This window comes from Strongylocentrotus purpuratus, unplaced genomic scaffold (assembly GCF_000002235.5).
Source record: "Strongylocentrotus purpuratus isolate Spur 01 unplaced genomic scaffold, Spur_5.0 spur5_scaffold_3, whole genome shotgun sequence".
NCBI lineage: Eukaryota > Metazoa > Echinodermata > Echinoidea > Camarodonta > Strongylocentrotidae > Strongylocentrotus > Strongylocentrotus purpuratus.
Window position 1 is genome coordinate 19,027,626 of NW_022145609.1, and position 72,089 is coordinate 19,099,714.

At 37.4% G+C, this 72,089-nt stretch overlaps 3 protein-coding genes across 3 annotated transcripts; 2 read left to right on the forward strand and 1 right to left on the reverse strand.

Annotated features, from left to right (window-relative positions):
- The first annotated feature begins 4,803 nt into the window (after positions 1-4,803).
- LOC115928512 lies at positions 4,804-8,470 on the forward strand. Its single transcript, XM_030995789.1, has 4 exons — positions 4,804-5,137; positions 5,847-6,179; positions 7,391-7,762; positions 8,406-8,470. Exons 1-4 carry the CDS (start codon positions 4,954-4,956, stop codon positions 8,468-8,470), a joined length of 954 nt encoding a protein of 317 aa, XP_030851649.1. The 5' UTR covers positions 4,804-4,953.
- A 1,428-nt stretch (positions 8,471-9,898) lies between these two features.
- Positions 9,899-11,598, forward strand: LOC115928475. The gene is made up of 3 exons (XM_030995701.1): positions 9,899-9,996; positions 10,613-10,843; positions 11,340-11,598. Exons 1-3 carry the CDS (start codon positions 9,921-9,923, stop codon positions 11,435-11,437), a joined length of 405 nt encoding a protein of 134 aa, XP_030851561.1. The 5' UTR covers positions 9,899-9,920; the 3' UTR covers positions 11,438-11,598.
- A 21,254-nt stretch (positions 11,599-32,852) lies between these two features.
- LOC115928513 (NXPE family member 3-like) lies at positions 32,853-40,258 on the reverse strand. The gene is made up of 5 exons (XM_030995790.1): positions 40,142-40,258; positions 38,996-39,598; positions 37,993-38,162; positions 36,713-36,768; positions 32,853-34,896 (listed from the first exon to the last, which is right to left on the reverse strand). The coding sequence occupies exons 1-5, from the start codon at positions 40,250-40,252 to the stop codon at positions 34,082-34,084; spliced, it is 1,755 nt and encodes a 584-aa protein (XP_030851650.1). The 5' UTR covers positions 40,253-40,258; the 3' UTR covers positions 32,853-34,081.
- Positions 40,259-72,089: the final 31,831 nt, after the last annotated feature.

Consider the following 72,089-nt stretch of genomic DNA (forward strand, 5'->3'; position numbering starts at 1 on the left):
TCTACATTTATTTCACATTTAGAGGCAACCTTTGTGTATTGTTGGTAACAGGATTTACCTTGCCTCCATAGCTACATCATATTTACCTCTAAAACAGTAGCCCTTCGTCTTGTTCCATGGTCACAACATTAATATAAGTAATTGCCCCCCTCCCCCCCCCCCGCTCTTTTGTTCACACCTCGTTAACTTCTCCACCTTCCTTTTTCCTGTTCCATATTACCTGAGATATATTGACAACTTTACAAATTATGCAACAGACCGGTAGCACATAAGTTACCGCCCTACAAGAGATGGTGTCCTATCAGTGGAAGAACTGAGACATTTCTTTGGTGTGACACCATAGAGGGTCGTCTTCAACTTCCTGGCAAAATATGATTTAATTTGTCCAGAAAAAATAATGATTTGTATATACGTACTAGAGCTGAGTTAGGTGAAAACTAATAAAATTTCCATATATTAAAAGTATCAATGAAAAGAGTTATAGGGCAATTACCCCCTGGACAATCACCCCCGGCCATTTACCAGCGGGACAATTAGCCACAAGGAAAATTACCCCAAGGAAAAAAACACCTTGGAACAACAACACCCGTGGTCAATGATCCATAAATTTATAGTGTAGAAATATCGCTCTGTGTTTGCGTGTCCATTTGTTTTGCTAAAGCAAGAGTAATAATCGGGGCAGCGCCAGGAGCGTCACAACATGACGGACATGTGCGCTATATAAGAAGCCACTGTTATTATCATTATTAACTATAACATCATAAGGAATTGAAATTACATAGCAATCAAATTGTTTCTGTTACTACTGACCGCACTCATAGACTTTTACTCTTGTGAATACGTGTTTTGTATGTCAACATTTTAGTATGCCATAATTAATTCGCTTTGCGTTTTAAATGTATACCAGGTAAACAGAGCTTTTTTTCGCAAATCCTGTTTATTTCATGAAGTTTTAAGAAGAAGGCTCATTGAAAATTTTAAAAAATAGGTACATTATACCTCTACACATTGCTGAGAACTTATAAAGAAAATGAGCAAAGTACTTTTTAAGACCCCACCAATGTGAGGAATAAATTAAGTGCGATTTTGATTCCCTTTCCAGAACCCACTTATAAAGTGAAATGACGGCGATAAAACAAATGCGAAAATGGTGACGTCACGGTATGAACAACCCTATATTTCGAGACCATGTTGGATGTCCATTTCAATTCTTAGATATGGGTTTAACGCTGTTTGTATATTTACCACCAGTGGCGATATTTCCTTTATTTGTTGCACTTTAAATGAGATACACCTAATAAATAATCCTTTCTACAAATGCCTGTTTGATTTCTACGTATTTCCGTCACATTTAAACATAAAACTTAGAATAATAATCAAATATTTTGAGGCCATGTTAGCATATACGTGTCTGATCTTGGACAGTACTGGGAGTCCGAAGGACATTTTGCCTGCTGACTTAACGACTTTCTGGAGCAAAATAGGCTACAAATTTAAATAAAACTGTCTATATATTTATTATGAAAGAGTCTGTTTAGGCTGATCGGATTAATTTATGATTTTTGATAAATCTAGTTGTAGTACTAAATAAATTGGGTAAGCGTACAGCAAATACCCAATTTGTGTATTCTTTTATCAATATTTGTCTTCAAGCACATTTTTAGTTTCTGGGGGGGGGGGGAGTGGAGAATCTTTTCAGAAGTGTGTCTTAAATGAAATCCTCTTTCACATTATGATACAATTTAAGTGAAATTTTGGCATCAAATCTTTGGCGAATTTTGGACTCCAAACACTTTAGAGGGGCTTTTAGGAGTCAAAACTATGCAGAACACAAAATATAGAATCGTCAATTGTCACTAAAATTGTCCAAATTAAATCAAAGTTAAATAGCCCATGAAAGCTGAAAAATACTTGTATTTTATTACCAATTGGCTTCTGAAAAGAAAACAATGTTCGAAAACGATGGTAGATATATCAAGCAGATTTAAAAAAAATCAAATGTCATTTATGATTAAGGAAACCATCACAAAAACAAACACAAAATTCTTCTGTCCTATTTGGCTTAGCTCTAATTTAAGGCAAAGTCAAATCCCCGATTTTTTGGTATCTGGATTTCGAATATTTGACCGACGTTTGTAATTGTGATATGGTTAAGTTCATCTGAATATTGTGGGAATATCAAAGTTTATTACAGTCATAATTTCAAACACTAAATTTTCTTGCCAAATAACGATGCTTAAAATCATCTTATTTTTAAAAGTTTTTAAACAACATGGTTTATTTTAAAGCTAACGGAAATATTCATGATGAGGAGCGATCGGGATTGATGTTTTAAAGCTTATAAAAAAAGTGCATAGCATTCCACTAGGACTTATCCGTTGGTGAAAATAATTTGGCAATAGATAGACTGACTGACAGACAGACTGACAGACAGAGAGACAAAGAGAGCGCTAGAGAGAGGTATATATATAGAGAGAGAGATATTGAGAAAGAGAGATAAAGAGAGAGAGAGAGATAGAGAGAGATAGAGAATGAGAAAGGGGGATGTATAATTGCAAAGCAGGGCCAAATTAAAAACTCAGGCTGAAACTCTTGCTATGCACTCTACCCCGTGAAATTTAGAAGAATAAGTTTGAAGGATCGATCCCTGGAAGTATAATAGGAGGCAAACCCTGCCATCCCGGTAGCCTGACATATGATATAGACGGCTTATGATACTGACAGCCAAATAAACCAGCATTCCCAAGAGGACGACAATCGTCGGTGTCGCGAACCTTCTGAAAGTTTAATCTTCTAAAAGCCCATGTGGCCCACCATGACTGACACGCCGGTCTCATTGGTCTTCTGACAATTTGATATTCCAAAGGGTTCGACAGACCGTTGGTTGTCGGCCTCGTATGACGTCCGTCTCGTTGACTTTATAATTCCTTGCCATTTTATACATACATTTTTTGTATTACTCTTGTAACATTCTCCCAGACTTGTCATGGTAGCATGGGCGTCAATCCAAATCAGACCGTGGGGGGAGGGGACACAAGTTCAGACAGGGCGGCGCCAGTTTATTTTGTAAGGGGTGCGAATGGGCGCGCCACGCAGGGGGGGGGGTGTCTGAGGGGATGTGCCCCCTCAGAAGTTGATTTTTTTTTTTTAAATTGATGCATAAATGGCTCAATTTGGTGCATACTTTTTGCCAAATTAAAAAGAAAACAGTCTTAAGTTCAACTAACAAGAAACAAGAACGCAGGGGGGGGGGGGGTGTTTGAGCCCCTCTCAGAAGTTGAAGATTTTTTTTTTGAAATTGATGGATAGATGGCTCGTATTGGTGCATACTTTTTGCCAAATTAAAAAGAAAACAGTAGAACGCAGGGGGTGTCTGAGGGGGGTTGGGTGTGCCCCCCTCAGAAGTTGAAGATTTTTGTTTTAATTGATGGATAGATGGCTTGATTTGGGGCATACTTTTTGCCAAATTAAAAAGAAAACAATAGAACGCAGGGGGTGTCTGAACCCCCCTCAGAAGTTGAAGATTTTGTTTTAAATTGATGGAGAGATGGCTCGAATTGGTGCATACTTTTTGCCAAATTAAAAAGAAAACTGTAGAACGCAGGGGGTGTCAGTGGGGGGTGGGGTGTGACCCCTCAGAAGTTGACGATTTTTGTTTAAATTGATGGATAGATGGCTTGATTTGGATCATACTTTTTGCCAAATTAAAAAGAAAACAATAGAACGCAGGGGGTGTCTGAACCCCCCTCAGAAGTTGAAGATTTTGTTTTAAATTGATGGATAGATGGCTCGAATTGGTGCATACTTTTTGCCAAATTAAAAAGAAAACTGTAGAACGCAGGGGGTGTCTGAGGGGCGTGGGGTGTGACCCCTCAGAAGTTGACGATTTTTGTTTAAATTGATGGATAGATGGCTTGATTTTGGGCTTAATTTTTGCCAAATTAAAAAGAAAACAGTCTTAAGTTCAACTAACATGAACAAGAACGCAACGGGGGGGGGGGTGTAGATAGATGAATTTGTCGTTTCCATTATCAGCCATTTAGTTTGGAAGATACAAGGGATAAATTTGATTTTTTTTTTTTTTTTTCAGTTGGTGAAAGGATTTTTATCGTAAACCAATGTTTGAACTTCCGGTAATGTGAATGTAATATTAATGACACTTCTAGTTCTATTAATAAAATCTGATCGCCTGATTTGGCTTGATTTTTCTCAACACAGAGAGAAAGAGAGGAAGAAAGGAAAAAAAAGAAGAAGATTTTAACCCCGAATCATGGGGGGGGGACATTTCGCCACCTGAAAATTCGTGGTGGGGGGGGGGACGTGTCCCCCCGTCCCCCCCCCCCCCCCCCAGGATTGACGCCTATGCATGGTAGTGTCTTTTAGTAGGCCCTTCAAGCGTCCTCAAGGGCACCGCTTATGCGGTCACAGTATAATAGGCCTACTTTAAAGTAAATTATGCACAGTACCAACTCTTCAGGAATTAAACCAAATTGCAACCTTTGATGTGAATTTTGTATACAAAAAATCTACACCTGCGTCAAAAATCTTTTGTCTTTTTTTTTTGTCTTGCCACAAACAAAATCAGTCATGAATATGTTTGAGAGAGTTTCTGGGAATATATCAAATATTGAGGAGTAAAGGTGTTAGCCCATCATGCACTCTGGAAAATATTACAGCTCACTATAGGCAAGTCCTTACGAATCATCATACTCTGAGATCTTTTGGTTCGATGAAATCATGAACAATGATTTGATTCACAACGACCGGATATCTTACTCTATTTTGTTTGATGCAGGTATAAAATCATCCCGGGTAGTTCCAGATGGTCTGGTTTACACCGAAGTAGAGAGGACTCTGGTCAGAGGAGTGCAATCTGTTTTCACATGTCGCTTCGATGGAGTCCCATTGTCAGTCTACTGGAGAAAGGGCCCTAATCTTGACGATCTAAGACTCATGGTTGAATGGCATGATGGTGAAGTATCAGGTCCAAGATTCGATGATGGGAGTTGTGACGTGGACGCAAATTATTCCTTGATCATCAACAATGTTTCAACGGCAGATAGTGGAAGAATATACTGTACAGTTTCTAACAACAAGGGACCTCTGATGAACAACTACACTGACATTTCAGTTGTAGGTAGGTTATTTGGAAGAAAATCTAAAATTCATTTACACTTTTGATCAGTACTGATTACACAAACAACCCTATAACCTACTTAAAACCAATGTTAACAACATTGTTAATCTGAACAACTGAAAGTCTATTATTTTGAAGTATAGGTATCATGGCATTTCCTACAAAACATTTAATTGTTTCTAAACTTGTAGATTTCCCTTTTCCCAATAATATGTATCATTCCTGCTCCTCTTCTCCGACATATGTTTATTACACATATTCCTATACAAAGTTTTCCATCTCCCCTTTTCTTCTACAACATGTTTTCGATACAGCAACTCTTCCTATGAAAGAGCTTGATTTGCTACAAAACAATATGTTACAAAAACGTTTTGGTTTTTTTTAAAAATATATTTTAAACAAAACTATTAAACTTGAAATACATTTGATATTCTTTAACCCTACAGCCTACAAAATGCAGTTTGCTACAGTTTCAAAATATGCCCTCACCTTTTATATCTAATATTTTATAAAACGACATGAATATATCTCTAATTTTAGTTACGTTGTGGAATGTTTTCATGTAATAATAGCTAGCTGGACATCAAATAAACATACACTTGAAGCTCCTAAATGGCTGCGCCTTAATTATAGTTAGTTTCATGTTCTTTTATGTACTTTGGTAGCATTTGCTCTTTTTATGACGTGGCTATCATTGTTTTTTCTTCAGATACTGCAATCACAACAAATCCACAAGCCACTTTACAGCTGCGTCGGGCTACATTTGGTCTCCTGCAATGCACTGTTCACATCAAAGCCAGAAGAGTCTCTTGGAAGAAGGGAACTACCTCCTTGGCGGATGAAAGTCTGGTTGTAATGGAAAGCAACACAAATATTTCTGAAAGAAGTGGAGCTGGATACTACGACGGCACGTACAACATCACCGAAGAATACTCGCTGGTCATCAAGGAGTTACAGATCCATCACGAAGGTCTATATGTGTGTGAGGTGACCGATGATACTGGAATGTCCTTCAGGAATCACACATTTGTCAATTTGGTTGGTAAGTATTCATCATGTGCCGAATAGAATTTGCCCACACTAAAAGTAAAATGATGGGATCAATAAGGTTAAACCTTAAATGTGAAATGTTATTTGATTAATTTTTTATTTGTTCAGGGAAAAATCAATGTATTTTTATTCCCAGTGAGTTTGAAATATCTATCGTTATTATCATTATTTCGTATATGAACCATAGCTATTTAAAACTGACTAGTGTGACACCAGGGTGGTCCACAAAGACTAAGATCGACATTAAGTGGAACTTAACTATGTCAGGCCGTTCATGCCACGTTTTGCTCTCACTAGTTACTGACATTGGTCTTTCAAGTGACGTACAAATTATGGTCGCAAATATACAGAATTTTTTTTTTTTGATAATTCATTATTGAAGGAATTAAACAAAATTTAAAAATCATAATGGTGAGAGCAACCAGTGGCATGAATGACCTGCCATATTTAAGTCCAACTTTAAGTCGATCTTAGTGTTTGTGAAACAACCCCCAGTAGTGGGTTGTCAATATCAGCAATATGGGGCCTGCTATAGCACACGAATTCGGAATATGAATTTGACCACATGGACATAGGTAAGAGTCTTTGAGACCCCAAAGCTTCATGCTTGCTGCAAAGCGGCCTAGCTACGCCATATCGTAGGCGGTTCAGATGAAACCGGGGCTTTCTGGGAAGATTGCTGCCAGGAAGGTTAGAGGACCAAGATTAAGATATGGTTTAAGCCTGTCAGTGATAGCTGGCTCTGTAGCACCAGCTATAAAGCAAGCTAGGTTATCAATATATGGGCTTAGAGGCCCTGCACGGCAGCGCGGGGGCTCTTTTTCAAAAATAAATTTATGCGGCCAGTCGATAAAGTTATATGCAGTTGTTATCCCGACGGATCTGTGGAGTTTGAATGTTTGATATTTGTCTAAATTGTAGTTGTCCAAAAACTATTTAGCAACTGATGAGTGCATATTTCGTCGGATGAGCACAACTGTATATGTCCATGCATGTGTGTATGTGCATGTGTGTCAGAGAGGGATTTGGGTGTGTGGGGGCGGTACTACACACTGAAAAACCCAACTTTATAAGATGTTCTAAAGTACGTTCATTTATTATTTACTTTGTTGATTCCTTAGTTTATTAATTTGTAGAATTGACAGGAAATATTAAAGGTCAATTTGACAATCCATTGTTTGCTTGATTATATTTAAAATTTAGCCCAGCCTCTGGAACCATTTCCAACTATCCAGGAATGTCTAAATGTTGAACAGCACGACCCAAACTACTGCACCCTCGTCGCCAAATCAGGAATGACTCTTACATGCCAAGCGACGAAGTACTACCCCTCTATCGATCTAGTCTTTTTATATGGATCCAGAGTAGTTGAGCACTCAGATACAGGAGAATGGGATAACAAAGATGGAACGAAAAACAAAACCATAACCATCACTATTGCCACCAGGGGGAATAACAGAGGATCGTATAGATGTGTGGCTTCCAGTATTCCAGGAACTAATGCAACTGAATCCAGATCTGTCGTACTCCAAGGTGACGGACAAGTGAAATCAACTCTGGTTGTAATCTTTGTTTGTAAGTCATTTCAAATACTTGACATCCTGAATATTAATTCAAAGAAATCCTAGAAATAAGCAAAATGTAAATGTTATGTGTAATCATGAAACCATTGAGAGAAGCCAAATTTAGTAACCAGTAACCTTGCTACGGACCTGGTGGAACTATCTGGAAGATAACAGCGGCCCTAAGAAAGCTCACGAACATTACAGAAAGAAAGTGATGAATTCGACAAAATATCAAAATGGAATACCATATGTGTATTATGTAAATGCAAACTAAATAACTACGTACACATATAAACATTTTGTAAAACCTTTGAGCCATGACATCCCGTGAAAGTTTTGCTTATGAGTTATGTCTACAACAAAACAGCACCTTGAACATGTGAACATAAAACTGATATACACAGCTTCGTATTTTGTTTGTATCTCCTTTGTAATTTTACTTTAGGAAAGTTAACAGAACAAGACACTTATAGAAATCAGATTTTAATTAATTAGAACTTCATTATTAGATTTTAAAATGAATAAGCTTTTTGTTTATAGCACAGATTTATGACCATAAAAACATTTTGACATTTGAGCGCTTTATAGCATGCAAATCTGTTGTAATAATTATGTCTTTCTAAATGTTATCTTCTTCCTTTTTTTTCTTCCAGATTTTGTTTTTATAACATTCACCTTTTCAGTGGCCTATTTCATTTGGGATAAGAAACGTAAGTGATTCGGTAGCATGGTACATTTAATGGTGGAAGATGCAAGTAACTGAGAAATAAATAGGTCAAATTAAAGCCTTGGTGAAATACCATTCATTCACCTGACACATAAAGTTTTGTTTTCTCGTTTGCTTTATTGGTTTCAAACTTTGAGACTGATAGCTGATAACATTCGTGACATTTTGAAGGAAATTTCACCATTTTCATAAGTGATTTACTGTTAATCCTTTGAATAAAATAAGCTTAAGATGTTCAGACTATCTAGATGTAAAAGGCATGTTTATAACATTACAGTTTATAGCCCTATAAAGTAATCGGTAAATATGGCTTTTAATAAATAGCACTGTTTTAATATTTTTGAAAAGTTTTGATAAATAACAAAAAAAGCGTTTGATAAAAAGCACTGTAAAATGACAAAAAAGTATAGTATTTTATATCAATTAATGCGTGAAAATAATGTACTAATTTACAATTGACACGTATTGTTTCAGTCAGTTATTCTCTCGTCTTTAAGAAAAATGCTTCACTCCTGCAACTTTAAGATTATGTTACAAGAACTAAAAAAAGATCATGATTTATAATATGACTGTAAATTAACCCTGAGCTATGGTGAATGGATTTCATTTCGGAAGAAAATTGATTAAAAAATGTTAGATGCTATAGATAATAATAAAATAAATATTAATTGTTCGTTCATGGCAGCCGTATTCGGCGCACTGTGCATTCTTAGGAATACATTCTGCCAGGTACCCATCACACATATTATTACATTCGTGAGTTTTCAAGGTTTTGACGACGCTAACGTGGAAGAATGTATACACTAAGTAGACGAGGTGGGTAAGGTTTTAAAAGATATGGGGTCAAACATGTAGTACGGCAAAGACACATCGCAAAGATAGGATAACATAGTGTTACCTTGAAAGCTCTTATACACGTATCCAGTCAAATAGGTGAAGATGATTTAAATCCTGTTTTGTAATCGTGAATTATGGGTACTTTTGTAATTAATTTTTTCACCTACTTGAATGAATGTTGAAACCACATTTCACCCCAAGAAATAAAGTTTACACAAAGGAATATAATGGAAAAAACACTTACAAATGATTAAAGTCATTGAATATAAAACACCCCATTCTTTTTTAAGATCAAGCATCGTCTGAGAACCCTTGGAAATGTTGTCACTCTTACTTGCGAGAAGAAAAAGATGATGTATCAATATAGCGGGGGAAAACCCACATCCTTTCCTCTGTACCAATAATTTGTTGACGAAATAATACAACATGTGATTCCCATTTTTTCCAAATGATGTATCTATCTCAAATAGGTTCTGAGACACTTAGACAACGTTCGGATGAGGTATCGATGCAGCCCCACATAATGATAGGTGGCCCTATTGACAAGGAACTTGCTAATGACATAATTGGTGAAAACAGGACTTCTCTCTTCGATACTCACCAGATGCTTAAAGATTGGCAGCGGCATAGAATCACAATTACAAGAGTCAAACAAACGATCGACAAAGAAAAAGAGCCAGGTAATACTAAATACTTCTTCAGCAATTCACGGAGTGGAGGTAAAGAACACAAGAGTATGAACACATCTACTCCCGGTAAAAGAAGAAAGAGTTCTTTCCCGGGGGAAAAGAACTCTATGACCCTTCCTTGATTTTTACCATTCTCTGCAACTACCTGTTTTACGGTGAATCGCACCCTGGTCTGAAACTGTATACGTCGAATGCCTTAACCACTAGATTACGAAGGCGGGTTGAGTATTCGGCTCTACCAGATACAATCACTGACGGGCGGCCTAACGAATCTCGTAGCAATTAATTCATCCTTTTTCTTGGGATCGGGGAGTACTGAACCATGACAAGTCGTATACGATAGAAATTTCTGGTTTTATACTAAATAGCATCGGCAACTCCGATGGGGTAAATTTACATAATGTGACAAATCATTCATGTCAATACAGAAAAATAATTTGCTGAGCTTGAAATCGGTTTACCCTTGTAATTTTGTCCTGTTTTGACATTAATTGAAAAGGTCGCAAGTATTGTCTCCGCCCGGAATCGAACTCGAACCGTTCGATGTTGAAACAAAAGTCTCACCTTTTATCTTTTGTTTGGTAATACTGTTTATATTGTACTATAGATGATATCTGGCCTTATAACGATGAACTGAACACGATTTCACGTCATCTGACACAAGAATCAATGAAGAAAGTCTGCCAGAAACTAGAAATTGACTTCCAATGTGATGATGCTAATGACGAAGAGAAACGGTTAGAAACTCTACGTAAATGGAGAACCAACGCGTCAACTCAACCTATATGGGATAAATGGGAGCAGCTCTTTTCAGCCTTGGAATCAATCAACCTCGGAGGTATCTTCTTACCATGTGCATAGTTGTGTGTTAGCTCTTACAAATCTATAAACATGTACAACTGTATTATTCTCACTCCTTGTACAAATTTGATGTTTTTGTGTTGTTCGTAGCTGAAGATTGAAAGATGGTTGAACCAGGGCCTTCTTTGAATACTTTTATATGTAAGCTCATTAAAATAAATCGGGACAAATCAATTGTTCACATACTAACAAAACTATAAAACTTGATTAGGGTATTAATAATATTTGTTAACTGTATAAATGTTCATGGAGATTTGCATCCATGTGATCCCAATCTAAATACGAATTTCCTCACAAAACTTTAACCGGCTATGTCAATCTATTTGGGGTCACCACTAAACACAAGATTCCATCAACTTAGAAATTAATTTTTAATTTAATATGTAATCATTTTTAGTATTAAAAAAAGCAATGTGTGCATGACCGGTAATCCCCTGTACTAATTAACAAGGTTTTCTGTTTATAATCCCCAGGTTTGCTGCCAGTTTTAAAAGAACCATTCATCTACAAAGCTGAACTCGTTGATTTGGCTTTTCATCTGCTCATGCAGGGTTTTTTGTCCTGTCGCTAAAGAGCTGGGTATCAATGCAACTAAACTAGCATCATATCGACCCGTATTCATGCCATCACACCTTGGCATTGGTACCATCAAGTTACTCATGGAACTCAACGCATCCATTGAAGATACCATCCTGTCAATGGAAAAACGATCGGTCTTCTGTAGAAAAATAGCGAATGGCAAATCTGAACGTGTTTCTATTACAGGAATGTTTGGTAAGATTTTAATTACAGCGAAACTGAAATATATTTTATAATTTACAGTACAAAAAGTATGGTGAGGTTAATATTGTAGTGGAACCAGAGATAGACGTAGAACGAAAATTTTGATCGCCAATGTCCGGAACAGACAAAAGGCACCTAGCAGGCAAGTGGCTACATACTAGCTAGCAAGAATTGACATACACTTGAAAACATTCATTGCTGATAATGCTATTATTTATTAATACATTGTTCCACTATTAATTATCTGTTTTTCGCAAATCTTTTTATTGCATCGTTTAAGATAAATATTTTGTTCAATGTATACAAAAAAAAAACGTTTAGCACTTTTCTCCGCTTTGATTTTCAAGAGTACAACATGAGCTATGGGGAGTTGTGTTCCATCTCGGAAGCAATACATCAACACGCACAAGGACGTGTTGATCAAGGTAAGAATCTATCTGCTAAAGGATGAAGTTATTATGGAATATAGTTTGATGCATTCATGATCCAATAATTTTGGTCTGATCCGATGATACGGTTTTCCCGTCAGTTTTCATCAATTCACCATTTAAGCCCATATTAAGAGAAATTTAAGGTTTGTAACGAATATTCCAACTTGTTTTACTTTTATAATTGAGGAAATCAGCAAACTATCACGCAAGAAAAACAAAACGACAACAACCAACCAAAACTTTGAATAGTCGAATCCGTAATTATGTCACTGATTTCATACAGTGAAAATGCACTCAATAATAATGATGTATACAGAATTTGATCTTGTTGACTTTTTCTTTTAGAAATTACCTCTGGCATGCTTCCAGGTCCAGGGATACTTCGTATTCTTCAGGATGTGCTACGGCTGACAAATAAAGACATAGCTACCCGTTGTGATACCAAACGCCCATTAACAGCATTTGCGTTGTTGAAGATATGGAAAGAGAAGCCACGTCCGTCGGTTTTCAACTATCGTGCAGCTTTAGCTTATGAACTACGGAGAAACGAGATGCCTGATCTCGCAGATGAAGTAGCTGCAGGTCAGTCCATAAGAATTTGATATTTGTATATACCCTGTGAGTCAAAAAAAGTTTCCACCTAAAAAATTGCTAATTATTTTTAAAATCATCTATGAACAATAAATTATTATACACCTGGTGAAAGAGTGTTTTATCCCAAATTATTTGGTACCATTTGTGTGTGGTATGTGTTCACGCTTGGATAAACAGGTGGCATTGTTTGCGAGAGTGCAAAAATCGACTTGCGCCAAAGTGATGCCTTCAGTATGTATTATGTTGGGATTAGTGGAGTGAGAGAATGGATTGAATGTATCAAATGAAATGCATTGCATATGTTTTTTGAAAAGGGCAAAGTCACACACACGCGCACAAATGTTCCTTGATATTATATATTCTATGTTTGATATGTGTAGCATGATTAATTTTGTTAGGGGTGTTATTTGGATCTGCAAAGACCGAATTAATACCCAAATCCCAATTGTTTTATTAAACATCACAAAGGCAACTTTGGCGCAAGTCGATTTTTGCACACTCGCAACAATGCCTCCTGTTCACCCAAGCGTGAACACACACCACACAAAAATGATACTTAATGATTCGGGATAAAACACTCTTTCATAAGATGTATAATAATTTACTGTTCATAGATGATTTATAAAATAATTAGCAATTTTCTAGGTGTAAATTTTTTTTGACTCACTCTGTATATATGCTAGGGCTGTAGAGATACGGTTACAATTAAGAAAAGAAGAGAGTTACTTCCCTCTTAAGCCCCCATCACACCAAACTAGTTCTCACTACGTTCAGGAAAACGGGCTCAAACTGTGTGCGAACGGAGTTGGACGTACATGTAGTATCGACTGGTCAATACGATCTGTTTAAGAACTTCATAGACGGGCTCGGACCGGCTAGTGCGGAAGAGTCTCTAGAACTTTGAGCCTGTTTAAAATTTCCCCCGTCCCGCAGTTAGACAAAGTGACAACGTACTTAAAACGAGGAGGAAGTACTCCAAACGGACTGATTGCCGTACTATGAACGGAATTGCCGTCCTTCGATCCTACTATGGACGTGTTGCAACATGAAGTGGTAGAGCATCAATTAGCAGCAGCTAAGCCCCCATCATACCAAACTAGTTGTCTCTACGTTCCGGAACCGTCCTAGAAAATCGTACCAAAACTGGTAATAGTCGGGATAGAATGTGTAAATAATTTCTATAATACGAGCCTAGAAAGTTAATAAACAGTCCTCAATACGTCCATCCCGTCTATACCCCGCCCACAGTCAGTTTATATAAAGTTCAGATCAGGTAAATTTGCCATTTCCAAGCAGTCCAAATCCGTCCGTAATCAATTTAAACCAGTTCTTAACTAGTTCTACCTCGTTCCCAATACGTCCAAACCATTTTAACTAGTTCGTAACACGTTCCTAGTAGGACCGAAGTAGGGCAATTCCGTTCGTAGTTCGTCCATCTCGTTTAAGTACGTTGTCAGTCCGTCTAATTGCAGGACGGGGACAATTTTGAACAGGCTCAAAGTTTAAGAGCACCCTTACCGTCCAAGCCAGTCCGAGCCCGTCCATAAAATTCTTTAACAGATCGTAAACAGTTGCTTCTACGTTCACTCGGTTCGCACACAGTGTGAGCACGTTTGGCAACATTTTCCAAAACGAAGTAAGAACTAGTTTGATGTGATGGGGGCTTTACTTGTATGTTTTGATTTGCACAGCTTGAATCGTTGAAGTTGAACGGGAATAAGGAATGGCACGAACGCACTGTGGTTTTATATCCCTTGAGCCAGGACGTGATTCCACACACTCTAGGAGCGCGTTCGAACGCACTAAGAACGAGATGAGGACGAGCTAAACTGTCTCTGAACTTGTTAGAATGGGTTTGGTCGTATGGGGAACGAGGAAGAACTAGTCGATAACGGGTATGAACTGACTACGGACTTTTAATACTTGAACTGCCTGTAAATGGCAAATTTACCCGATCAGACCTTGATATGAACTGACTGTGGATGGGGTACAGACGAGATGGAAGTATTGGGGACTGTATATGAACGAACTAGGGTCGTATTGTAGACATTATTTTCAAATTCTACTCCGACCACAACCCGTTTTACGATTTTCTGGGACGGTTCCAAAACGTAATGAGAACTAGTTTGGTGTGATGGGAGGGGGGGGGGGGATTTAGGATTAAAGTCTGTGTCAAAATCAATGGTGGATCCAGAACTTTGTGATAGGGAAGGTTAAAGCGAGCACGTAATTATAATATATTTATGGTAATAATGAAAAAAATAATAATATAATGTTTTTGTGTAGCGATATTCAAATCAAAGTGAAATCTCAAAACAGAGAGCAAACAATAAAAATGAAAGAATTGTGTAAATTGAATACGTACATGTCGGTTTCACCTTCTATACGAACCAAACATGCTCGATTGTGACCTTTATTCGTATGTTACAGGCAAATACATGACAGAGAGGACAAGTCTCGTATTCATTGAAGACATGGTTCGGGGATTAAATCAAGATGAAATAAGAAGCCTTGGGGAGCTACTTCAGCTCAGTGGAACATCCTCCGATACGATCTCTAAAGACATTTGTGCCTGGGTTGCAGAATTGACAACGGAAAAGGAGATGTGTCGGAAATCCCGTCCCCGCAAACAACGTGTCAAAACAGGCGGGACGTTGTATGTCCCCGGTGGCGAATTGTTAGCACACATGGCGGAGTCACCCAAGGAGTCCCAACTCTCTGAGTATACTATGCCCCTTGAGCACAGGGATCTAAATGATAGGCTAGTAGAGCATGGTTTTCTAGATCTCGCGCGTGAGATTATGATCATAGAGCAACGATCGGTTGCAAGGTTGTTAACATAAATAGAGCAGACTTTTGTAAATAGAAATCCAACCAAGTTTTTCTTCGCATCGGAACAAAGTCGACAATTTGGTCTTTGGATTTGGCGTATCATTGGCAATTTTTTTTGGTGTGGACCTTCTGCTATTTCAACCCTCCCCTATCTAGCCCCCCCCCCCCCCAAGAGATAAAGGGAATAGTGCCCGCTATAGTAGGTTTTTTTTCATAGTTGCCTTTTGTGTGGTGATCGGTAGGAGGGGAGAGCGTTGTCGAAGATGTCGTAATGTACTCTCATAAGTATAGGCAATGTCAAAGGTCTCTACCTAGGTATTATAAATAGATCTTTGTAGACTCTTTGTTCATTTCGAATCTTCAGCTGGTATAAAGTACGTGGCTGGTAATTTAGAGGCTAGTGCATATTATATTTTGGTAAAAATGTTTAAGACCTCTTCCTCTCTATACCATCGACTATATACTGCATAAGATTAATCTGAGTGTAATATGTTAAGTTTCAAACAGCATGCTGGAAAAACATTAGAACCTTGTATGTATAAAATATATACATGTACAGTGCGTCCCAGAAAACACGAAACCGAGAATTATCGATGTTTTATCATAACTTAATCGCAATTCTAATTAATAAATGACACATATTTTTAAAGCGTAGATCCCCTTCTTTCATTTAATGCAACTCATGTGATGCATATTTCACGCACGAGTGATTAAAATCAATTTGAAGAGAGGAAACTAAAAAGTCATTTGGCGGAGGGTATCTGAATTTCAAAGGGAAAATCACATTTCCAGAAAGTTCAGTTTCTGCCCTTTCATATGATACCTTAATCAGGAAAAATGAGCAAGGAATAACAAAGTTCTGTTTGTTTAAAATGATAGTTGAGTTCTGTTTTCAGACCGCAAATACCTTCAAAGTGCATGGTTATTGCTCTTATTCTTATCTATTACATTTCTAGTGCCCTTTTAGAACCTGAAATTGCTATGAAGGTAATTTTAGACCCCAAAATGTGTAAAATTTAACCAATACGATTATACCAATTCAGCTCCACTTTTTTAAAAAAATACGGTGACCGTTAATTAATTATTAAATTAAATTAACAATACATGGGCTGGCTGGTTGTGCGTAATATAACCAACACGAAAATGCCAACAAAAAAGCCAACATTGCCATTGGATGAAATACGACGTAAAAGGCGCTTCTTTCAACGATTTTTTCAAATTATCTAATATTTGTGGTGGTTGTTGTTGTTGTTGTTGGTAAATGTTTAATGGCGTTCATTCAGTAATGAATATATACGCCATAAATATCTTCAATTTTATAAGAAAATTAGTTATAGTCTTCATAAGAAAACTGAGAATAAAGATTTGTAATGAAATAATTAATTAATAAGTAACGCAATATTTTCAGAGTCTCTGGATGGTTTACAACTTCGTGTTTCTGCTTTTTTAATGTTTAATCTGGTCAGCCCGGTTTCGATTGCATGAAAACTAGCTTTGCCCGATTTGAAACAGGCTTCTCGGCTACTCGGCGTGCGTGCGCATTGATCTTTTTATTTTGTAACGCACGGTGCCTAGACCACTCAGAAACACTAAATTGAGACACATCTTACAGAGGCGCTCCTGTAACCGAATTTCCAATCCATTCAAGTAAATTGTTATACAAATTTTATCACAAAGTCATTATCATTATTTGTAAGCAAACATTAAAGTGGGCTTTTTGTTAGTATCAATGCATAAAAATAGAACAAATTGAAATATGAACGTCTTTCTTTCATCATATTATATAGGGCCTATATAGGCCTATATATTACATACATACAAACATTAAATTTCTTTATTTATTCCTCCTTTTATTTTCTTTAGGAGAATCTCCTAAAGAAGCGAGAGTAGAAAGAAGTACTTTGGCTTATTTTACTTTACTTGTAGGTAAACTTATTTATGAGGTCTCTTGTTTTATTTGAAGCGACATGTTCTATGGATGTATAGTAGAATGGCATATTGAGCCTTCTGTGAAAACTTGAAAAGTATTCTTTTTGTTTCTTCTATTGTTTTGGTGTCTAAATCTGAGAAAAGCATCGCTCGTTCGATGATATACTTATTACAATAAAATATAAAATGTTCTTCTGTTTCACTGATGTTACAATAGTCACAACATTCTGTTTCACTTAAACCCACTTTAGCCTTTTGTTGATTCAGTTGAAGAACAGTGGTGGTACACAAGTATTAGAAATCGTTATATTTATGGATATTTCAGCCGTTCTTGTACCGATTTCGATCAAACAAAGATGATTTTGTCATTTAAATTGTATGTTCTTTCAAATTTAACGCTCATTTTTTCATTATCTCACAAAAAAAATATTTGGTAGCGCCCTCTGCAACAGAACCCGACTATCACTTTAAAGGTACTATGTCCCATTTGCAGGCCAAAATATGAAAAGGTTAAATTCCAACGGCATTTGAAAGACCATAGTAATTTAGAACTTCCCTAATAAAAGGGGGGCTTGAAAATGTCTTGAAGTGGGAAAGTAACGACTAGTATTAGTTGTCGAATCGACTTAGGAACTATAGAGCCAGTAAGTAATAGTCTGATTTTTCAGACCATTGTACCGAATGGTCGTGCATTTTATGCTGCGCAAAGATTCAATCAGTTTAATTTTGGCCATTACAAGAAGTGAGTTATTCATGTAGACAAATGCTCATGTACCCTTTACAGCTCATTTTATGTATGTTATTACCAAAGATGAAAAAAGCCAGTCAATCACTTAATAGTGTCTGACAGTGAAATCTAGCAAGCAAACGGGTTTCCTTGCATAAATATTAGGACACTGCTAACGTTTAAATTTATCAGATAGGACATACATGACATATTCATAATTCCTGCAAAGTTCTACAGAATTTGATGATGGCTGCAAAAGGGACATTCAGATACCATCTGCCAAATGACTTTTTTTGTTCCCTCTCTTTAAATTGATTTTAATCACTCATGCGTAAAATATGCATCAAATGAAAGAGGAGGATCTAAGCTTTACAAATATGTCTGTTTCATAAGTAATAATTGTGATTTGGTTTTGATAAAACACCGATAATTCTTGGTTTCGTTTTTTCTGGGACGCACTGTATAAGTTCATATTTATTTCAGGAGGCATTTCCCCTGATTTGGAACACAGAAAGAGAGAGAGAGATACAGACACTTAAAACATGTAATGTAAGCTATCAATAGCAACATGACTTACATTTTTAATCTGCAATGCGCATTCAATTGTTTATTATTGTTAGACTCTTTCTGTTATGAGTTAATAAATTGAATGGTAATAACATTATTATGTTCTTCAGTAATTTGTTCCCTTCCTTTGTAGCTGTAGCATCTAGTGATGTATTACATCCGTTTGTCTTTTTATTTTCCTTTTTGAATGTATTTGTTTGAGCTTTTCCTTTTATCAGTGAACATCAGCCTGCAGAACTTAAATACGATACACAAATTTAAGTTACGTGATTTTTAACGCACCCATGACAGACTGTTGTCCATGTTATTGTTATCAAAACGCTTTGTGCATTAGAAGCGCCAATATGATGACAAATACACGTATCTATGAAGGAATCATTGCTTAGAATTTAGTTCAGTTTGATAATGATCACAAGTGATTGACATGTTTCCACCTTAACTGTATCAATCTAATGATGTTTTTAATGTAATGTGTTGGTGTTTTATATTTTTTTACAGTGTAATTCCATTGAAGTAAGGTTTAGCTGTCGCAATGCTTTGTGCTATTTTGTGTGCGGACAAATAGTGAGAGTAACCAATGATACATTCACCACACTTTGCAAAATTGTATATCTTTGTGAAATTAACTTTAAAAAAGGGAAGAGGTATGTACATATTGTTGTCGCTTATAACTATGTATGCTATGTGTCACCAGGTCCTCTTTCTCATCCCAATCTTTATCAATTCATTATTAACTTTATCAGTAATGATAAAGTCCATCTATTTCTAATATACTCTGTATCTGTAACATCTGATAATATAGTGTAAGTATGTAGGTTTATTTTCAATTTTAGTTTATTTGATGAAAGGTGTTCCTCTTCTTTGTGAACATCAGCCTGCGAAACTTAAAGTACAATACATGAATTTCTGTTACGTGTTTTAGCGAACCCATAACAGACTTCTAAACAAGAAATCAGTTCAAAGGGTTTTGTACAATGGAAGGGTAAATATGATGATATATACATGTATCTATGAAGGAATTATTTTGTAGGATTTAGTTCAGTTACGATAATGATCACAAGTCAAAGACTTGTTTCTACTTGTACTGTGTCAATCTAATAATGGTTTTTAATATAGTCTGTAGGTGTTTGATATTTGTTTTACAGTGTAACTCCATGAAAGTAAGGGCTCTGTCACAATGCTTTCTTTCGAGAGTTAAAGGTAAAGACCAGTTATGGTCATGCGATTGCATTGTGAAAGAAACGTTGTGGAATCGATCAGAAAAGGTTGATCATCTAGCATCTAGCATCTAGCATCTGCAAGGTTCTGGAATCATCAAAATGATAAGAAATTTGGCCCATTCTTCGTAAAGTTACAAGCACTATACACAGCAAGATGTATATGGGAATACCCTATATCTCTCACAGACCATGAGAGAAACAAATTTACCAAATATATGAATTAGTAGGCGGTTTCCCGGCAAATTTTGTATCATCATGTATTAGTCAAAACATATTCTTTCACATGATTGGTAATGACAGCTTCCATTTCATTTTTTAAAATTGGGGCGTTTCCAATACTGGTCTTTACCTTTAAATACACCATATTATTGTATGCACAACACATGAGAGTAATCAATTTCACTTTGCAAAATGCTATAGCTTTTAATTAATGGAATGAATTTAAAAAGCAAAAGTTCTGTAAATATTTGTTGCTGCTTTATATAGGTAGGTTATTTTTGTCACAGGGTCCTCTTCCTCATCGTATCTTTATCAACTATTTCAAAGAGAAAATCACATTTATAAAAAGTTGAGTTTCTGCCCTTTCATATGACACCTCAATCAGGAAAAATGAGCAAGGAATAACAAAGTTCTGGTTGTTTAAAGCAGTGCTTGCATTTCCATAATTTTATTAAACGAATTCGTTTTCACTGGCTGCCTGCCGTAGCAACAAACGGAATTAACAAAAGACTTAACTCCGTTTCGTTGACAATCAGCCGTAGACGAAAGACTTGATGCTTTTTTAATCAAACGGGAAAATAGTGAGAGGCGATGGGGATCATGTACATAGTATATCTAAGCTTATTACATGCAAATCATACATGTTTATGAACTTGAACTTTGGTGAAATTGTTTGGCAAACAGATATACAGATATTCATAGAGAGAGAGAGAGAGAGAGAGAGAGAGAGAGAGAGAGAGAGAAACAAAAGGGATAGAGAGATTATAGAGAAAGACAGATAGAGAGAGGGGATGTATAAGTGATACGAAACAAAACGTTGAACATCTATTCATATGTCGATGCAATGGAAGAAAAAAAAAGTTTCATTGCATTCAACAGGCTCCATTCTGATAGAGCATCCACATGAGACTCTACATTACCCGAGTCTGATTTGTGTGGACTACTGCAACGATAGTCAAGTCATTAACATATGCTTCTATCATGTTGACGGGTTATAATTATAACGATATTTTTATTTTTCTAAATAATGTGTTAAGCACGCTGAGGTGTCAAACCAACGAAAATGTTGTTCAGATCAAGCTTAATAATCAAATAATTGTTATGATGTCACGGTTCAATTTTAAGATTGAAACTCTATTCTACTTGATGAAACATCTAGGGCCCGAATTCACAGAGGAGGTTTGTCGACAAATCTAGGTTTATGTGCGTCATATGACGCGTATCAGACCAATGTTCAGACAAACCTTGGTTTGAATCGCGTCAAAACGCGTCAAATGACGCACATAAACCTCCTTTGTGAATTCGGGCCCTAGGGTTCGTTTATGACTCAGCGGCTGGGAACGTTTTCACGGCAAAATAAGAATGGATAAACCTTATCATCTTTACAATGCAGTCCCGTTTTTTAAATAAACTGAATTAGATCTGAAATCTTCAGGTAGGCAACATCGCTGTCCGATAATTATTAAGAATGGTGGTCATCAAAAGGCACCATTATTTGGGACACCGGCCGGCCTCCTCGACCCGCACCCTCCCTCTTCGTCTCGTACGTGTGTTAACAATTTAATTAGACAACATGCCTATTAGTATTAATAATACGAAATGAGGGTCGCTATTCATAACAGGAGTACGGGGTCGCTATTCATAAGACGAAATGAGGGTCGCTATTCGGAATAGGAACAGAGGGTCGCTATTCATAATATGAGGAGAGGGTCGCTATTCATAATACGAAATGAGGGTCGCTATTCACAATAGGAGCAGAGGGTCGCTATTCATAATACGAGGAGAGGGTCGCCATTCATAGTACGAAATGAGGGTCGCTATTCATAATACCAAACGAGGGTCTCTATTCGTAATCCAGAGTTAGGGTCGCTATTCATAATACGGAATGAGGGTCGTTATTCATAAAAATTAAGTAGGCCTAAGCAATAACAAAATGCTCGTAACAAAAGGAAATATTGGATAGAGGGCACCCTCACGGCTGTTTGTCTTCTTTTTTTTAAGTATGTTTATTTGACATGCTACCTTTGATAACTATATAGAGACATCCCCCACTCCTGTGGTGACAAAAGAATGAGAAAAAAACAAAACACTCACATAATCCTCACGTAATTTGTTCTTCTTGTTGGAAATCCTGCCCAACCACCCTGCCCCCGACTAAGCTTATCCAGGCTACGCCACTAAGACATTAAGTAGACCAAGCAGGCCCATTATCATAGTTATTTAAGAAATAAGTTTGCTATTTCAGAAACTAGTAATTGTTTAAAGAGAAGGTTGAGCTCTGAGAAGAGGTGAAAAATAATTTGTGAGCGTTATCATTCTTAGTATGCAAGTGTGGAAGAACATCAGATATTAAGACATGTTCCGTGAAAAGCATGGCTCTTCAAATGCCTTCATATTCTAAATATGTCATGTAACATCGTAAAACTCGGGGGTAGGATTTTTGCGCCACATCTTTCTGTGTACAGTGTTTGTAACTTTACCAAAACTTGGCCAAATTCTATCATTTTGATGATTCAAGAACCTTGCAATACACACAAATGCTTATATGCTAGATAATCAACCTTTTCTGGTCGATTCCACACCGTTTCTTTCACAATGCAATAGCATGACCAGAACTCAACTTCATCTTTAAAAGGGAGGAGGCCATTGGTGATTAAAGAATAAACAATAACACGAAAAGGACAGAATCTGGACAAATGTAAAAAATGTAATATCATATAATTCTCCCTTAGCTCAGTTGTTTTGATTCTCTTATTTCATGTACATTGTGCAAGACCCCCCCCCCCCACACACACACACACACAAACACCTCACATCTCTATCAGTCATGAGTACCATTCATTATCTGGACCCACTCTGGGGCACTGGTTTCAGCTGTTTGTAAAACCGTTCCGTTTGAAAACGGAAATATCATTATAATTAGCGAAATAATCAACGAATCAATCTAAAAACGGAGACAGTCCTCACCTTCCTCACCTTTAACGGGTGTATTTTAGGGGGTTGCGCAAACTGTGTCAGATGCAAATTGATGATTGAAAAACACAAAACGTTTAAAAAAGGACAGAATCTAGACTAATGTAAATAATGTAATATCATATCATTCTCCCTTAGCTCAGTTGTTTTGATTCTCTTATTTCATACACATTGTGCAATACGCCCCCCCCCCCAACACAAACACAAACACACACAGACAAACACCCCACTTCTCTATCAGCCATGAGTACCATGTGGTTGTGGTCGAGTGGATACGTCGACGGACTGTCGATCTTAAGGTCCGCGGTTCGAGTCCCGCCGCAGCACTAATGTCCTTTGGCAAGACATTGATCTACATTTGCCACACTCAACCCAGGTGATGTAAATGGGTACCTGGCAAGAATTAATTCCTTGAAATGCTAGAGCGCCGCAGTGGCTGCCTTGCTAAAGCCATGGTAATAATCTGGGCAGCGTCAGGAGCGTCACAACGTGACGGACATGTGCGCCAATTAAGAAGCCACCATTATTATTTATTATTATTATTATCTGGACCCACTCTGAGGCACTGGTTTCAGCTGTTTGTAAAACCGTTCCTTTGAAAACGGAAATGTCATTATAATTAGCGAAATTAACGAATCAATTGGTAAATTAGGGAATAAATTGGTCATTATAACTAAAAATAAAAATCCAATAATACGATATTTATGCAAGATCATAAAGATATCCAAGCTACACTGTCGCTCATAACGTTGGAATATATTTTTTGTTTACTCCAATTTATGAAATTATTTTGACAATGATTTATTCCTAATAGATCTAGATAATAGTATACATTCTCAGATTTTATTGAATAATAATTTGCCAGTGTTTGATTTTCGTGACTGCTAAAGCATGTGTATGCTAATATGCTTATCAACTAGGGAACCTACGCCCCTACGTCATAAATGGCAGTAATGAGGATTAATGCCCCACAAAAGGGCACTAATATAGCACATCGACACGCTTTTGATCCTGGGGCCTCACAGTTACGAGGCTATTGCTTTGCCACTGAACCATGACTGTACGCAGCGGAGGGTAGGGTAGGCTGATGCTAGAAAAATTCCATCAGAGTCACAAAGGAGTAGATAAGAGCTTGTGTTTAGGCATGTGGTCGAGATTGGTCGGGGGGAAATGGGTGATCGGGCTTGATTGGACTTGGTCGGGTTGGTTTGATCGGCAGTGGGAACCACCATGATAGTGTGTGGTAATTTCAATGGCCACAAAACTATATGGGGAAGTGGAAAAACTGATCCAAATGGTCGAGAAATCGAAAAGTTTGCAGAAAAACAGTAATCTTGTAATATTGGATGATGGTAGGAAAACCCGGCTGGACCCCCAAACAGGGAAGCTTTCGTGTCTCGATATTACATTAGGTACAGCTTTAGCAGCAAAGAGCAATAATGTATCCCTAAAATGAAATGTAGAAATAGCGGTAAGCCCCCTGCCCCCCCACTACGAGAACGGAGGGACCGCATGCTTGCTCCCAAAATCTCCGGCTCGTAACAAAAGAAAAAGGTCTACCCGTATTGACTCATTGATTCACTGAGTGGGGGGGGGGGGGCGGGGGTAAACCACTGATAAGCTGGTGGAACGATACTGTCTTAAAACTTTCGTACACCTCAGTTGATAATAGAATATAAATTCAAAAGGGCTTGTGCCCAATGTTTCATTAGGTAATCCAAGGTACGCCACTGGAGAACTTTTAGTTCAAAAATAAATTGCTTCACTCCTATTGGAGATGTATGGAAAACAATTCATGAAAAATCGAAGCGAAACAAAATTTTAGTAGTAGCAAATGACAAAGATTACAGTCTAAAAAGCAAACTTGGAGGATCTCCTATAAAACATGAATAGACGAACAATTATAATACTGCACAAACTTAAAAGCGCGATGGATAGATCTAACAATTCTTCTCCACGCCAAGATGAAATCATTTTGTCATTGATTGCCGAGCCAGGCGCGGATCCAGTATTTCTTAGGGGAGGGGGCCCAACCTTTTTTTTTGCTCCCGAAAATTTGAAAATCGCGCCGGCCGAAAAGTCGCTCAGTGGGGATGGGGGGGGGGGGGGGAACATATTTCGTTTGGTCCTCGAAAATTTAAAAATTTGCACCCACCCCCCCCCCCCCCCCCCCTTGAGCGCCAGGAGGGGGAGGGGCCAAACCCCCAACCCCTCCCCCAAAAAAGGTAAAAATCACGTGTTTTTACATAATTAGATCCGCCGCTGTGCCTAGCTACCTATCCAGTCATGTTTAACCCTTCTTAACCCTTTGAGAGCGAACCCGCGCACAGCGATTGTTTCCCCTGTGACGGAGCAATTTCGGTTACATCGCCAGTAATGGAAAATTTGGTGGTGCTTTCCACTTTCGCCTACCATTGCGCCTCATTCAGTCATTTTCGTGATTTTTAGTAAATGTAAAAATGAAAGATCAGACTTTTGTCTTTCTAAATATATAAGCTTTGTTCTTCAATACGAAAAATAAGGTCTGTTATTGAGGGAAATTGCCGTCTTATTTTGCTGAAGCTTCACGTCTTTCCTTTTCAATACACTCACAATACAAAATGCGCAAGCACCTCCGCACGCGCAGATCGGTCGATACCTCCATTCATTCCCCTATTGTCAATGACAATGATTGTCTTCTGCTAAAGCTTGGCCAATCCTCTTCTTTCAAAACAGTAATCTTCCAGAGTAGATACTTCTTTACATTCGTTTGTTCCTCTAAGGGTAGGGTCCTGAGATAAGCTGAGATAAGTGTTCCATAAAAGAGGAGGTCCATACATGAATGATTCGCTAAATTGGTCAAATTGATGAAATGAAAAAGGCACTGGTAATCAAAGGGGAGAAGAATTACCAACTCCTTTTATCAAAGCATACTTTTATACTTACACAGTTTAGAGTAAGGTCGGTTATTTGTAACCAAGTGAAACACGGCGAATCGCAAATTTAATTTAAAAGGAATAGGTCTGTATAAATGGGACTACTATAGGCCTAATAATATTATTATATGAATAACTGCAATACATCTATCGAAATGTGGGAAAAACGCCCTCTCATATTGACCAGCGAAAATCGTCCAATCACCGATGGAAAATCGCCATGTAATCATCTTCACCAACAAAACCAATAATCCAAAGCCTTGAATCAAGGCAAGAATGTAGAACGAACGAACGCGCACGTACGCGTCCGTCTCCAGCTGTATACGGTTATTTCGATCCGAACATTAACTTAGGGTAAAGTTGAAATGATATCACATTTTTCTCTATTTTTTTCCACGTAACTTTATTATTTTTTTAATAGATGAGATGAATGTATATATCTCAATAATACTTCAAAGAACGTTAGCACATAATATCTAATAATAAGCTGGAAAACTTTGTCAATAAATTAGGGATACATCTCGGCTTCTGTAGAAGCCCGTCGTCACAGACTTAATAGAATCTGTGTCAAGACCGAAATTCTAGATCATTAATGGCACCCAGCAATCCTGATGCCAATTATTAAGAAGGATGTAAACCCTTCTCACCCTTCATCTTATTGCCCTATGGCTCCGACTTCAGAAATTTGCAAAAATAATGGAAAGATTGCCTCAGAACCGCCCAAATTATCAATATGAATCCTATTCGAATTGGCTTTAGAACAGGTAGGAATACTCTGGACCATCTTTATACGTCTAGACACGGATGTAGCAAAAGCTATAGCTGAAAGAGATGTAAGCATTAATATGTCACATTCTCAAGAAACATGAATCGGGATAAGTCAGTATTTCTCAATCTAACAAAAAAACTTGGTAAGGGTATGAATAATTTAGTTGTTAAATTTACATACGTATTATAAGGAAACTAGAGCTAACAAATAGCAACATGCTCATTCATGGTTTGAACTCGAGTAAATCTTTGATCATTGCGCATTTCATGTAAATGCAACCGACAAATTTGTACAGTAAAAGTGTATGACCGACATTTAAGGTGCTCATTCAATCTGTATTGCCGTTGTCAAAACTGCAGAATTGATAAAGCCGATCGCGAACACATTAACAATTCAACAAAATACAGTCATTTCTACAGTTTCGTGCGTCACCTATTGAAATATGCGAACAGTACTTTGACTTAATAATACAAACATGATTTCTTTAGGCGATACACTAGGAAACCATGACACATCAAAATGATTCCACTGAAGGAATGTGGAATGAAAAGGTGTCACGCACGTGTTCCCCTCTAGTCGAATGGTAGAAGACAAGGGAAAACAAGAAGGGGAAGAGAGAGAGAGAGAGAGAGAGAGAGAGAGAGGGGGAGAGAGAGAGAGAAAGAAGTCGAATGGAGCATGAGTATATACATGTAAAGGCAGTTCACCGTCCGGACTGTTTCCGTGTCGCATGCCCAAATTAGGTGAGAAAATAACACAACCTCACCGCTAAAAACGCAGACATGCAGTCCTCACCTTTCATTAGGGACTTTTAGAATTGCACGTTGACAGTCTTGACTGCAACGTGTGACGTCATTTTAAGGCACTGCGCATGCGTCACGTCGTCCCAGTCGGCGATCGAGAATGCGTCAACCTTGATATTCCTAAATCTAGTACGGTACTAGTATATGCCGCGTGCGCATAAAATATACAGTTCCTCAGGTAGACAAAGGAACATCCCTTCCCTGCTATTATGTAAAAATGTGTAGAACAGGTGTCACATGCATCTTCACCTGTTCTACACATTTTTACATAATAGCAGTGAAAGGATGTTCTACCACGTAGCAATACGCCATTTTCGTAATGTAACCAAATTTAATGCACAGGTCTTTGTGAAGTGCCTCAATACAAACTATTTCATTCACCTGATAGGAATAATAGTATTTCAATAGACAGAATCCTAACTGCATACATTATAGTTGTTGCCAGCTAGGTTGGACAAACATTATGGTTTGACCTACCTAGCAACAATATGCAGTTGCATTCTGACTATTGAAATACTATTATTCCTATCAGGTAAACTAAATAACTTGTATTGAGGCACTTCACAAAGACCTATGCATTCAATTTGGTTACATTACGAAAATGGCCTATTGTTGAGAGTAAAATGAGGAACTGTATATTTTGTCCTCTTTCTTTGTCTGTCATGTTCATAAAGTGTTACTTCCTACATGCATGTATATCGTTGAGTGCAATCTAAAAGATTTCTAATTGTAGTCAACATGGGCAGTTGAGTACGTTGACACGCATGGTCAGTTGGCGTTCGTCGTGTTCTCGTCCAATCATTCTACATGTAAAAGTCCCTATTCTTACCTTCGACGGGTCTATTTTAGAGGGTTGCGCAAACAGTGTCGGATGCACATTGATGATTGAAAAACACAAAATGTTTAAAAAAGGACAGAATCTAGACTAATGTAAATAATGTAATATAATATCATTCTCCCTTAGCTCAATTGTTTTGATTCTCTTATTTCATACACATTGTGCAAGTCGCACCCCCCCCCCCCGCACACACACACAAACACCCCACTTCTATATCAGCCATGAGTACCATTCATTACCTGGACCCAATCTGAGGCACTGGTTTCAGCTGTTTGTAAAACCGTTTCTTTGAAAACGGAAATATCATTATAATTAGCGAAATCAACGAATCAATTGGTAAATTAAGGAATAAATTGGTCATTATAACTAAAAATCCAAATCCACGCGATATTTATGCAAGATCATAAAGATATCCAAGCTACACTGTCGCTCATAACGTTGGAATATTTTTTGTTTACCCCAATTTATGAAATAATTTTGACAATGATTTATTCCTTATAGATCTAGATAATAGTATACATTCTCAGATTGTATTGATTAATAATTTGCCAGTGTTTGTTTTGCGTGACTGCTAAAGCATTTATATGCTAATATGCTTAGCAACTAGGGGACCTACGCCCCTACGTCATAAATGACAGTAATGAGGATTAATGCCCCACAAAAGGGCACTAATATAGCACATCGACACGCTTTTGATCACGGGGCCTCACAGTTACGAGGCTATTGCTTTGCCACTGAACCATGACTGTACGCAGCGGAGGGTAAGGTAGGCTGATGCTAGAGAAATTCCATCAGAGTCACAAAGGAGTAGATAAGACTAAGGGCGCGTTCATGCTTGATTTTGAAGGCAGAATGAGCGATTTGTAACGCTCATCGTAAACGCTCATCGTAATCGCAGTTCCACGGTGCACTGTTCATGCTCACTTCTCCAGGCAATTCTCCTTGGGTGGCCTTCAGCTGGATTCGCAAACCTGTGTGCGCATGCTACGTAGACCCACTAGAGGTCAGTGCGTTGACCCCATTTAAACGCGTTTACAAATTGTAAACGCATCTTTTTGTGAGTTTACGATCGGCGATCGTGATCGCCGTTTTTCGGTGATTCTACAAAAGTGAGCATGAACGCAATCGTGTTTTAAACTAAACGCGTAACAGATGCCTGATTCTGGCCGTCAAAATTAAGCATGAACGCGCCCTAAGAGATGTGCTATATACCAGGATGAATGCTGAAATAGCAGAGACTGTTGAAAGATAGAGCCAGTAAACAGAAAGAGCCTATGCATGGTCATGACATACCTGAGAGACCATGGCAAAAAGTTGGAAGTGGTCTGTTTGAGTTAGCCGGGTCTAGTTATCTCATCCTGGAGACTTATATTCCAATTTGAAATCATCAAGCTGAAAAGTACAAGTACACCCGTGATAGCAGTATTCTTGCAGCTGTTTGCACGACATGGCATACCTGAAGAGATGATATCAGATATTGTACCACAATATGCCAGTGCAGAAGTCCAGCAATTTTGTGTCGAGTATGGATTAAGAGACACCACATCTTCTCCAATATACCTACAGTCAATTGGATAGCTGAAAGTCTCTTGAAGAAGGTGAAGACGTACATTTAGCTCTTCTGGCCTATTAGAAACACATTAGAGACGGGCTGTCATCGTCTGTAGAGATGCTAATAGGCAGAAGGACCAACACCAAGCTACCCACTCCGAGCAGACTATTTGGACCACAACCTGTGCATCAAGAGCTCCTGCTGGAAAGGAAGAAGGAACTGCAAGAATGTCAAAAGCACTTCTATGGCAGGGGATCCAAAGATCTGACAACCTGGTGAGTGAGTTTTCTTCTAAAATGGTAAGGTGTGGAAACCAGCGGTCGTCATCAAGAAAGACAAATCACCTCACTCATACATCATCGAAAGTGAAGGAGGGAGTCGTTATCGTCGAAAGACGTCATCTTCAGAAGCGACCACGACGTGAACAAAGCGTAATTGTCAATGACTACGCAGACAGCGAAATCGCAGCAGTAGCTAAAACCAACTCGCGAGACGTGACATCGCCAAGAAGCCCCATTGAGAGTACACCATCTCATGAGCGTGAACGTTGCTGTCCTTTGACAGTACGAAGACGCCCTGTTATGTTAGATTTGTAAATACATGTAGTAAATTACTGTACAAGTTAAAAGGGGCAGTCTAATCTCCTTTTGTGCTGTTGGAGTGTTGGGTAGTCAACCCCTTCACTCATAGTTATGTATGCATGTAGCTAGTGTCTTCAACTATTATTTAGTGTTGAAGAAGGAAAACTGTACTATCCAAGAGGCAGAACATTCCTCTGGTATAGTTGGAGTAACAGACAGTGTACCCTGTAACTCATTTACATCTTATAAGTATTGTAGAACAAGTATAACATCATTACTTTTGAAGTTGTAATGTTTGACAGAGGATCGTGTTGAAAAGCGAACAAGCAAGTTCATTAAAAAGGAAGCAAATACTGACAAAAATCCACTGAAACGAACACTCGAGTATACAAATGGGAACTGGACTATTTTTTAACTTTGAACTTTGAAATTTATTTGATTTCCAGGTACATGTATAAACAAAATAGAAATGACAACACAGAGCATATTACATTAAGAGTTACAAGACAATGAAAATGCCACCAGCGGACGCTTGAGGATTACCTATTAAAAAGAATGTCCATTCTGTCACGAGGTTCTCCACATCCACTGGTGTTACATATAAATATATTTAAGAAGTAACGGTAAAATAAAATAACATAATTCAAGTTCATTCATCAAACATAATAACTTATAGATAATTGCATGTATGTTGAACTTTGTGGCATGAAGAAAATATCAATCATGTACGGCATTTAACAGTAAAATAAAATAACATGATTCAAGTTCATTCACGAAGCATAATAACTTACAGAATGATTGCATGTATGTTGAACTTTGTGTGGCATGAAGAAAATTACAACCATGTACGGCATGTAACGGCAAAATAAAATAACATAATTCAAGTTCATTCATCAAGCATAATAACTTATGGAATGATTGCATGTATGTTGAACTTTGTGGCATAAAGAAAATAACAATCATGTACGGCATGTAACGGTAAAATAAAATAACATAATTCAATTTCATTCATCAAGCATAATCACTTTATAGAATGATTGCGTGTATGTTGAACTTTGTGGCATGAAGAAAATAACAATCATGTACGACATGTAACAGTAAAATAAAATAACATAATTCAAGTTCATTCATCAAGCATAATAACTTTAATATAGAATGATTGCATGTATGTTGAACTTTGTGGCATGAAGAAAATAACAACCATGTACGGCATGTAACGGCAAAATAAAATAACATAATTCAAGTTCATTCATCAAGCATAATAACTTATAGAATGATTGCATATATGTTGAACTTTGTGGCATGAAGAAAATAACAATCATGTACGGCATTTTACAGTAAAATAAAATAACCTGGCTGGATTTGAATAGTGACTTCACATTGTATCGGGTCTGATAGTTTAACAAAAATATGTATGTATTCTTTGTATTATTTTGATGAAAAGGGGGATGTAGTGATATGCATATCTCATTAGTCCTAAGCAAACAGCGCCACCTTGGGGTGATATGTCACATAGACAACAACACGAGTACAACGATGGATGCTATACAATGGACCGACTACAAGTAGGTCCATGGCTATACCGTGCGAGTGTCACGTACTGATAAGTATGTATCAAGTAATAAAGTTATATTTGAGCTTAACTAGATTGTCAAGCATGATTATATTTAGATCTATTAGGAATAAATCATTGTCAAAATCATTCAATAAATTGGGATAAAAATGATTATACCACCTTTATGACCAACAGTGTATGAACAATTAATGCATGAAATCTAGTTTAGTAATTTAATGTACACTCTTAACTAACATTGAAAATACAAATGCATTTATAACTGATAATAAATTATATGAAAACATTCTGTAAATTTGAAAGCATTATATCGTCCTACATTCAGTGCTAACAAAAACATACACTAAACAAACCTCCTCTTGTCATTTTATCTTTTTGGGAATCGATAATGCAAGATTGTTTGAACATGTATTTAAAGGTGTTCACAGAGCTTGCCATTTTCAATGATCTGTCAAACTGATTCCATGCTATAATTGAAGAAACAAGGGGGCTATGTTTAAAGTATTCTGTTTTATACTACCTGCCTCGTATTATGCTGATGAATGTCACTTACTTTAATTGAACTTTCTTGTAAATAGGATGGCGCCAAATGATGTCTGCATTTGTACATCATACTAACACGCTGAAATTCAAAACGTTTCTCAATTGGCATCCATTTCAGCTTGCTAATCAATTCACTGGATGGGGTCTCGTAACTGTTGTTTGAAATTATTCTAGCAAAGTTTTTGAAAATTCTTGAGTTTATCTGTTTGTTCCTGATACCGATTTGACCACACAGAGGAACAATTATCAAAGTGAGGCAATACCAGTGCATTATACAGCAACTTCAAAGATGTTATTGGTAAATAGTCCTTAGCTCGTTTTATTACACTGATATTTCTTTGCGTTACTTTTGTTACTTTGTCAACGTGCTTGGACCATTTCAATTCAATTCAATTTATGTACCAAGACATTTGACGACGTTAATTCTTTTCAATGCCTTCCCATTTATAGAAACGTTGAAGGTTGTTATTTTATTCAAATTTGCACGCGAAGCTATGACCATGACGCAAGTTTTTTTCTGTGTTTATTACAAGGCGGTTTTTGTATGTTACCCAGTACATCTTGTCTTTGTATTCTGTTGTGTTTTTCTCTAGAGCGCTTAGGGACATGTTGTATTATTATGTGTAATGCGCTATACAAGAACGGTTAATTATTATTATTTATTATTAATCCATACCATTAATTCTTGTAATGCGAAATAAAGCTTTTGTTCAACCTCAGCTACGCTACTTCCACTTACAGTTAAAGTGGTATCATCTGCATACCTACATAAATTCACAATGTAACAGGTTTTGTTCAACATAGAAGCAATAACATCAACCTGTACACTTCCAAATGAGTTTATTGCATAGCCATCATAAGTCCTTTCTTTGAAAAAAAAAGAATTTCATTACAAATTTGATCTATTTTATATGAAGTAGCCTACTATTACTATAGTGAATATAAACAGTACACAATTTACAATGAACAGTTTTTTAAATATTCTAATATGTAAAACAAAATATAAGGGACCAGCTGTAGGCCAACGGGCAGTTATTAGGCCTACTTCTTCTTCCCCAGTCCGGCCCTAAGGGCTAGAAATATAACCGTAAATGTGTATACCGACGCGTACAGCAGGATTTTAGACCATTTTGAAAAAGTACCCGTTTTCTTTAAAATGACCCCAAATTTACGTTTTTTAACCCCTTAATGCGGCACCACGCGGACCGCGTCCAATCTATAAAATAAAAAACACCTTCTTTATACGCGTTTTCTTGGCCACGCATGCTTAAAGTATTGGCTGAGACCATCGGGCTACCCGTCTCTACTGAGAATAAATTATGAAAATTACGAGATAACACTTGCATAGTGAGTTTAATATGAATTCCTATGTACCACACATGAACGTTAATAACTGATTACTTAGGCTTTTAACATGTGAACCTCCTGGATGTACATCGTCCGCGATTAATTGCGCACTTGACATGCTCCAAGAGTCCATGAAAGCTATGCTTTCGGCAATATCTCGTCGTATAATGTATTCCATACGTCTGGCCAGCCAATCAGAGTGATACAGACGTTGCTTTTCGCTAATATGTTCGCGCGTGTTCGCACCCTTGAAGACCACGAGCGTGGACGGGCTGCGCTCCCGCAGACGCGCAACGGCCGCCATGATTGTTCGCATTCGTTGCGCGAAAAACCACTCCGGTTGGTGGGTGAAATGGGACCAAAGTGAGATTACAACCACCGAATTTTCATCACCAGCAATGTTGTCAACTTCGTTCGCTATGTAATGGATGTCCTTCACTGTGGCCCATTCGTTCCTCCCTATCGGGTACGCATGGAAACGAAACATCATACTGATGTTGAAGACCTGGTCTAACACCCGCGTTGGACCGACGTGCCATTGTGGTTCTGGACCAGGTGGCGTCTTCTTTAATCCTGGTCCAAGTCGCTCCACGTAGAACTCGAAGAGCTGGCGGATCGTCGAATCTCCCAAGAAATACAGCTTCTTCCCCGAGACACAATTTCGCATTTCGTCGAGCGGGAAATTGAGAATTCTGCAGGATGGATTGTACCAAATGTCGTTGAAATAGTAGCCAGAGGTGAGGAGGTTTCCAATATTGCACTCATTTGTACAGATGGGAAGATTTATAACTTTTTCGGTCGCATTCTCTGATGCCGATTTTGGTTCAGATGAATCTGGATATGTGAACAAATTTATAGAAAGAAACTTTTGTTAATATTTAGATTTCAACAAGTAGACCAAGATTGGTTCTAATTTTTGTGTATGCTTTATATTCTGGGTAAACGCTCTTTTCATTTGTATATTTTATATAGGGTGTTTCTACATACATGTAATATGACCAGTTGGGTACATGCTGAACTCTTTTCTGTCTGTATTTGTTCACTTTCGATGTAAATTGTACGTATTTTGTCTTGTCTATTTTTGTTTTTGTTTGGTAATGTTTAATAAAAATTGCCTACATTGTAATAAGATTGTATGAGGTCAACTTAAGAGTGCAATATGGAGCTGGTGGTTATATTTTGTCCGTCCCCCCCCCCCCCATCAGTTCCAAGTACAAGTACAGGCGAATAAACATGGAAAGAAAAAAAGAAAAAAAAGATTGGTTCTTATATCGGCACAGGATCTTGATTGTTCAATACTTTCTAGGATGTGATTTTTCCTTTAAAAAAAGTGCAAACTAAGTACATTGCAAGACATGTCGATACATAGGGCGTTTGGCCAACTTGGTTTCAGTTTGTCAAATCAAGAAGTTTTAAGAGATGGATTCCTATCTAGCTCATTCCCTTTGTACCATCTTCGATGCCGCCAGGAGAAAATATGTCAGGCATGTGCTTGATTGGACCTTCCTTGCAGATACGTAGGCAACAGATTCCTGCCTAGCTGCAAACTATCGGGCCACTTTCAAAGGGAAATATGCTTTCGTAATGTTAATTACTTTTCGCTACCACTCGTCTGATAATACGAGCAGTGCACAGTGCTTACCTTTACAGGAGGCAAGTGAAAGAGAATAGAGCAAAATTTCCTGAAATATTAATCAAAATTACTCGACTGGGCATGTGTGGGCACTAATCTGACATATAACATCATAAAGAACTGTGGACGAACAAATTCACTTTTTATTTTCGTGAGCCGCAAGTAATCGGAAAAGTGTCAAATTGCAGGTTTTAGGACCGTAAAGTTTTACTATTTTTCACAAATTAAAGCTGTCATCATACAATGTAAAACAATTTCTTGACACAATAAGACTGTTGTATTCATATTTTATCATCTGTTAGATTTTCCCCTTGTTAGTTCAAATAAAAAGTGAAATATTAAGGATATTTCTTTGTGACAATAATCACTACTCAAGCTTTCCAATGATATTGGCTATTGGCGGCTTCGAAACTCGGACATCAAAGATAACAGCACACCTGTAAACAGGGGCGGCGATCCAAGGGGGACGGGGGGACACGTCCTCCCTCATTTTTGTAGGGGGGCATCGTCCCCCCCCCCCCCCCTGGAAAATTTGAAAAAGTGCAAAACAAATTGTATAGCATATACTGAATAATGACCGCAACACATTTTTAGGCTCCGGAAGGCCCAAGAGTGCAGCGTTTAGACTAATAAAATTGCAAAAAGAATCTCGCTCGGTCGTGTTGCCAGTTGGGTCTCCAGCTCTTAAAACTCCTTGGTCAAATCAGGGTGTTGATTCTTTTGTTTGTGCTTGCTCAACGAAGCAGATTTCGCCATATTGTGCCCAACTCAAGCGGGATTGGCTGAACTCTCCTAATAAATGACCGTGTCAAATCACTCTGAGCAACAGAGCAAGTTAATTTACCTTAACTCGCTGTGATGAGCAAGAACCTCCCAGAGCCTGCTCGGACCAGATCTAAAAATTTTATATTTTAAACCGATTCGATGTGCAATTTTTATCTGAACCGATAGCAATCAATATCAGGATTATACGGACTACGGTAGTAAGTATCTATTCTAAATCAAATCTGCACTTACTTCTTATCGTTCCTCGGACTTCGACCTGAATTTTCGTAGGAAGATCACTTTTTGGACTGTTGATTGAAGGAAAAAACACATTCCTCAAACTTAAACTGATGTAGAATTGAAGTTTGTCACGTAATTCGTATATCTGTCAGCTTCTTTTCTCGTCATTTCCCCTCCCAAATTCAATTTCTCCATCTTTCTCTTTTGCTCTCTTCCATTCTTCTCAAATTGATAGGAGGGGCATGCGCTTCCGGCACATAGAAAAGCCCTGGGGAGTGTTTCACAAAGACTAAGATCGACTTTAAGTTGAACTTAACTATGACATGCCTTTGATGCCACTAGTTCCTTTAACCGTTCCTGGCATTGGTTTCTCATGGGTCGTACAAATCGTGGTCACAAATCTACATAATTAACCTTTTTTGATAGTTCATTATTGAAGAAAAAAATAATTGAGAGACCAATGGTGAGAGCGACCAGTGACATGAACATCCTGCCATAGTTAAGTCTAACTTAGAGTTGATCTTAGCCTTTGTGAAACACCCCCCTGGTCATCATCAGGGGAGGCGATTTCTTTTCATGACCGGGGGGGGGGACGGACGAAATGCGAGGGACGAGGGAGCACAGTGAACGAGAGGGGCGAAGGTGACGGAAGTGACTACCCCCTCACAGGTAATACCAACGGAATACAGATTTTCTACAATATTTACTCGTACACTTTGAAGGATATTATGCGAGGGAGCGTAGCGACAGATCCAGAAGATATTTGCATTTTTATATAGTCTAAACGCTGCACCCTTGGACACTCCAGAGCCTAAAATGGTGATGCAGTCTTTGGTCAGTATCTGCTATACATTTTTTGTTTGCACTTTTTCAAATTTTCCCGGGAAGAGGGGGGGGGGGAGGATGATCCCCCTCAACAAATTGAGGGGGCGTGTCCCCGTCCCGCCTGGGATCGCCGCCACTGGTCATCATCACATTTATGGAAAAGTAGCATTAATCACGGTAAGTTCAATATGTCTTATGATATGTCAGTGGCGGATCCCGGAAAATACTGATGACCCTTTGTTTTGTTTTCTACCCGTCACATAATTGTTTAACTTGTGACCCCTCTTTGCCCGCCTCCACCCCGGCCATGCCAGAGATTCCATGATCCACCGATGTATATACTGACTACTCAATATATTCACATCTTCATACCTACTCGCTCGCTTATTTATCAACTAGGCCTTTCCTATCCTTGCTATCAGCTACTTTTACTCTTAAAGATTGAATTTGACTGTAGGCCTACTTACATCAAGGTTAACTTGTCATGCGATGATAAAAGCGACGCATCATACCAGTCTGCCGTGCTGGAGTCACATCGATGTTCCCGCCAGTCGCTGCACTTAAGTTTCGGTGATTTGGGCATGTAGCAAAACCAGGGAGATCCCGTAGCCTTATCGGTAAAGTTGCATAAGTCAAGCTGTAAAATATGAGTCAAGGTAATATGTTTGATTCGGTTTATACTATAATTGATTGTTCTCTTTCAATTTTGTTTGTTCTATTTTCCTTTATTGCAGGAATGCGCCTGGAGCATTTGATTTCAAGTGGATTGGGCGACTTACAAATCTCATGTTATTGTTATTTATTATTAGGAGTGTCACGTATGACGGACATGAGCGCTATACAAGAACCCACTACTATTATTATTATTATTATCATCATCATCATCATTAAAGGCCCACTGCACTACTTGTAGCTACTTGCGCCCTTTATATAACAAACAATGCCTAATCGGTGACCATTGGTCCCCCATGATCCTCTTTTTCTTATGTTAACTGAGAGCTGAATTGATGAGATAACCACCTGTCCAGTGACCTTGCAGGGCGATCTAATCCCTCCTGTAAACTATGGCAGATAAGCTTTGATATTACTTGGCACTTCCACCTAAAATGATGGAGTCTGAACGATTTACACGTTGTATACAAAGCGTGAGAAATTGCTTTATTTTAAAAGTACAATTTCAGAGCCTGAGATTAGCGAACCCGAACCACTTGAAACTTTCTGTACACCACGGGGGGGGGGGGGGGGGGGAGAGAGAGAGAGAGAAAGAGAGAGAGGGGGCGGAAGTGTAATTATGGTGACGAAAATTCGTCAGTTCCAGGATACTACCTACTATATTTAATCTTTACATTCCTGGCATCCACTCATATTTTGTTCAAAGGTTCAATCCAGTCTGTACCATTATACAAATTGTTAAATGCATTTACAATTATAATTGTTGTTAAAAATAATGAAGGATAAAAGGCCCCTTACCGGATGTCCACAGAGTACAATGTTGCAGAAAGTTTCTTCTTTGTGCGTACCGTCTGCGGACACAAACTTGCCGCGGTAAACGTACCGCGCTGGAGCTGCGTCGCGGAAACGGCGAATCACATCGACCGCTTCACTGGGATGAACCAAGGTCACCTTAACGTGGACCTTCCCTGGCCATTTCAGAGTAAAGAGAGCCCTGTAAGTCCCATTTCCTAGATCGATCACTTCTCCATCCGTTGCAGAACTCGCAGAGAATGTTGAATTCTTGGTGAATATCTTAGCCCGGAAGTAATCACCACCATATCGTTTCAGCCGTCCACATCCATCGCGGGCCTGGATTAGTAACTCGAGCCGATCATGTAGGAAGTATACCGTTTTTGCATTACTGATTTTATTGTCGCTGTACTTGGCACTTGTCAGATTCTCCCCCGTTGTCCATCGTACGTTGGAGGGCGGGCTTCGTTGTATCGCATCTTTGAGATGAGTCACTGGGCATGAACCTTTCCCCACGGGGCAGACAACACCTGTATCATCAACCGATGAATCGTAAAGTACTGGTTGTAAGCACGGTCTAAATACATCTATGTGTGCGATTCCAGTAGCCTGAAACAAATTAATATTAAAAGTTCAATCATTATGAATCTGTACATGAACACTCATATTGGCCTCTATTCATTAAAGAAAATGACGGGCCTTATTGTTAACAACTACAAAACTGTTTCAATTAAATATGTTGGTTCTTCAATTCCTATGAAATCATCCAAGATTAACTAGCGCAAAAAACAAAAACAACCGCATTTAGTTTGTTAATGAATAATAATTGTCAAATTTGAGGTTTTGAAGAAAAAGAAAAAAAAACAGAATTGTTTAATTTTCATTCTAGAAAATATGCAATCATACATGCACCTCAAATGAAATTATTGCAAATATCTTTCTATTCAACCCCTATATGGACAAAAATATATACCGTCATCAATAACGAAGAAAATGCAAGTTCATGAAATTTTCTGTACAGAACAAATTGGAAAGAAGCTCGCAAGATACGTCGCAATTAATGTTGCCAATTTGTTTGGTAATAAACGCAATCGAAATGACGTTTCTTCTGAAACAAGAATTAGAAATATGAACTGAAAAGAATGAACTTGCCTGTATGAAAGAGTGCACGGAATTACAAGATCCCAGTCCACAATCAAGCCACAATCCGATTAAACAAACGATGAAAAGATTGATCAGCAGGAACATTTTTTTGGGAGACATCGCACCTAATAAACGATAAAATTTAATACGACAACACTATAATTTCAGTTCTCGGATATCACTGGATTTCAAGAAAAAAATATTTCTTTTTTATAAACATGAGCATACTGTATGTCGTGAAATCTCCTTGCCTGTCAGTTGAGAAAGGAATCTAGTATTAAGAAAACTCCGTTTCGTTGAAGATCAGCCATGCATCAGGTCTTTCGTCTTCTTTGTGCATGGCTGATCATCAACGAAACGGAGTTAAGTCTTTTGTCAACTCTGTTCGTTGCAACGGCAGGCAGCCAGTAAAAACGAACTCGTTTGATCAAATTATGGAAATGCAAGCCTTACTTTAAACAAACAGAACTTTGTTATTACTGGCTCACTTTTCCTGATTGAGGTGTCATATAAAAGAGCAGAAATTGAACTTTCTAGAAACGTGATTTTCTCCTTGAAATTCAGATACCGCCCGCCAAATGACTTTTTAGTTTCCTCTCTTCAAATTGCTTTTAATCACTCATATAAATATGAATCATACGAGTTACATCAAATGAAAGAGGAGGATCTAAGCTTTCCAAATATGTGTCATTTATTATTTATAATTGTGATTAAGTTATGATAAAACTTCGATACTTCTCGGTTTCGTTTTTTCTGGGACACACTGTACAGTTACCAAAGAGGTACCATTAAAAAAAATGCATATCATACAGGAAGTCAGGAAGTCACAGGAAATAATATAAAGTCATTTACATGTAGACTATGGGATGGACATTAAAACACGGAGAGCTCAAACAGGCTAGAATACTACGGTTTAAAAGCTGGTGAGCACCATACGGTAGCGGTCACATAATTTTGTTATTGTAGCCGCACGGCGTATTTGAACTTTTGGAGACAGAAAATCTGCGGCCGCCGTAGGTTTTTGACAAAATAAGGCAGACACCCGGTAACCGCAAGGTGCCCGTAAGGCGGCCGAAGGGTAAACCATACGGCGACCATGCGGCCAGACTGATGCTACCGCTTCAACCCTGGACTATATAAAACGCAAGGCCACCGTACGCCTGACGTACGATCGCCGTGGAACCGCTCTACGGCATGGCTACGGCGTGTATAATCGCTACGGCAAACCTAGAAATTAATAGGGTTATAACTCCGCGTTATAATCCTACTATTTATAATCCCCTATTTTAGTCAGACGAGCTCTGATTGGTCAGTGCATATGCGCATGAGCTACAGCAATGGCGCATCGTGTCGATATAGGTACTGACAAATGAAGGAAAATTAGCATAATTTACATATTTTAGTCATGTTAGGGAATTATCATGTTTCATTTGGGCATAATTTGTGTGAAAGTTATCCAATCAAGAATAAGGGTTGTACCGAAGGTTATATTTGATGATTTAATTAAATTAGCAGAAGTGTTGTTTTACTAACTAGTACATAATTGTCTTCTTATACGTGTTGGTTCTTACAGTCTGCACTTGTGTTGAGTTCAATCTAACTGTTGTTTAGGTAAGCATTAAAGCCTTTCGACATATAACTCGACATTCTGGTCTGATTTCTTTAGAGCAGTGAAACGTAGACAAAAGGGCGAGAATCAGTGACTGTTAGGTGATTACGAAGCATGGATGATTGATTGCTCGAGGGATGATCAATAATTGGTTGATGCTGTGCATAAGAAGGGTGTAGATCTACTCCCCACAGGGTGTCGAATCGATCATAAAGGGTATAAAATTCAACCCTACGGGTGTAAATTTGAACCCAATTTTTCATGAAAATGGAACCAAAAGGTGATAATTAAGCACCATTGGGTGCAAATTTCACTCCTTAAAGGGAGTAAAATCATAACCTTGGGGTGCAAATTTACACCTTCTTATAAAAATAAAACAAATTACTCCCTGAGGGGTGTCGCTTATGCGACAAGCACTTACTCCCTATAGGGAGTGAATTTACACCTATTTGTCTCTGTGTGTAGGCATAATAACACGAAAGTTGCGGGCTATATACGATTCGAGTTCAAGAATATAGTTTGTCATGTTTGTTAGCAATCCTTACAATAACACCTGATTAAATTATGTTTTGAACAAACTGAATTCAAACTGAAAGTATATTTAAATATAACCCCTTTACTTAATACATAATTAACTATAGATACTGATCATCATGTAATACTAGTAATAATTGATTTATTCATAACATTTGAGATTTCTTCTAATCAGTATTTTACCGAACATGTTTGTTTAAAAAGAAGACACGTACATGTAATACATCAAATAACTCAAGGCTTCTTTTAAAGTGCAACGGCTTTGACCCATGGCAGTGACAATTCGAAATAATAATGCTGAATTGTAATTCATATCATGTGTAGTCTAATCTACAAAATGAAATACAATTCCGAATACTGATTATGCATTTCAAAATGTTTTCTGTGTTATCGTTCTAATTTTTCAGACTGGACTAAAAACACACAAACACTGTGTAACAAGGGAAACCAAAGACTCTTCTTTCTGAGAATGATGAAAACTATTCATGTTGACAGAACAATTCTGATTTTGTTTTATCAGTCATTAATACAAAGCATTCTAACATACAACGTGATTTGTTTTTACGGAAATGGGACCCAGAAAAACCGGACTCGCTTAGACCGGGTGTGACGAGCGGCACAGAGAGTGATAGGGCATGATTTGACTAATATAAATTGTTTGTTCGAACAGAGAGTCATGTCCAAAACAAAAAACAAAATCATGAAAGATCAAAGTCACCCTCTTATAAACACCCAGTATTCTTTCAACCGTTCTGGAATTCGACTAAACGTCCCACGCACAAACCGAGCACGCTTCCGCCAATCATTCGTACCAAATTCTATCCACATGTTCAACCAGGCGCGTACTTTCACATTAATAAATCGGGCCGAAAATTTCGCAATGACTCAGCCAGCCGCTGAATAAGCGGGGGGGGGGGGGGGGGGGGGGGGGGGGGGTAAGAGGACACTTTTTTTTTTTTTGGTCCCAAAAAAATCGCAACGACTCATCCAGCCGCTGAACAAGCGCGGGGGGGGGGGGGGTAAGAGGACACTTTTTTTTTTTTTGGTCTCGAAATTTGAAGATTTGACATTTGGCTCTGTTGGGGGGGGGGGAGTAAGGTCACCTTTTTAGACAAAAAAAAAAAATCCAAAGGGGGAGGGGGTTAGGGTGGTGGGGGGGGGGGGTTACACACATAAAAATACCTAAGGGGGGAGGTTAACCCCCCCCCCCAACCCCCCCCCCTCCCCCTGTGTACGCGCCTGTGTTCAACCAATTCGTTAAAGCTTATCTGCCATAGTTTACAGGAGGGATTAGAGCGCTCTGCAAGGTCACTGGACAGGTGGTTATCTCATCAACTCAGCTCTCAGTTAACATAAGAAAAGAGGTTCATGGGGGACCAGTGGTCACCGATTAGGCTTTGGTTGTTATATAGAGGGTGCAAGTAGCTACAAGTAGTGCAGTGGGCCTTTAAGAGATAATAATAATAATACTAATTATAATAATAATAATATTACTAATAACAATAGCAATAACGATCATACTTATTCTAATTCATAAACTGTTCATTACTGTTATTTATGTGAAATGACGAGATCTTCTCTGTTCTGAAATTGTTTGCTTCATTGTTTTGCATGTTTCATATTATTGTACTCTGTTTCTTGTATTATTGTAATGCCGTTGGGAAGCATATTTCCACATTGTGGACGAATAAATAAGTCAATCAATCAATTAAAATATACGCTTAAAATGTCAGTGCGTTACTGTATTGTTGACAGCCCAGGGTAAAAATAGGTTCATGAAAAAATGAACGCACAAACAATACGCCGTATTCAAAAATATAAATAATTATCAACTATAACAACTTTTAAGTGAAAGCATAAGCTAGATAAGTAAAATGTATAGCTTAAGTATTAAATTACTCAATACCGCATTCATAAACTTTCACTTTAAATATGATAACACATGTCACTTGCCGCGGCTAGCAAGTTCTCAAGTACTTACTTACAGCAGCAGCTCCAAAAATAGTGTTTTGGGGGAATGAAAAACTCAGCAACAAAAAATATATTTCATAAATATTCATAAATGTCACATTTAGTTACTATTGTTACTCATATAAATATTGTAGACTAAATGTGAATGTAAGATTTAGAAATATCGACTTCAAAGATTTATTAACATAATGTTGAAACAACCTCATCAACCCCATTAGTGAATTAACAAAATGTTGGATATAAATATGGTGGTTGTTGTTCTAAACTGATGCAAACTAAAATGGAAATGCCAAAAATTAAGTAGAAAAGGTATTGCGTTTCACCAGACAAATAAAGGTAAGGGGTGAAAGGGGGTGAAGACTACTACTTGCTTCATAAAAGTAACATATTTTCATCAATGAAAAAAAGTTTGAATTTAACGTTGAAAATCAATTACATGAATTATAAATATAAAGATCTGCTTGTAAACACACTAGATACTGCTGAAACATCATTTTAGTTAATAAACATTCAAGCATTTACTAATCCAGAAGCATATTCACTTCTAAGAAAGTACTACTTTGGCTTACAAATTTGGTTCATTTATTTTTTTGTTCTCATTTTACTGAAAATCAATCATATTTACCTAGTATATTTGTATAAATGTATTCGTAATATGAACTTCTACCTGAGAAAGGATTGGTGTAAAAACACACATGGGGGGTGAACGGAAACATTTGATATTGTGTCCCCCGGCCCCCGCCTTGATTTTATTTATTTATTTTTTTATTTTTTTATTTTTTATTTATTTATTTTTTTTATTTTTTTTTATTTTTTTTTTTTTTTTTTTATTTTTTTTTTTTTTTTTGGGGGGGGGGTTGACGCCCATGATCATGAACAAATCATCGAACATGTCATTTCTAGTTGAGCCCGACGCTAAGACTAAGTTCAAGCCTAACACAGGCATCAACCACTTGACATTGTCCATGCTCTTAAATCGACATAAACCGAGCATTAGCCGCAGCGTCAGGTTGATTATTTGTTGTAGAACACATCCAAAGAGTGTTTGATAATTTCATCGTTATCCTGAAAATGTAAACGTGTTCTCGGCTAAAAGCATCACATCAACCAGAGAACTATGAATCAATTTTGATTTGAAACTGACAGATTTACAACAGGTAGATTCAAATGTAAAACGTTTGTGTCCTCGGCTAAAAGCATCGCATCATCCAGAGACCTATGAATCAATTTTGATTTGAAACTGACAGATTTACAACAGGTAGATTCAAATGTAAAACGTTGGTGTCCTCGACTAAAGCATTGCATTAACCAGAGAACTATGAATCAATTTTGATTTGAAACTGACAGATTTACAACAGGTAGATTCAAATGTAAAACGTTTGTGTCCTCGGCTAAAAGCATCGCATCAACCAGATAACTATGAACCAATTTTGAACTGACAGATTTACAACAGGTATAGATCCAAATGTGAAACGTTTGTATCCTCGAATGAAAATACCGCATCAACCAAAGAACTATGAATCAATTTTGATTTGAAACTGACAGATTTACAACAGGTAGATTCAAATGTAAAAAAGTTTGTGTCCTCGACTAAAAGCATCGCATAACCAGAGAACTAAGATTCAAATTTTGATTGAAATTGTGTCAGATTTACATAAGGTAGATCCATATCAGAATAGCTCATAATACTAAGAAAACTGACCGTCGTGTTCACAAACTTTAAAATGTAACGTACAAGCATATTAAAATTGCCTAAGATTTGTGTTTTCGAAAGACTCTGCGTAGAAGCGGATAATACAAATGTTTTAAAAAAAGAACTGATGTGACTTACCTTGTAGCACTTTGCTTGGAGAGTTCAGTTTAAAGCATATATGACGTCTCTCGATCGTGGATCATGTCGGCATATATTCTGAACATTTGGTATTGTTTTTCAGCGCGTTCATGAACTTTCCCACCCCTGGCCATATGGGAAGTATGATAAATGCGTCACTTCCTTTATACTGAAACGGAAATTTATAATCGATATATACACGGTGGCTTCCGGATGTGCGTTTAAGATATCAGACCGAATCAGGCGCGGATCCAGGATTTCTTAGGGGAGGGGGCCCAACTTTTTATTTTTTTGCTCCCGAAAATTTGAAGATCGCGCCGGCCGAAAAGTCGCTCAGGGGGGGGGGGGGGGGGGGGGGGGGGGGGGGGGGGATACAGAACACAATTTTTTTTTTTTTTTTTTTTTTTTTTCTCCCGAAAATTTGAAGAACGCGCCGGCCTAAAAAAATTCGCTCAGTGGGGGGGGGGGGGTAGTGAGCACATTTTTTTTTTTTTTTTTTGATCCTCAAAAAAATTTCAATTTGCACCCCCCCCCCCCAAAAAAAAGGTAAAAATCACGTGATTTTACATGATTTTTTTCTCAAGGGGAGACCCGGGCCCCCTGGGTCCCCCCCCCCCCTGGATCCGCCACTGGACCGAATTAACTTTCAGTCCTTTGTGTTTTATGAACAAGGGTTTTTAAGTTTACTTGGAGCAATATTGCTGTATAGTTCATAGTAAAGGTAAATAAATATCACACGTGTTTCTTCGATGACTTTTGAGCACACTGAGCACATGGACATGTTGGGCATTGGAAACTGTTTGCCTAAGACCAGGGGGGGGGGGAATGAATAGGGTGTTTATCCCCCCCCCCCCCCCGCCCTCGGGCTGCCAAATGAAAACGTGATGTCCATAGAAAAAACGCCATCATGTGTCCAGACCCACACAGTATCCGCATCGTCATTGGGTCAAACCCCCCCCCCCCCCCCCCCCCCCCCCCCCCTAGCAAAAAAAACTAGATCCCCCCCCCCCCCTGCATGAAGTGCAAATATTGTGAGAAGATATTCAACTCATCTGGTAACTTAACCCTAATAAGGCCGGGGGCCATTATGCCTAGCTCTTCCAAATTTTTTGTCGTATTATTATTTCAAATGGTCTAACGAATACATGTAGTGAAAAAGAATGCTTATATATACAGAATATATTATTTATGGGTAAAAAGGTGAATTTTATGACCTTATTTGCATAAATCACCATAAATATACAAACGAGTGAATTTTTCAAAACATTAAATTTACAATAGTATTCTTTACACTTCACTTGACACGCGTGCAAATTTTCGCGGCGATCAGCCGTTTTACGGCCGAGATCTTGCCCCCCCCCCCCCCCCCCCCCCCCCCCCCCCCCCCCCCAGCCTTATGAAGACCTAAAATAGCCCGGCCTTTTTAGTGATTCTGGATATAACTATGTATTAAACTGTTACTTGATCTAAAAAAAGACGTTATCATGCACTACTTTTTATGGTCTCAATTGTGTCAGTAGATGCCAGGAAAACATCACTTACGGTGGTTCAAAATAGCACCCACCAAAATCGCTCTGCATCGTCATTGGGTCACCCCCCACCCCTCCCTTAGCAAAAAGCTACACCCGCCCGTTATTCCAATGCTCCTACAACACTTTAAGGCGTGTAAGTATACTGTTTTACATTCTCTTGTCAAGTTTAGTTCCATCAATACCAAGGATCTAGCATCAAATTGTTTAGTTAACAAAGAAGCAAAAAAACAATGATGAATGATACTTGAATTTGAAAATATTTGATAGAGGATGAGAAAATCATGAGTCAGTGTTTCGTTTCGTTTAAAGTTGCAAATTTGCAACTCTGTGATTTTCCTTGTTTGCAGCTTTATACAGTAATGTACCAAGAATTGTTATCCTCCAAAATAAAATAAAATATGTTTTGTACCGGCTGCTCAGATAAAGGATAAAAATGTTTGGCCAGGATTTTTAGATAATCGCCCCCCCCCCCTCCACCCAATGAGAGATAAAGCTCTTCCTTCTTCAACTCTCAAGACGCACTGCATAAATAAGCAAAGCTAAAAGATGCGATGTATTTTGTATAAGCTTTTCTTATTTAATGTAATGCCACTCTGAATATTATTATTATTATCATTATTATTATTATTACTATTATTATTATTTTTATTATTATCATTATTAGCATTTGTAGTATCATTATCATTATTATTCCTGTTTTATTTCTTCTTATTCTTATTCGAATTATCTTCTTCTTCTTCTTTGTCTACTCCAATCTTCATCTCCTTTTTCATAATCATCATCTTTATTTTCAAACCGAGTGTTGTAAATCAATTCAATAAAAATATAGCAACGAAAATAATAAGCAAATATATTTTGTTTAAAATACAGACTAGAAGTAGAGGAAAATAAAACTAAGGTAACAAATGTGAATACTACTAAGTTGAGAAAGATAATTACTGATTTACGGGATATATAATTTGATCTCATTTAAACATGATTGTGATTAAGTATGAAGTAAATATTTATGTATGATGTAATCCGTAAATTTTGTGTGTGAATAAAGATTTATTTCAACAATAAACAATTTTTAAAATTTATATCATATAGTTTTTATAGTCATAATAATCATTGTTATATTATTATCATAGTCATTGATAACAATAATAATATCAATATTATTATCAGAATAAGAGAAGACGGTTGCCCTAATATTCGTATTAAAAATATTTAAACACCTGGGGAGAGAGCCCGCAGTCCCTACATGCCCCCACTCCGTACGTCTGTGGTAGCCTATTTTCCTCCTATCCAATGCACCTCAGGTTCGATACCCGACATGCCCGTGACAGCAACACATGTATTCAAAAGTGAAGGTTCAAGATTCAAGCTTTATTGTTCATAATAAAACAGAAATGTAATTCCCATTTGGTGTTACATACAATATAGTCAAAGGCATGATCATGATATTGTATGCTGAATTGCTGATAGCCATACTGATGTCGTCTCAATAACATGCCGTACATGTTTCTTCACTTTGATGTCATGATGGTCACCGCCAAAAAGCCGGGATGGAATTAAGATAGTGATTTTACATATGTTAATCTATATATATGCGCAGAAGATAATAACTCGCCTAAATCATGGAAAATCGATGTGCACTTCCGGCTTATAATCGGAAATTGTTGTTCCGTGTACTGTATTTTATTTTGAAAAACATTTTGATATTACCAGATAGAGGTTATATTTGAATTGGTTGTGATTTAAAATCCCGTTTCCCTTATTTCCTCATAATATTCCAAAGTTACAATGCACAGGGCTTATACAGATCATGGCCTTCTAATTGTTTTATAAGGTCATAGGTGTGTGCGAAAGTGTGCAAATCAGTAATAATACATTTCATACCACCAAACTCGTCTGCTTTTCAACTTTGCTGCTCCCCATTGGGGATGTTTTCATTTAAGACACACTCTTACAGAGCACATCGTCCAAACAAAACCCAAGAGAGGGAAACTACTCCTAAATGCTTACGCAGTCGTTATTGTTAAACAGCTTAATGTTCTCATTAAGATGCACACAATCAGAAGGCGGTGACTATCATTCTCCATTAACTCAGTAGTTTAGATGCTCTTATTTCATACACATTGTGCAAGACATTATCCCTCCCCCACACACGCACTAAATTTCTATTAGTCATGGGTATTATTTAATATCTGAACCCACTCTGATGCACTGGTGTCAGCTGTTTGTAAAACCATTTATTTTGAAAATGGAAATATCATCATAATTAACGAAATAATTAATGACGAATCAATTCGATTAAGAACTAGAAAGACAATCCAATGATATGATATTTATAAAAATAAGCGAGATATGCTTTTAATTTACGCCTACATTAAATAAATTATAACATGCAAATAAATAATGCGATAAACAGCGAGGAAGTCGTTAAAACAGAACAAAGTGTACACTATACATGTAGATGAGCTCCTGAAAAAAAAGAAAATAGAGATTTAGACAAATTCCTTCCTTAATCTGTTTTCTTAATCTTTTATACTAGTTTCTAACGATAACTTCAACCAAATAACGTAAAAGACTGCTTTTGAAAAAGGAACCAGTAAAATTATCGCTTTGGTGTCTGTTATCAAATGCCTGCTTGTGAAGCAAGCAAACGACTCTTTTGTAAAAAAAGAGCAGGCACTTTTTAGAGATTTGATATTAGATAATGATATCCTTTAATAGCGACTTTACCCGACCCACAAAGTGGTATGCACATACTGCGTAAGGCAGGTGCAGCTCCATGGGGGGGGGGGGTGGGGGAGCGGGCCTTGCCCTCCCCCTGGCCCCCTAAAAAATACAGTAAAAAAAAATTGTGACCACAAATGTACCTTTTGTTTTTTGCTCAAGAGGGGGGGGGGGCGATGTTCAAATTTCCGGGGGCAAAAAAAAAGAAAAAAAAATATTGCACACTACCCCTCCCCCCCCCCCCCCCACCCCCGAAACAGCCGAAGCCTCATCGACTGCCCATACCCCTATCATTTTTGTTGATTTCAGCGTAATGTGGCAATCAGTCAAATTTGACTATTATCATGACAATCTTTTTTTTTAATACGACTTTTTTTATAGGAAATCAATTCACCTGTCTCTTTTATCATTATTTTTTTAGGGTGTCTTTTTTTTGTTGGTCAGGGCTTTTATTCATATTAGTATAATTACCATATCTTGTCCTTTATTATTTGGCACTATCCTGACAAACCCGCTCATATACGATACGAGGGTTTCTGGATTTGTTTTATTTATGGTGCGAAAGAGGGTGGCTCCCTTTGCGATACATTTATCCGATAATCAAAGGAAAAGATCTTGGGTGTGATCTGAAAGTAGACTCCTCCCGATGAATCTGGTTGCACTACCTTACTGACAATTATTTATAATGATGAACAACTCATGTAGGCTATATCGAAAAATTATATTTAAAGGCATACAATTTATTTCCCTCATGATAATGATTACGATGTGGCAATAATGAGATGATCATTTTGACATTCGAAGTTATTATATAAACATGTATACATTTTACGACAACTACACGCCTGTAACATACTTAAAAGAAAGATTGATTTGCAATTTAATATGTTTGTACAAGAAATAAATGGGTACCTGGTAGGAATTTATTCCTTGCAATGCTAGAGCGCCGTATGGCAGCCGTGCTAAAGCCAGTGGAATAATCGGGAGCGCCAGGAGAATCGCATCTGACTGACATGAGCGCTATACAAGAACCCACTATTATTATTTATTATTATTTAAATATAATTTGAATAATTCTATTCTCCATTACTCCATTACAGGCTACAAGTATGAGAGATATACACTTTTTTGTACTTGTCACTGTCACTTCCATCAGAATCATTAGGTGTCTAATGAAATATCTGATAAACGCTCCGGGAGTGAATCCAGTATTAGTTTAATGACGATAACGATTTGCTAACAAAATATGATTCTTTTTCAAAGTTCTTGAAAAGATATTTCATCAGACTCGTCCTAAGTACAATCCAGATTAAGATGTCCTATGAGAATACAAATGAAACTGAAACACACAAATGTAAAAGAGTTTACAGAGAGCTCTGCATAGCAATGTTACATCACAACTCCAAAATATGTACATTAACACAAATTTATTTCAATTCTCTAGCGGAATCAGGTACAATCCATAAGCTGAAGGTACATTTACTTATTAACACCCTAGTCATACCATTAAACCAACTCCAAACTGTCTTTGCCATTGTAAGTAGTGTTATGTCATGTTCAGTCTGGCATCGGTCTCATTGGTCTGACTTAAAAAAGCAAAGCAAAATGAGATAATTATAAATGAAATTTGAACTGTTTTGCCTGAAATGTATAGTGTTCACACGCACACAATTTCGCGCACACGCACACACACACACACACACACACACACCACACAAACAGACGCATGTCATGCTTATACAATTATTTACAGATAGGGAGAAAGGGAAAAGTTGTTTTAACATTAGTAATCTTCTTCGAAAAATAGAACGCGTTGAAAATAAATAAATGATTCTGTGAAACGTCAGAAAAAATGCGAATTTTTAAGACCTTTCAGGGAATCATTTATTCATTTTTAACTTGTTGTATATGTATATATATAAAGATATGAATGCACACAGAGTGTCTCAAAACATTTAAGAGAGATGGATTGGCAACATGTTATAAAGTAACCTTGCGGCTCGGGATGATAGTAGCCCCGGCCTACCTCGGCGATGATAGTTTGTACCATTACCCTCGTAGTCGATTAATATTTGCTTACTCACACATTATTGCAGATGTAACCGTGTAATAGTACCTACCAATGATTCAGTTAATTTCGAAAGAATCGAAGTGAAAATCAAAGTAACTATCATTTTTGTAAACAGCATTTTCCAACTGCTTCCAGGAAAGCGGGTTGAACAGCATAAGTGTACAATAAACGTACACCCGGCGATTAAACATTTCATACCAAACTCTCAAATTAGCTTCATTTCTTGATACAAAACGAGTTAATAATTAAGATCAATATCATTCACATATATAAAGGTAATTTAAGGTCTTTAGTCTCTCTTTCATAGAGGCATAGTTACCTATCAAATAAAATAAAGATATGTGGGGAAACCTAAAAGACCTGTTAAGCAATGTACATAGCTCTTTTGAGAATGGAAATCATGAAAAAAGTAAAAGCTAAATGCTTCTTCAACGCACTCTCTTTTTTTACATTTTAAAATGGAGGGATAAAAATTATCAGAAATCTGTAGTTTTAAATTATATCCCTGTTAAATTCAGACGGAGATTAGGTGATAATAATAGCAAATTGCCTACAAAACTTCATTGAAGATCATAAAATGCTTCGCGAGATATCACCACTCAAAAAAGGGTCGCATTTATTTAGGTACCCCGTATAGTCCTATAACTAGAAGACAATCAGAGTGACAAAATAAACTCTTGTTAGATAGTTAGCTAAGACTGTATCACTGAGACTGTTGGTTTCGGTAATTACAGTATTTTGTATGAGATGTAGCATTCTTAACATTTTAATAATGTTATGTGACATCATGGACTATGCAAAGCCAGCAGATGTATCACAAGGGCTTATTTAGAATCATCGGGTCATCCCGTCGGGTCGGGTCGTCGCGTTACCCAATTTTTAGTGACAAAAATACTCCTTCATTCACGAAATGTCGAGGGTAATGTTTATGTAATGGCAGTACAGCTAAAGCCGGGGTAATAATCTCCAAGTTTGGAAGCGCTTAGAGACTGAATTGTAATTCGCGCTATATAAAAGGTGAGTATTAATATTATCATTATTTTTATTACAAATGGTGTGATGTACAAGTATTTCCTTTGAATATTATACAGTTTTCATGCTTTAAATGTATACACATTTCAAATCAAATCAAATAATTTTCATAAAAACTTGTAGTTTGGATTTGATAGCTAGTAGTTTGGATTTGATAGCTAGGACAGGAAATAAAAGAGAATGTGATGATTAGAAACATAAGCCATATCAAATATAAAGATATTTACGGGCCTTTTGCTTTGACTTTATTAAACTGCATCAAGATATATGGAATTTTGACAATTCTAGTAAATAATGATGATCCTATTTTTGTGTTCTGCATAGTTTGGTCTCTTTAGACTTCAGTACATAAACAGGATTTCCAAGAGAGCACTGTAAAACCCAGAATAAAAGCCTATGATAGTGCGCTCAGTTATAACAGAAACAATGGATGAGTACGTACTTTAAATTCCTTATGACTTTATCATTACAAAAACAAATCAAAAAATATACAAACCTCAAGTAAGGTCTGTACACTATTCTTACAGACTACAGGTTATATAAAACGGAACAGCCATCTAAACTACAATTCCAAGGAAATAATGAACATTACAATGCATTTTGCAAGTCGGGAATTTTAAATCAAAGTTAATTTTCCCTTTCCCGTATTAGAATTAATGAAATACTGCTAAATGGCAAAGGGCATAGCCCCCAAAAATGAACGTATACGCACTGAGCAAGACATATTATTTGCATATTACATGTACATGAAAACTTCACTACTAGTGACCTACGAATACACGCAAGGATGTCTGAAGCACGTGCTCTGTGGCAAAGAGAAAATAGATGTCTAAATGAGACATTGTGATAACATGTATGATGTTTACCATGTATTAATCATTATGCCATTAATGTGATATCTTCATTATGGATCTCCTTTATTTAATAGTTTGAATATAGTTCGTTTGTAAATCTCTGAATAATCTGCAAAGTACAAAGGAACACTTACTGAATTACTATCATCAATTTCTAATACTACTTTTTAACTGAGTCCACTACTATTACTACTACTACTATTACTAAATTTGCTACTATTACTAAATTTAATACTATTACTAAATTTAATACTATTAATATTAAATGTACCACTAATGTGACAACTACTACTACTTTCAGTGCTGTTTTATCATTATATTCATCATGATAAATGTCAAAAAACATATTTAAACTGCTATTAAATGATACGCCCATCCGTTTATTGGTAAAAATTCTTAATTTTGATTCAAGAATTAAATTTGTTTGATTCATGACTGAAGTCTGTTCGATTCATATTTTCTAGACGTTCTTCATAACATGGTTACAACTTAGCAAGCTGTCGTTCTATGATCATAATCTCACGTGCAAGGTCTAGGAAGCCGTGCTCTACGAGTTTATCATTAAGATCTCTGTGTTTCTTGGCTGTCGCTTCCGTCCTGAGATTCACCAATGCCAAGGCACTTGAAGGCAGAGAATCCTTTCTACCAGAAGTCCAGTCTGCCACCCAGTCGTAGATCTGCTTGATGATCTCATTGAACGGTGTAGTCGTATGCCATTGTTCCTCTTTTCTACTCAGCTGAAGTAGCTCCCCAAGGCTTTTTATTTCATCTTGATTCAATCCCTGAACCATGTTTTCAATTAATTCGAGACTTGTCTGTCTAGTGATGTATTTGCCTGACGGAAACAAGATAGTAAATGACAAAATTAGAAGGTATTTTATGTTCTATTCCCAATAAACAAAACACTAAAAAGTAACCTCTTTTAGAAGTGTATTTTAAGTGATTTTAAAGTATGGTGCCTTTTGAACTAGATTTAAACGTTATCGACACGAGCCTTCATTTAAACAAAAAAGGTACTCCTGTTCACGTTTTCATCTAACCTAAAAGCCACCAATTTATCACGCGACTGGGGTAACGTGATTCCACTTACCTCTGTAAATCACGTGTTTATGACCAAATAACCACTTGACCAAGCAACGAGTTTTTTGTCCGTTAACCGATGGTGGTGATAAATAAGTAATTATGAGGTGTCTTACACACCTCTTTAAATGGTTTCAAAGTTACCATAACTTTCTTGGTTATGATCACGTAGCTAAAACTGATTACTAATCTAAGCTGTGAATCCGTGATATGTAGGTGTGAAAAATTAGTAATTATTAGGTGTCTTAAAACACCTATTTAAATGGTAGTCAAAGTTGCCAGCAGTTCCGCGGTGATGATCTCGTGACTCAAACGGATTATTAATCTAAGCTGGGCATACGTGACTTTTAGGTGTGAAAAATTAGTAATTATTAGGTGTCTTAAAACACCTTTTAAAATGGTTTCAAAGTTACCATAGCTTTCTTGGTGATGATCACGTAGCTAAAACTGATTACTAATCTAAGCTGTGAATCCGTGATATTTAGGTGTGAAAAATTAGTAATTATTAGGTGTCTTAAAACACCTATTTAAATGGTAGTCAAAGTTGCCAGCAGTTCCGCGGTGATGATCTCGTGACTCAAACGGATTATTAATCTAAGCTGGGCCTACGTGACCTTTAGGTGTGAAAAATTAGTAATTATTAGGTGTCTTAAAACACCTTTTTAAATGGTTTCAAAGTTACCATAATTTTCTTGGTGATGATCACGTAGCTAAAACTGATTACTAATCTAAGCTGTGAATCCGTGATATTTAGGTGTGAAAAATTAGTAATTATTAGGTGTCTTAAAACACCTTTTTAAATGGTTTCAAAGTTACCATAATTTTCTTGGTGATGATCACGTAGCTAAAACTGATTACTAATCTAAGCTGTGAATCCGTGATATTTAGGTGTGAAAAATTAGTTATTATTAGGTGTCTTAAAACACCTATTTAAATGGTAGTCAAAGTTGCCGGCAGTTCCGCGGTGATGATCTCGTGACTCAAACGGATTATTAATCTAAGCTGGGCATCGGTGATTTTTAGGGGGGAAAAATTAGTCATTATTAGGTGTCTTAAAACACCTTTTTAAATGGTAGTCAAAGTTACCATAGCTTTCTTGGTGATGATCACGTAGCTAAAACTGATTACTAATCTAAGCTGTGAATCCGTGATATTTAGGTGTGAAAAATTAGTAATTATTAGGTGTCTTAAAACACCTATTTAAATGGTAGTCAAAGTTGCCAGCAGTTCCGCGGTGATGATCTCGTGACTCAAACGGATTATTAATCTAAGCTGGGCATACGTGACTTTTAGGTGTGAAAAATTAGTAATTATTAGGTGTCTTAAAACACCTTTTAAAATGGTTTCAAAGTTACCATAGCTTTCTTGGTGATGATCACGTAGCTAAAACTGATTACTAATCTAAGCTGTGAATCCGTGATATTTAGGTGTGAAAAATTAGTAATTATTAGGTGTCTTAAAACACCTATTTAAATGGTAGTCAAAGTTGCCAGCAGTTCCGCGGTGATGATCTCGTGACTCAAACGGATTATTAATCTAAGCTGGGCCTACGTGACCTTTAGGTGTGAAAAATTAGTAATTATTAGGTGTCTTAAAACACCTTTTTAAATGGTTTCAAAGTTACCATAATTTTCTTGGTGATGATCACGTAGCTAAAACTGATTACTAATCTAAGCTGTGAATCCGTGATATTTAGGTGTGAAAAATTAGTAATTATTAGGTGTCTTAAAACACCTATTTAAATGGTAGTCAAAGTTGCCGGCAGTTCCGCGGTGATGATCTCGTGACTCAAACGGATTATTAATCTAAGCTGGGCATCGGTGATTTTTAGGGGGGAAAAATTAGTCATTATTAGGTGTCTTAAAACACCTTTTTAAATGGTAGTCAAACTTGCCAGCAGTTCCGCGGTGATGATCTCGTGACTCAAACGGATTATTAATATAAGCTGGGTATTCCGTGATTTCTAGGTGTGAAAAATGAGTTATTTTGGAGTGTCTTGATGGTTTCACAGTTACCATTTAAGTTCCGTGGTGATAATCCCGTGACTGTTGGCATATTTCTATTTTCACCTGTTCATAACTGACTGTTGGCATCTTTTCATTGCACCAGTTGATAACTGGTCTGTGTGCATATTTCCAGTTGAACCAGCTGACACCAATTAATTTGCATATTGAATATGGCGTGCGTGCAGATCTATGTTTTCTAAACAATTTATCTGATTTACAGCATATTTCTTAATTACTGATGATTTAGTTATATGCAATTCATTTCGAAAATACTACAAATATAAATTACCAGTTATTAGGACATTTCGCTACTTGGTATAAATTACATTTAATTAAACATGAATAAGGGAAACATTAACTATGACCTAAAATAATTTCAATAAAATACAAGTATATGACATTTTTTCGATTAATTAAATTATGTAAGTCTACTTATTACCAATGCCTTTACATTGGAAATACAGACGTGCCAGTATTGGAGTGTCGTTGCCGTTCAACTGGTTGGAAGTTTTACCAAATGGTTCTAATGGCTCAGCTAGACCAGTTGAATTCCAACTGGCCTGGATCAACTGGATCATTTAGTCCATTTCAATTTCCGAGGTTACCAGTTGGCATTAACTGGTTCATCAACTGGACCAGTTACAACTAGCTTTCTCTTCTGGGATGTTTGCACCCACCCCACCCCCACCCCCTCTAATCCCAAACTGCTTTCGGTGCGCCTGGACGTAATTATGGAAGATCCAAAACACGATGTTCAGGATGAGAACGTCATTATTTTGGTTAATTTATTGTGTAACATTTGCGTAATTATTGGGTTGAACGCGGGTTACAGTAACATATTTCCTCTTCGACGTAAATTTCACGTGAATGAAGAACATGATTCATCTCAAGTCAGCCTCGTAATATTCACGTGAATTTCACGTAGATATTTTGACTAAAACTATCACGAACGCTTCACGTGTTTCTGTGACGCGATAATTTCGTTTATGAAGATGTAATTTCATAACCAAACAAACACGGGAGTATTAGGTTTACAAACCATGGTCTCCAAGGTAGGGATAATCACGTTTTTATAATGGTGATATTGCAGTGACAATTGCGTGATTTAGTGTACGTGTGTTTTAAGTGACCTAGTGCAATAAACGTATTAACACATTTACGTCAATGTCCGGTGTTTGAAGAACGTAACTCTCCTCAAGTCGATACCTTGATATTGACGTGATTTTCACGTGATTTTGTTTATTGGGTTAGGATGTTTACGCAAATAGCCATATTGTGTGTCTTGTTATATGACCATAATCTCACGTGCTAGAGCTATAAAGCCATACTCTGCAAATCTGTCATTCAGATCCCTGTGTTTCTCGGGAGTCTTATCTATGGATGTTACTGCCTCGGAAATATCATTACTAAATTCCTTTACATTTTACAATGTACAGATGGTTTTAAAATAGGATCTTCAAATTTAAATTCGGAGCAAAATTAATAACAAGTTATAGTACATAAATCGTTACAAATCAATCACACTTTAGTTCAGGTATAAGGTTTTTGCAATCAAAACGCTCATCAATGTGCAAAACAGAAGTAAAAGATCATATGAATTTTTGGCTGAAAATTAACTTATGTTTCATTATTATACAGTATAAAAGTCAACATTGTTCTATATTAATGATTTCAAGTTACATAATTATGTGTGAATTAAAAGGCAATTTAGGATTTAAAAGAAATGAGAAAGAAACTATATTTGTACGGGTAACTGGGAAGCTAATGACTATTTGGTAGTAGAACATATGAACGGAAATCTATTGCATGTAAGGCTGTCCTGTCCAAATCGACTAAAAGTATTTTTGATCCTCAACATGCCGTTTTTAATATTTATCATTGTATTCTTTCTCAAGAAATGATGCAAAAGTAATGTGTAGAATAACGGACCTGCAATGACTTTATCTGCGAGACCAGGTTCCTTCATTTTTCGTAGTTCATAAGCTAGAGCTGCACGATAATTGAAAACAGATTGGCGTGGCTTCTCTTTCAATAGCTTAAACAGCGTATATGTGGTTATTGGGTGTGAGGTTCCAAGGGCGTCAGTTAAGTCTTCATCTGTTAGTTGTAGAACGCGTAGAAGATTAATTAATTCTTTATCCTTCGGCTCTCCAAGCTGTCCTGGTACACTTTCAGCCTTCTCAATGTCAGGCTCGTCTCTGTCTTCACCTTGAGGTAATGTTGATGGGGCGCCAAGACAACTTTCTTCTTCACGTGTGCCGATCTTTGACGTACCTGCTGCTTCATCACTCTGCAATGCGCCACTCTTTATATCTGTTGGGATATGTTTGCATTGAAATCACTGATTAATTAATACTCCTTGAAATAATGGTCCTATATCTATCTTGATAACTAAAATACATTGTTTAAAATTAAAACCTCGTCTTTGAGAAAATCAGCATGCAAATATATTGACAATTTTACCAAGTTCGTTTCAAACTTTTTATATTCCGTTTAATTTTTAGTTCCATTCCACTTTGCGAAAAAAAAAAGAAAAAAAAAACGTGTTCAACCTTTGATTTACATGATTTGTAATTCGTTTACTAACATATTTTCACCGACTGAAATATTTCCTCAAACATCATTTTCTTTAGCAGAAAACTGTGTACCTGTAACAGCAGTCTCTTCTCCTGTGTTTTGCTTCATTGCTTCTGCGATACGAAATAGTTCTCCATAGCTCATCTCGTATACTTCAACATTAAAACAGATTAATACAAATATGATTAACACAATAAGCCTTCTATTTTCCTTGAACGAATGCATTTCCACAAAATGACCAGTGCATTTGATATTAACTTACGCCATCAAGACTACGATAAAATAGTGTGTGGCAAAAATAGTAAACTGTGACTAATTGAAAAACAAAATCAAATCAAGAAAGAAGAAGAAAGCATTCATGACAATTCAAAGCAATGTCTGTACTTTTTTATTTCCCAATTCCCTTCTCCTACGACCACGCATGACGACCGCACTGTCACATGATACGTATAATAATTCGTCAGTCGCTGACAGTCTAACGTCAATAAATAATTATTCGTATGTAACGGGCATTACAGGCAGGGTTGCGATGACCAACTCACATTAAACGTTTCACCACAGTAATTAAATGCAAAAAGCCGAAAAAATTGAAATATGGATTAAAAGTGGAACAATGCTTTATGCCAATCAACCTTGGGTTTCATTACCTAGATATTTTTATTTTTAACTCCCCCCTCATCAATGTATTTCATTCATACACAAATTGTACTTTAGCTGATACGATAACGAAAATCAAATGATGAAATGAGTTATTATCTTACCATACATGCCAAGAGTGGCAACGTTGCGATATTGGAGTTTGCTCATTCTAGTGCAGAAGACAGGTCGCGTTTCCCTCTTTTCATCACCACTAAACATGTCGACCTTGATTTTTGTCAAAAGCTTTGAAAGTAATGCGATGGTACCAATTTGAAGATGTGATGGTTCAAATGCTGGCCTATATGTATTGAGTTTGGTGAAGTGGATACCCAGTGCTTCAGCGATCGGTAGAAGATCCTGTGAGAGCATATGAAAGGCCATATCCACGAGCTCGGCTTTGTATATAAACTGTCCCTTCAAAAACGGCAGCAAGCCTTGGAGTTAGAAGAAAATCTAATCATTAAAATGTTCAACGAACATGTAAATATTGTCATTGATACAAAATTCACTAATATGTGAAAATCTAGTGCGTATTAATAGCATCGGAATATAGGAAATGTATAATGGTTTGACACGTCTATCCTTCACAGATTAAAATGTGTACTCCATTCGTAATTTATGAATATATTTTGTAAAAGAAATGGAATAACAAATAATCATCCCGTAACGAATAGACCTATCTGACGTAACAAAATCCGTCCTTAATAAGAGGATGACGTCATCCAGAGGGCATTTAAACATTGGAAAAATCCGCAACTCTTTTTTGGTTCTTGATGTAGAACATATTGAAAGGTAAGTACGTAAAGAATGCATCGGGAAAGGATTACCTTTGAAGTTGATAGATCCCAAGGCTGATGAAAGTTGTTCGTGGGTCTCCTGTAGACTTTTCTCTGCCACCTTGTTTCTCCATTTCTGTAGAGTGTCAAACCGTTTCTCCTCGTCATTAGCATCATCAGATATGCAGACAATCTTTAGTTTCTTGCATATCTTCTCCATTGATTCTTGTGTGAGATGAAGTGAGATCGATTTCAGTTCATCGTTCGACGGCCAAGCGTGATCTGAGAAAGGGACTTTATTGTCATTTGGAAAGTAAAAACAAAATGTTGTCAATGAGAATATTGAATCGGAATATTGTTGTTTTTTTTTAACTAAATGTGTTTTACCTTTATTCATATAATATTTTCAGTTTGAAGACTTTTTCATGTGTGCGTTACCATTTTTCCATATGCATCAGAAATGTCTGTAAGGTAAACTTAATGTAGGCAACAACATTCGATAAGAATCATTGATAACAACCCATACCGGCAACACCAACAACCAATAGCCAAAATTTCTTAGGTATACTCGCAAAATAGGTGGATTTTTCAAAAAATATAATTGGATATTTCTGTTTTTGTACAGAGGGCAATCGGCTCTTAAACCAGAAGAAAACAATCATGGTTTATTTCAGATATTCCAAGAAAAAGGAAGAAAAAACCTCATAAAAAATGTTATTTATAGTGTTGCACTTACAATTAAAATCATATCAAAATGAAATCATAAAACGTATACAATTGTGAAAGAGAAATCAGAATGACGAGCGTGCATCGCCCTAGCCCCCCCCCCCCCCCGGACGAATAAGGGCCAAGAAAGGGATTTTTTGAGGAGTCATTAAACTCTGTAGGAAATGAGTTCTTTCTACAAGAGGGAGGGGCTATACGATAACGCAGGCTACATTAGCTGTCTTTCTGTGTTACCTGACTTATCAGCTACAATAAAGGCTGCTCGGACCACCTTTCTATATTGACTATTTGTAGATGTCAGTCTCTGCTGCCAATCAACGATCATTTGGTGAGTATTAAAGAGAGCCGTCGTGTTTTCAGCAATAATTTTCTCAGCCTGAAAATATTTCGTTTCCATAGCATCATAAATCCTCCGGTAGTGCTTCATCGATACCTTGTCCACACGCCGTACAAGTGATTGCATTTTCTTTGCTGTTAGGTCCTTTACATCGACATCTGAAATTCAAAGAGATATTTAATTATACATCGCCGATCCTAATGTCTTCGATTCACATTTTTATCCTCGTTTACACAAATACTATTAAACATTACATTTATTGATTAAGAGTAAAAGGATGTTTTCCAGGAATCAGTGTTGTCCAAGATCTCATTGATGTTTCATGATAAAGAAGTGCATGCTTCTATACCCAGATAGCATAGCAACAACTCTCAAATTAGAAGATATTATTCTGTCCAACATACGTTGGTCGGGGGATCCATGATAGCCCAGTAATTATCAAAGAAATATAATGTAACCTTGGGAATAATACACGGTTTCTTAAAATGTGCATTTCAATAACCCTGCGAAATTTTGTTATTTTGATATATTTAGAACCATTTTCTCCCTTTGCTAAGGGTTTGCTTACAGTCGTACATAAATCAAATTCTTATAAGTTTACCTTCTAGTTCCTGGTCTGGAGCACTTCGTGGGACGGAAGAATAGTTACCTGGAAAAGGTATACGTGAAAAATTGTAAATAAGTACAGAGTATTGTAATGTAAGCGCTTCATGCACTTTTCAGGCATTAAAAGATGTACAACTGCACCTTTTCGTTATTTTACAGTGCTTTTTTATCATTTTGTTTACCGATTAAATTATGGAGCCACAAACGTTAAGATAATCCACATGCATTTAATATTGAGATAATCTGGACTTTTTAAAGCTTATTTCAATCATGAGAATAAATCCCTTATGAAAATATTTGGCATTTCCTACAAAATTACAAAATGCAATCAACTATCAGTGGTTCTAGGACACCTACCCACTGGACATCCACCCCTCCGGATAACAACCCCCAGTCAATTACCCCCTAGGACAACTACTCCCTAGGACAACCAACCCCCGGATAACTACCCCCTACACAACTACCCCTAAGACAACTATCCTAGGGAATAGTTGTCCTAGGGGGGTAGTTGTCGTAGGGGTAGTTGTCCTAGGGGGTAATTGTCCGGGGTAGTCGTCCGGGGTGTAGTTTCCCTAGGGGGTAGTTTTCCTAGGGGGTAGTTGTCTAGGGGTAGTTGTCATAGGGGGTAGTTAACTGGGGTAGTTATCCGGGGGTTGATGTCCAGGGGGTAGGTTTCCGGATACGACTATCAGTATCAACGTTTGAAATCAATAAAGTAAAAGAGATCACAAAATTAAATTTTTAAGCGATTAACTGGTATTTCACGAAGCTCTAAAATCGATCTTATTATTTTTTGGAATTACTTGCAGTTTGGACCATTAAACATACCATGCAATAAAGTGACTTACTGAGTCTTTTTCTCCAAATGAAATAGGCCACTGAAGAGATGAGTATCAATGCAGAAAATACTGAACAAATCAAACGAGAAGAATATAACATGAGAAACACATAACCATTTTAACATTAATCTATTTGGGATGGCGATCCCCCCCCCCCCCCCTCCTCCCCCGAAAAAAAAATATATGAGGAAAATATTAATTGTATTTTAATTTAAACTACGTGAGGTAATTTCCAGAATAATAATATTTCAAAAACTTGAGAAAAGTGCAAAAAATCGCAAAAAGTGATGTTTAAGACAGGAAATACATCATCAAACTTTATAAAACAGATCAAATGGAAAAAAATCTTTAGCTGTACATTACAATTCCTAATGGATTTAGCAAATAATACATGAAATAATAGGTCCTAATAATCCACTGATCAAATTATTCACGTCAATAGCTCTATTCCTCTCCGTCTTATGTGCAAATGTTTATTATCTTTGTATGCATGTTTTAATGAGAAACATGAACTTAGAGTGGCGTGGGTATTATGACGCCCCCCCCCCCCACCCACCCATCCATCCACCGCCAAGGTTCAGATACAACATTGCAATAAGGTCGCATTCTTTAGAAGCGCTAAAAATATCACGATAATCATCTTGTCATTAGAAAGATCAGATGTATGTTTAATTACTCCTACTGTTCGTTTTCAAACTTTACATTTTCGTCAAGAAATTCATACTTATTCAAGGTTGATTGTATGAACGTAGTGTTATCCCTCTCTTAAAATTATGCGTAGGTCACATTTGCTCTACGGCTAGGATACGGCGGACGTACGCCCTCGAGATCGAGAGATACTTGCGGCGGCCGCAGAAGATCTGCGATGGCCTCAGGGTCACCCTATAGGGCGTATTCCTATCTTTACAGGCCGTACGGGTCGCCGTGGGATTATCAAGCGGAGTTATAACTGTTTTCATATCTAGTTTTGCCGTAGCGATTAGACACGTCGTAGCCATGCCGTAGAGCGGTTAAACGGCGACCGTGCGAAGGGCGTACGGTAGCCTTGCGCTTTATATACTCCGGGGGAGAAGCGGGAGCATAAGTCTGGCCGCACGATCGCCGTACGGCCCCTCTTCGGCCTTGCAGGCACCTGACGGCTACCTTGCGTCTGCCGTATTATTTGTCAGAAAGCTATGGCCACCGCAGGGACGCCCCATGAACCTACTAAGGCGACCGTGCGTCATCACTTCAAAGGCCGTACGGTAGTTGCAGATTTTGTGTCTCCAAAAATTCAAAATACGCCGTGCGGCTACCCTAACTGCTGCTGCGGTCCTATAATTGCAATTGGCCTTATATATTTTAGACCGCACGGGTAAATAAGTAAGACTTCAAAAGTAGGAGTCTGCGTACATAAATATTGTTTTCATATTGAATTTGCCTATTGTAAATATCTTCATACATTATTTTATTCATACATTTATAATAAATGTCTTTATCTTATTAAGATAACGACTAATCCATTATATCTTACATTACTTACAAGTTAGCATGATCACCAGAACAACGGATTTGGATTTTTCTCCATCATTATGGAGTAGGACTGATGTGGATTTATTATCAGAAGTTCCTGGAATGTTGGAAGCTACGCACGTATATAGTTCTTTGCCTCCACTTGCAGCAATCGTGAGTGTTTTGTTTTTTGTCCCGTCTGCGTTATTCCATTCTCTTGTGTCTAATGGCTCTACTCTTCTGGATCCATGTATGAAAAGTAGATTTACAGCTGGGTAGTACTTCACGGCTTCACATGTAAGAGTCATTCCAGATTTAGCGACGAGGGTGCAGTAGTTAGCGTCGTATTGGTCGGTGTTCAGACACTCCTGGATTGTTGGAAATGGTGTCAGTGGCGGAGCTTAATTTGAACGACAAACAAGCAAACAGCCGCTCGTTAGAATATTAATACATTTGTTTCATTTCTTCTGTCTAGACCTTAAATATGTTAGAATGCCACTTAACTTTACTAGTTATTTTCAGGATTCATTTAAATAAAACTGGGTTTTTAAAGGAAGTGTATCATGGCAAATACTGGTTAACGCCATCTACGTCTTCTCTTGGACAACTGCACCAAAACGAATAGACTTTATATACTGGGTCAGCGCGCTAGCGTTCGCGAAACAGACATAAGTTTTCCTCACGCTTCGGTTTCGAGTATGTTGCACGCACGTGAATGCTGCGGTCGCGTCGTCCGTAGTCGTATTATACCCGATTGGCCCCGGGTAGGGCTACGGGAAAGATACATAGTCTCATCATGACACACTCCCTTTAAAAGATGTTCCTGTACTAACAGTTTGCAAAAGCCATTGTATTTGAAAGAAATTACCTATGTCTCTCTCTTTCACGCACATGCTCTCTTTATTTTCCTTCTCTCTCTCCCGTCCGAACATACCGAATTACTGGCTATAATTTTTAAAGCACCTCCTATTTCTGACTGTGCACATATCATATATTGCATAGACTCTACTCCTAAATCCCACTATACAGCAAGTTTTGTCTGTGTTTTTGGCGTGTCATAAATATCTGTTATGGGCATACTGTAATTACTTTTAATGAATAATGCAGAAAACACTTATACCTGGTTCAACCTGGTGGTGAAATACAGGTACTTTTTCAAATATAAAATGCTACTTACCAACCACATTGACAAAGGAGTGATTCTGAAAGGATATCCCAGTGTCAAAGTCAGTCACCTCGCAAATGTATAGACCTTCGTGATGGATCTGTACGTCTTTGATGACCAGCGAGTAATCTTGGGTGATGTTGTACGTGCCCTCTTCGAATCCAGTCCCACTTCTTTTAACAACGTCTTCGTTGTTTTCGAGGACAACCAGACTTTCGTTTGCTGAAGAAATAGTTCTCCTTTTCCACGAGACTCTTCTGACCTTGATGTGAACGGTGCATTGCAGGATACCATATATGACTTGACGCATCTGCATAGTGACTTGTGGGTCTGTTGCTAGTGTAGAATCTTGTGCAAAGTGAATGTTGGTACAGTAAGCAATTTTAATCTTTATACGCTCAAAGATATTGTAATCACACTAAACAGTGTCTCCGAAAGCAGATGATGAGACAAGATATTCAAATTCATTGAAATCATAATGCATGCCAGAAATATTGTGGGCGATCGAAATTTCATAGCTCAATTTTTCCGTCAGTTCTTTCAATATCATGAGAAAAAACTTGTTTTATAATAATTACATTAATCTCTTTAATAAACCAATCTATAGTAATCAAACCCTGTTTGCTTTTAAGCACAAAATAATAATTAGCACCTTTGACAAAATAATATCCTGATATATCATATAATGTAAACCCATATCCTCAGCAGACTCATAGCTAGCGATTAAATTACGATAGAATGGGGGAAATAATGCGCTATAAATTTAAGTTATCACTATTTATATGTTTTCTTTTTTCTAAGGAACCTACCTGTGATTGAAACGTCGGTGTAGTTATCAATCAAAATGCCCTTGTAGTTAGACACTGTGCAGTATATCCTTCCAACATCCGCCGTTGATACATTGTTGATGATCAAGGAATAATTTTCGTCGACGTCACAACTTCCATCGTCATATCTCGGTCCTGATACTTCACCATCATACCATACTACCATGGGGCTTAGATCGTCAGGATCAAGGCCCTTTCTCCAGTAGACTGCCAATGGAACTCCATAGAAGCGACATGTGAGAAGACCTTGGACACCCTGAACCAGTGTCTTCTTAACTTCGGTATAAACCAGATCATCTGGAACTACCTGGGATGCTTTTAGAGCTGCATTAAAGAAAATAGAGTAACATATTCGATCGTTGCGGATCAATTCATGATTTCATGAAACAAAACGACCTCAGGGTATGACGATTCGTCAGGCTTTTCCTGTAGTGAGTATTGATATTTTCCAGAGTGCATGACGATCTAACAACTTTGCTCTTCAAGTTTTGATATATTCCCCAAAACCTCTCCCAAACATGTTAAGAGTGTGTTCATGCCCGACTTTGTATGTGATGAGATAAATTTCAGACGAAAAAAAAACAAAAGAAAACAATAATAAAATTCATATCAAAGGTCACAATCTGCAATTTGTTCAATGGATGCACTTTTTTAAATTTCTGAACAGTAAATTTTGGCATAGTTTGCTTTAAAGTAGGCATATTACCGTGACCGCAGTTCTAAGAGCCGTTTGGGACGATTGAAGGCCTACTAAAAACCCTAAGACACTAACATGATTAATTTGGGAGAAATTTACATTACAAGAATAAACAATGAAAATAACAAAGTCAAGGGACATGCATGTTTGCCGTAAAAAAGCCAACGAGACAAACAGTCCACGAGACCGACAGCCCACGGTCTAGCGAACCTTCTGAATATGTGATTGTCTGAAGACTTACAAGACCGACGTTGTCGGCATCTTGGGAATGTTAGTAACTTTCAATAAAGGTATCAAAGGCTCTAGATCTTGTTGGCTGTCGGTCTATCGGGATGTCTGGGTTTGCCCAATTTTCAGGGTTTGCTACTGCTGAATTTCACACCGTAGAGTGCATAGTAGGAGTTTCAGTTTTTCATTTGTTGTATTTTTCTTCCAAAGAACATTTTAACCGAAAGATATATTGAATTAACAATAAAGTTGTATAGATATGTAATTAATTTCTAAAAGTTATTTCAAACAATCTTTGAACAATGAAACTTTCGTATCACTTACAGGTGGCACACAGATTACGATGTATAATCCCACAGCCAGTGCTATTCTAACCGCCATGTTGAGCACTTTGTCAACAAAACAATTAATGTTTAACGGATTTACGCGGAGATCTGTACTCAGTGGCGTAGCCAAAGAGATAGAGGGGGAGGTGTCATACCCCTTTAAAACCTCTTATTGGAAAGCCATATATCTATTTGTCGAAATATTAAAAATACGGGGAGATATACTGCTTTTTAAATTTGTTTACTGACATGTTGGCAAATCCAGGCCTCTTAGGTAAGAGGCTGCATTTAAACGATAACTTTTTTTATAAGAATCAATTTACTATCAATCGTAAAAATTGAATGTTTATCCGATATTGATGCGATTAAACACAATTTTACAATGGATTGTATTTATCTGTGACATTAAATAAAGTTTCGGTTACTTAGATTAAAGGTTATATGATTAGTTAATGGTACTTCTTTATTCAATTATACAGTGTCCTTGTACTATAACCTATACACCTCCCCTGACCCCGCACACAAACACACACGCCCTTCAAACTGTTCAAACAACGCCTCTGCAAAATTCAGATTGATGTTTACTTTAATATTTGTTATCTATAAAATGTATCATTAATACCTCATGAGGCATGATCGAAGTCTGTAGTCTGAGTCAGTGGCGTAGTTACGGGAGGGGGATGGGAAACGCATTTGCCCCCCTCCCACATCGAACGGCAAAAAAAGAGGTAAGCGAGGGGAGAGATGAAGAAAATAGACAAAGAAACTCAGATAATATAAGGAGATGGATTGCTTGAAGATGCTTGAAGATTATATTACTCAGTAACGTTGGGACAACATGATAAATCGAAAATTAAATCGAAAAATGCTTTGATGTCCTTGATGTAGCGTACAGCAGGGGAGAAAAAGAAAATACACATAGGAGTGAAAGATAGAAAACATGCGCTGAAAGATACTGAAAGAAATTAAATATGTGTGTCCGTTTCAATATCAAAATGTACAATTCTCTTAACTCTTAGGGAGCAAAGGGTGTATCCCTCCCGGTCTAGTCAATCTTCCCCCTCCTAGTTTGCCAATTTAGTAGCGTTTCAACCGGGGTGCCATGAGAGTTAGTTATAGTAAAAGAATATTTTTTAATAACTTCATCTCCACAAAAACCAACTATCAGAAACTGCAAGATGCCCAAATATATTTCACTTTGGCTTATGTGATGAGGAAAAGATAACCTATAAGAGATGGTAAAGTGTATTTTTTTCTAGTTCGCAAAATGAAAAAACAGGATAGTTTCAGGCAAAAAGATGCGACATGATTATCCAAAAATTATGATATGACGATACTCGGGCACCTCTTTGCCCGAATATCGTCAAGGTTTGAGCAGCATGGCTTCCGAATATAACTTTATTCATTGTTTTTGTATATCGAAACGAAATTTATAACAATGAGTATATTTTTTCCTTATTCGCTTCACTTTTCGCAAAATTGACAAATCATGATGATTCCTGGCAACGAGATGACCGAATACATAATTTTGTTGTAATGTATACAGATGGCTGAAGAAAAATAATGTCCAAGATAAAGGTGTTTTTACCTATTTCCTCTTTTTCCCTCGCTCGCAATATTTGAGATTCGGAGATTACTTTTTTTCAGTGAGAGGCCATCACGGCCCTAATGTGAAAATGTGCTCACGTCCTCTTTACATTGGTGAATTGTGGATCGGGGTGACGCGAAACTCCTTAAAGAGTGACATTACAACAAAAAAAGTTGAAAAACGTTGATCAAGTAGACTAAAGACCGTTGCCTCCCCCCCCCCCCCCTACTGACTTGGCCCACATTACGCCATTATCCTGAGTGTGTATATTGAGCCATACTGATTATCGTGTTTTATTGAACTTATCGCCAGACATTCCCTCATAAATTAAAGGTTAATGTCAGTTTATGTGTCACTGGCATAAATGGGTAAACTAACAAGGATTAGGATTTCCAAACTCATTTCTGTTTAGTTTAAATATTTAACAACTGAATCTAAAGTATTAACAGCCTTTGTAAAATCGGATAGGAAGGGGTGTTGCCTAGATAGGGGATGTGTGCCCCCTCCCCCTTTTCTTCGCTATGCGGCTTTCATTACAAACGACAAAACTTTTCAGATTCAGATTATTTCAAGGTGGGGGGGGGGGGCATAAGTTATGCATTCATAATAACCAAAAATGTGACTTTTAATATACCACGCGAGCCCCTCCAAAATCTTGACTGACGTGCATTATGGTGTTTACCTCTCTCGTTTTGACATAAATGTTATCAGTGAGATAAACACAAATTTGAAACCTCATTAAAAGATTATAACTATCACGTGACAGACGTACGTGTAGAAAAGGAAGGGAGTGGGTTATGAGGAGGATACTGCCCCCCTGAGAAACGTGCTCTTTAATGACCACCCCTGGCTTCCTACAAATTATCAGTCTGCGATGTCGCCCATTGGCGTATCGAAGGGGTGTTTTGGTTGTTCAAACACCCCCTAGCCCCCAACAAAATAGTGTTAACCCCCATCCTCCTCCCCCGCTAATTCACCGGATGGCTAATTCGCCTATAAACATTTTCTCACGAATTGGATAACTCCCCCCCCCCCCTTAACAAATCCTGGATACGCCCTTGATGTCGCCCAAGTGAAGACTCAGACTTTTAGACATATTAGCGAAGAGATGTTTAATCAACTAAAATATGTTTTCGACCTTAAAATAGAACCGCGACATCAGAAAGATTATGCGATTTTCAATCCTGATTTGCGGAACATTTCTGTCGGTATGCCATCTCATCATGAGAAAGACACAAAATAAAATTAAAAAAACATCCACAAAAAACGCCCTTGTATAGCAAATAACTTATTAAAAGATATTAAATATAGACCTTGAACATGATATAAGTATGATGATGACTTGACTATCCTTAAAATCAGGTAATGTACAGTCTTATATAGAGGCTCTATCAGAAAGGAGCCTGATAAATGCAATGAAACGTTGCTTTTCTTTCCGTTGCATCCACACATTAATACATTTTCGGTGTTTTTTGTTATCGGAGCACTTAGACATCCCCTCCCCCCCCCCCTCCCCCCCCCCCCCCCCTCTCTCTCTCTCTCTCTCTCTATCTATCTCCCTATCTTTTTTCTCTTTTTCCCTCTCGCTCTCTCTCTCTCTGCCTGTTTGTATGTCTATAAATTCTCCAATCAAGTTCACCAACTGATAAGTCCAACCGGTATGGAATGCAACTATTAGCTTTAATATGTCAAACGCGATCGCTTCTCGTCATAATAATTTCCGTTTGCTTAAAAATAAACCGTAGTTGTTTAAATCTCGCGCTTTAAATCAAATCAGATCATATGCATTTACTTATAGTCTTTTATTTGATATGAAGTTTAAATAGCTAGGACATGAAATAGATACAGATGTGATTATTAGACACATATGAAATGTAAATTTAATTACTGGCCT

What these genes read in the sequence shown, in the direction of transcription:
- LOC115928513 (XM_030995790.1), bottom strand. Translation starts at nt 40,252, where the DNA reads ATGTCTCCCAAAAAAATGTTCCTGCTGATCAATCTTTTCATCGTTTGT. An exon ending in CCGTGCACTCTTTCATACAG is followed by an intron (nt 39,599 to 40,141) that starts GCAAGTTCATTC and finishes AATTTGTTTCAG; the next exon opens with GCTACTGGAATCGCACACAT. An exon ending in CATGACAAGTTAACCTTGAT is followed by an intron (nt 36,769 to 37,992) that starts GTAAGTAGGCCT and finishes TTCAATCAACAG; the next exon opens with TCCAAAAAGTGATCTTCCTA.
- LOC115928475 (XM_030995701.1), top strand. Translation starts at nt 9,921, where the DNA reads ATGCTTAAAGATTGGCAGCGGCATAGAATCACAATTACAAGAGTCAAA. An exon ending in CGACAAAGAAAAAGAGCCAG is followed by an intron (nt 9,997 to 10,612) that starts GTAATACTAAAT and finishes ATTGTACTATAG; the next exon opens with ATGATATCTGGCCTTATAAC. An exon ending in GGAATCAATCAACCTCGGAG is followed by an intron (nt 10,844 to 11,339) that starts GTATCTTCTTAC and finishes TATAATCCCCAG; the next exon opens with GTTTGCTGCCAGTTTTAAAA.
- LOC115928512 (XM_030995789.1), top strand. Translation starts at nt 4,954, where the DNA reads ATGGTTGAATGGCATGATGGTGAAGTATCAGGTCCAAGATTCGATGAT. An exon ending in CACATTTGTCAATTTGGTTG is followed by an intron (nt 6,180 to 7,390) that starts GTAAGTATTCAT and finishes TTTAAAATTTAG; the next exon opens with CCCAGCCTCTGGAACCATTT. An exon ending in TCTGGTTGTAATCTTTGTTT is followed by an intron (nt 7,763 to 8,405) that starts GTAAGTCATTTC and finishes TTTTTCTTCCAG; the next exon opens with ATTTTGTTTTTATAACATTC.